Genomic DNA, 65,609 nt, shown 5'->3' with positions numbered 1-65,609 from the left:
GCCCGGATGTCTTTGAGAGTCCCTTACCTAGTTCAGTGGCAGGTCCAGGGGAGGGACCCGAGTCTACCTCAGGACCCCGCGCCGGGGCGCAGGATGCTCAGCCCGGCTCCGCCGCTGCGCCCGCGGCTCTGCCGCGCCCCGCCCGCGGCCCCGCCCCTCCACTCGCCCGGGCTCCTCCCCTGGCCGCGGTGCCCGGCCCCTTCGCCGCGGCTGCTGTCACACAAAGAGCCGGAAATGGCTGCGGCAACGGACTCCAAACGCACCCGGACCTGCAACCTCTTGCTCCCAGGGCCGCGCTGAATCCATACCTTTCAGCTTTACAGTATCCAGACTCCCGACTCTGGAGTTGGAGGAGGGACGACTTGCCTGCTGCCGCCTGCATCATCAGCGACACCTGCCACCCCAGAAGGAAGAAAGCTTTGGCTCCATTCACATCTCCCAGGTGTCAAATTATTTTCAAGTAGTCATTTATTCACCACATCTTTATCGACTACCTGTTTTGTTGCAAGCATCTTGCCCAGAGCTAGGCATGCACTAGTGTACAGTGGAGTCCCTGCTCGCTTGGAGCTTATTATTTGCCAACATTAACTGAACAGAAGTCCAGTGACAGCTGGTTTCCCAAAGAAGGGAGCAGATGAGTGAGGCGTTGGGCCCTCCCACCAATTGAGCTTGCTCTTCAGTGCTCCACCTATGGTCAAGAATAACTTCTTAGAGGGCATAGGTTCAGAGGGTGAAAGCGCTTGCAGCCAAGCCTGATAACCTGAGTTCGATCCCCAGGATCCACAAGGAGAGAGACAGTTCTTGTATATTGTCTTCTGACCTTCACCCACATGCATATATGCACATTACACACACACACAACCATATACACACAGGCACACAATAAATAAATGTAATAATTTTAAAACAGGGAAAGTTCTCTTTCTTTTCTCAGAGTAGAAAGCTACAAGTATAGCGTGTGTGTACAGCATCCATTTCAGTCCCATTGAGGTAGAATTGACTTTGACTTGTGGACAAAATCATGATATGCAGACTTTTAGGTAAACCTAGGAAGGAGCTGAGGAGACAGGAATCTTTCTTAGATGCTACTTAGAGATCTTCAAAGAATCCATTGCTCCTTGAGACATAGCCTGGAGGCCTTTAGATAGGGATGAGGCCGACTGTGTTAAGTTTTGACCTGTATACACCCCAGCATAGTGCTGCTCGACTTGGGAGACACAGCAATAAAAGGAATAATAGTTGCTCTGAGTACTTTTCAAAGGGATTTTGAAATTTTTTAATTTTAATTTTATTTTCTAATGCTTCTACAATGCTTGTTAGATTCCACAAATTTGGACTTACACCGTTGTTCCCTATAAATGGCTACTGATAGAGAAACTACTGTATTCAAATCTGATGAAAGGATTTGAGAAGACTTAGCTGCATCTCACATGCTTACCCAAGGGCTCAGAATTCATGATCTTTTGTGGTTTGATGTTACATCACTTGTCTAATTTAAATTGCTATTTCAGAAGCGCTGACTTACATATATAGCAACACACATACATTTTTCTTCTCTCCGATGCCATGTGAGAAAACTGCGGGGGTGTTTGTGGGGGATGGCTTTAAAAACAGAAGTCAGGTTTCTTCTTTTTAAAAATTCATATTTTTTTTCACCATGATTCTCAGAATTTCAGTTCACAGTGACTACAAATGCTTATGAACGAGAATCCCGATTCCTTGAGTTTTCATCCTAAAGGGCAGATTATTTGAGGTGTTTTTATTTTCTCAGAGACATATATTTCCATGTTGTTCCGTCTTTGTTTTTTCACTTTTTAGAGAGAATTTGTTTGGAAACAATAACATCAAACTAACTATTATTATACACATGGCTGTGTGTTATGAAATTTTATTTTCCCTGGCTGTTGGGTTCTGCCTACTCATCAAGAAGATGCAGCATGGGCTTTTACACTAACTTCCAGCGACTTGCCTTTGTGTTTGAGTTTTGCAACCAAATGAAGAGCAATCTTAAGCAAGAAGCTTTACCTCTGTCTTTCAGTTTCCCCATCTATAAATTTAACTAGCTTGGCTATAGTCCAACACTTTGTAGAGAATTACGTAAGTTGAAACAGAGGGTGTTTGCTTCTCAGATTAAGAATGCTTGCTTCATTAGCTTCACGTTGCCCTTGGGATGGAGCCCAGCCTCTAGGGTGGCCTCATAGGGACCTCATGATCTGTCAGAGTTCTTCCCATGTGAACAAATTTGCTATGATTCAGCTAAAAGGATCCCGCTAGTTCCTTAAAGCTGTTCTATCTCCAGTCTGACCCTTGAATGAGTCAAGTTTCTTCTGTGCTTTTTCCCAGGTTACCTGCTTGACTTTTATTCATCCTTTTGGTATTTGCCTTGCTGTCACTCTTCCCAAATTCCTTCTTTGGCTGGTCTAGGCATGGAGTTACCCGTTAGGCTTCTGTAATTCCCTGGCCATCCTTCTTAGATACCATTTACTGTTTTATTGCCAAAGCTGTATCCACATTTGCCTGCATCCTTTAGTTAGGCTTTATCTGAGAAAAAGGGGATATCTCTGTTTTAAGTCTTGAAGTATCCTCAGAGCCCAGCAGAGTCCGGCAAATAACAGTTCAGAAAAATAGGTTGAATGAACTTCTCAAGGCAAACCCTTATATATCACCATTAAAATTTACAGCTGTCTGTCTGCTGCCCTCAGATTTCCTTCAGGGATCAACTCAGGCTGGACCATCAGCAGTGAGAAGATGGGGGCTATTGAAAGAGAACTGCCCTGCTATTTGTGAAACTATGGGTCCTATATTAGGGTTCCATGGATGGCAACAGTCCTTACCTGTAGAAAAGGCTCCCCTGAAAGACCATCACCAGACACAGCTTCATGGCTACCAATGGTGGAGGGACTTGGATGGGAAAACAGAATATAATTACTATTACCCAGCACATCACCTTGATTAACTTCCACAACCATGTGCCTTACTCGATAACTGAAGCTGAGGCCAGTTAAGGACCTTGCCCAAGGTAATGAATCCAAACCTGAACTGTCCTCTGCCACTGCATGCCTTATTTCCTTTTCCCAGAGAAAAATCTCTTCATTCATATGCTACCTTATTCCAAAAACACTCTTAATGTTCATTGCTAGGATAGAGTACATTAAAGTTAAAACAAAGGAACTGATATAGGTAAATGTATTTGCTGCCAAGTGTGAGAATATGAGTTTGATCCCTGGGACCCACATGGTGGAGGAAGAGAACTGACTTCCACAAGTTGTTATCTGACCTTTACTCCTTGGTTGGGAGTAGGTCATCAACCAAGAGGGCAAGGAAGCAGAATCTGCCAAGCTCCTTCAACAAACACTTAGGTTGTTGTGCCTGTGGTATGCTGGCTCTGGCCTCAAGTATGCTGGTTGACTCAAGTATGGTTGGTGCTAAGGTTGGCTGATGTAAGGGAAGAAGGAAGATATCCTCTCACATATTGACTGTGATAGAAGTGACTCTTCAGACCTCTTCTCCCAGGGAACACCCATGCACCCTTCACTCTGTGGCTAAGACTCTCTGTGATGCCCTCCCTGCTTCCTCAGACATGTGTACTTATTTTTTCGCGTGTTTTCTGTTTTTGTGGCCATAGATCCATCTGATAAACTACAGTGGCCCTTTCTAATTATAGACAATTTTTGTTACCCAGAAGTTAAGTTCAGAAGTTATCATGAACACAGGATGAATTCTTGAATACTGAGCCATTGTTGCTTGAAAAAATAAAGGATAAAGTCCCTCCATCCCTGGTCATAATTTCTCAGTCATTCAAGGTGTGTGTGTATGTGTGTGTGTGTGTATGTGTGTGTGTGTGTGTGTGCGTGCGCGCACGCATTCTTATTTCATGCATTTTCCTATTCAAAACCAACATTTCATTTAGTGCACTTTTTGAGGTGGGGACTCAAGAGACTGGCCTTTACCATGCCTTGTAGTTGAGGATCACCTTGTGCTTCTGATTCTCCTCTCACCTCCATGCTCAGACTCCAGGCATGCACCCCCACACTCACTTTACATGGTGCTGAAGCTGGGACCCAGTACTCTGTGCATGCTAGGCAAGCACTCTACTCAGCTCCCAATATTCATTTTCTATTCATTGCATCACATTGTGGTTAACAGCCCTATAACTATTGCTTAAACAAAGCTAATCAGATACATTTTCCTGATTTTTTTTTCTGCATTTCTGGAAAAAAAAAAAAACCCAATCCCTTATTATTCCAGTATGTGGCCACATCAAACACTAAATCTACCAACATAAAGCACAATAATGTGACATTAAGTAGATCACAAAAAGACCACAGCAAGAGAACTAAGAGGGAGAAAAAAAGATGCAGAATGTTCTGTTTTCATCAACTGGAAACTGTGTAAAGAACATCACAGAATTCTCATAGCTATGAATAAGCTTTGGCTAATAACCAAATATAGAATCCACAAACTATGAGGCTCACCTGTGTATGCGTTCGTGTGTGTGTGTGTGTGTGTGTGTGTATATGTATGTATGTGCACGAGTGCTTGTGTGCCCAAGTGCAAGCGCTTCTATCTTGGATATGATACCAGCTTGTGAACTCCTTGTGGGAAAACCTGTTATCTGTACCTGTATCTGGCTCCCTCAAGACCCATTCCTGAATTCTTGCTTTGCTTGCTGGCCTGGAGACTCACCAGACATCATCATGGCGGGGAGCATGGCAGCACACATGGCAAAGCAGCAGCTGATCCGCAGGCAGCAGATAGAGAGAGAGAGACTGAGTCTGGCATGGTCTTTTGAAACCTCAAAGCACACCCCCAGTGGCACTCTTTCTCAACAAGGCCATACCTACTAAGGCCACACCTACTAATACTTATAATTCTTTCAAAGAGTTCCACTTCCTGGGGACTAATAATTCAAATATATGGGTCTCTGGGGGCTATTCTAAATTACCACAGTACATGAATACTCATACATTAAATAAGTTATCTCTACATTGCCACTAATAATATCTGCATAATTTCATTGCTCTATAAGCCCAAACTACATTATTTCTAAAACGCTCTTTTAAAAAAACGTATTTACTTTACATTCTGCTTACTGCCCATTTTCCCAGTCACCCCTCCCATAATTCTTTCCCCCTCATCCCTCTCCTCTCCTCTGGCAAAGCCAGCTGGAGGAACGAGTGGTGCTCTCAGGAAAATGCCAGTTGGCAACATGGCAGTGGCTGTCCTCAGAACATAACTGGGAACTCAGGGAGAACTCCCAGGAAAAAATAAGTGTGTTTTTAAGACTACATGCAACATGCATGAATATATATGTGTGTGTGTGTGTGTGTGTGTGTGTGTGTGTGTGTGTGTGTATATATATATATATATACCTAGGTGTATCCTCTCCCACTGAGGTCAGACAAGAAAGACCAGCTAGACCATATCCCACATATAGGCAACAGCTTTTGGGACAGCACCCATTCCAGTTGTTCAGGACCCATGTGAAGACCAAGCTGCACATCTGCTACATATGTTTGGGGAGGCCTAGGTCAAGGCCATGTATGTTCTTTGATTAGTGGTTTAGACTCTGAAAGCACCAAGGATCCAACTTAGTTGACTCTGGTGGTCTTCTGTGGAGTTCCTACCCCCTTTGGGGCTACAATCCTTCCTCCTATTCTTCCATAAGAGTCCCAAGCTCTATCCACTGTTTGGGTGAAGGTGTCTGCATCTGTCTGAGTTAGCTGTTAGATGGAGCCTCTCAGAGAATAACATGCTCCCATCTGCAAGCATAACAGAGTATCATTAATAGTGTTAGGGATTGGTGCTTGCCCATGTGATGAGTCTCAAGTAAGACCTATTATTGGCTAGCCATTCCCTCAGTCTCTGCTTCATCTCCATGCCTGCATTTCTCATAGACAGGATAAATTGTGAGTTGAAAGTTTTGTGGATAGGCTGGTGTTTCTACCATTCCACTGGGGTTCCTGATTGTCTACAAGAGGTGGCCTCCTATATCCATATCTCCAATGTGGTGAGTCACAGATAAGGTCACCCTCCCATAATAATAATGCTTTTATTAATTTTTTGGACAACTTCATATATATACTCTGTGTGTGTGTGTGTATGTGTGTGTGTGTGTGTGTGTGTGTAGGGGAGGAACTGGTAACTAAAATCTAGTTGCCTAAATGTTTCTTGATTGGGGCAATAAAGATGGCAGAAGACAATCGCTGGATGGAGGATAAAGTGGGATTTTGAGGCCAGACAGGAAGGGGAGGAGGCTCAAAGAGAATTGGGGGTTTAGAAAGACTAGGCTGTAGAGCAGACAGGCCTGGGGGCTATTAGAACTGGTGGCAGCCTCTGTCACCAGAAGAATTCTGATATAAAATAGCTGATGAGTTTAGGACAATAGATTCTGAGCCCAGTGGTTATGTTATCTGGCTGATTATAAAATATTAAGGCTGTTTGGTGTTTTCCATTTGAGAAATTCAGGTGGGCACAGTCATGGGGCGATCCATAGCTACAGGGCAGTCGGTTGTTGGTGGCTGGTGGAGTCAACTGGGTTGATTAGATGGTAGTGTGGGAACAGGAGTTCCCAGAGTTTTTAGGAAGGGCAGTTGTCAGCAGCTTAGCAAAGCCAGCCAGAAGAACGGGTGGTGCTCTCAGGAAAATGCCAGTTGGCAACATGGTGGTGGCTGTCCTCAGAACATAGCTGGGAACTCAGGGAGAACTCCCAGGAAAAAATAAGCATGTTTTTAAGACTACATGCAACGTGTATTAATACATATATGTGTGTATATGTATACATATATGTATATATGCATACACACGTATTCATATGTGTATATACATATATATATGTGTGTGTATATGTGTGTGTGTGTATATATATAATATGGTGCATTCTAATTACTGCCACCCCACACTCCTTCCTGCCCATCACCCCTGCCATTCCCTACAAGTCTCTTTCCCACATTCATGTCTTTGTCTTTTTGTTTTCTTCTGTGACCCACTGGATTTAACTAGGGCCATCTGGGTGACCACGGGTTTGAAACTGTCCATCTGAGACCTCATATACTTCCTAATGGGCATATAATTAAAGACAACATCTAACAGTAGCTCATAGGTTCAGCAGGGAGTTCCCAGCAGGCTCTTCTTTCAAATCTTCTTATCTTCCATCAGTTTTTTGAGAATCTCATACAATGTGTTATAATCACATCCACCCCTCCACCGCTCCTTCCAGATTCATCACTTTCCCTCCCACTCTTTTTGGTTTTCACCCATCAAGACCAATTTCTGCTACCTGTGCAGTCTTGGAACTATGTGACCTTCCCCTGAAGCATGGAACAACACTTTCAAAATGCTTAAAACTCTCCCTCCCCTGGCAGCTATTAATTGCAAATAGCTACTCTGCTTGGGGTGGGACTCTATGTTTGCTTCTCTGCTAGCAAACATGTCAGGCTTCGGTCTGGACTGGGCTTGCACGGAGCTTCTGCATGCTGTCATAAGTGCTATGAGTTCATGCACATAGCTACTATTATGTCCAGAGGGCACTGTTGTGTTTTAGTCACCTGCTGCCTCTGACTCTTAAAGTTCTCCCAACACCTCTTCCTGTGTCTTGGGAGGAGGTAATGCAATATAGATATCCCATTTGGGGCTGGGCATCCATGGTCTCTTATTCTTTGTACCTCGGCCAGTTGTGAATCTCTGTGTTAGTCATTATCTACTGCAAACAGCAACCTTTCTGAAGAGAGTTTAGAGACACATTAATATGTTTCTACACCAGGTGGGTAGGGTAAAGGGTTTCTGGTGGCAACGGGTCTGGGATCTAGCAAGTTCAAATAGTTCTGGGGTCCTGTCAGGTTGCTGCAGGGTGAGTTGGATGGGGGCTTGCGGGTGCAGGACTGGAGTTGGACCTTGATATCATTGTTTAAATACTGGAGACCCCCACCCACATCCATAGTGCTTACATCACTCTTGAGACAATGGTTCTAGGGAGTAGGCTTTGGCGCACTATACTTCCAGTAAATCCCTTAAGGCCATTACAAACTAATAAGAATTCTAACCTCAGAACAGATACTTACCATGCAGACATGGCTTCCTCCTCCAAACTCATGCCCCATCTTAGTTCCTGGGATATCTTCTGTCTCTTCCTTAGAACAGTAGAATTGTGTGCTGGAAGATTCAGGGAGAAGGGGGCCTGCAGGAAAAATTCTGAGGAACAAAACTTTTCAGCCTCCATTAGAACTTTCCCATGTAATTAGATCTTAGTTAGGGACCAAGCCCAGATCTGAGTCCTCCACACAGCTCAGTAGAAGGCCCATGCTTTCCTCCCCATGCCTAGTGGTCCATAGAGAAGGAACTGATCCATGCATCTGTGAGCTGAGACATGTCAGGTTTCCAATACACCCAAATCCTGATAACCAAGCTTGTAATCCACAGGAATTTGAAGAGGAGTCACACTTATTATTGTCAGCAATGACCGAGGACCTCTGACATGTTGGGTGCATGTGATATGTCATTGAGCAATAGGTAGTTTGTAAAATATGAAACTGTCAGTTTTCAACTCAGGATCTATTTAACTTATCAAAGTGGACCTGGCCTCCAGGTTCTCTCAGCATCCCTCAGTGATTACCTGTTACAGTGTTATGTCTTTCATACCCTGCCCTCTACTTTAAACTTTTCCAACTTATGTGTTGGGCTGCCCTTCCCTGTATAACCCAGACAATTTGGTCATCCAGCTTTTTTCTTCTACCCTTCCCTCTCCTGGTTCTTCCTTCTCTCCTCCCACCTCTCCTCACATGGCTCATCTCAGGGTCATGTTTACTCTGGACTCTCCCAAATGTCTCTGCCTCTGGCTCTCCCTCATGTCTACAATAAACTTTCTCTACCATACCTAGGAGCAGTCATGTTTTTCCTTTTATTTCTTCTCTTCTTTTTTTTTTATAGTCAGATATCACGTGACCATTTTTATTTAAGCAAACTGAGGTGTCAGCAACTTGGAACTCAAGTCACAGAGCCTATACTTGTAAAACTTGTAGCTTTATTATTTATTTATTTATTTATTTATTTATTTATTTATTTATGCCATAAGCAACTATTGACTTGTGGCCCCCACAGAGGGTAAGACATATCTGCAGTATTTTTATCTTGAACACAAGCAATAAATACTCTCCTGGTCCAGGCATAAATACATGGTCCCAAACATTACAAATTGTAAGACCTACAAAATACATTTCAAACCAAAACCTTTCTGTGAACACAGGGCACCATTTACAAAAATGTAAGACAGAAACCAGCAGAAGAGAATTCCATCTTCCCAAACAGAACACTGGATTAAGAGGAGCATACACGCCTGTCAAAGCCTCCATGCATCTGAGGTTAGGAGGGCCAGTACCACAGTATGGGGGCCAGTCTCCTAAACTACACCACAGACATTTCTCAGTTCCAGTGTTTACCGTCTAGATTGGATGTTCCAGAAACCGTCTCTTAATTAAGGGTTCCCAAAAGAGAATGTACAGTAGGCTGAGAAATAAACAGAGATGAGTGTGGGCCAGTTGAGGAAGGTCGTTTTCTGAATGACATAGTTTTATCTGGACCCAGTGATTACAGCTGGAAGTGATGCATTTGAGTCTCAAGCCTGCCAAAATGCCATGTAATTTAAGAAGAGGGATCTATGACTCTGATCATTTTTCTAGGAGCTTTGTCTGAACACTGCAGGGAAATCTAGTGTGCCTGGCATCAGGTAATCCTTCTCACAAGAGATCCAGCTCTATGTTGAAGGGGATAATTACAGCAAACAGTCTGCAGGACACTAGTTGAAAGCACCTTTGAAGCTCTTGCATAAACGGCCTCAGGTGATGTGACTCTGATAGGTTAGGAGAACAAAAGGGTTAATTTTGAGTGGCTCCAGGGTTGGGAACTCAGATCCAGGAGAGGATGAAGATAAAGAAAGAGAACATCCTATTTCAATTTGGAGGGTCCCACTGTGCCCATCCCCTTCTCCATGTAGGAGCAAAATGGTTGGGTGGTGGGTGTGATGCTTAAGGACTTTCCTGTGTTAATGTGCTCAGCAGTCCAGTCTCAGTAGGAGGCAGTGTTGAGAAGAGCTAAGAGGCTACACTGGAGTTATATTTAGGTGGCATCACAATCTCTGTCCTTCCCAGTTCTGTCACTAGGATAGCTGTTTGGCTTTTAAAAAACCAAGTCCACTTTCCATAAAACATGGATAATACTGTGTGGTTGGGTTGGTATAAACTGTGATTCTCTAGGAATAACCAATATGCAGAATATATGCATGTCACCTATACAAGTGCCAATCAACATCTTGCACATTTTGGAAGCACTGCCCAGTGCTTGATTCTCTTTCCTTCTGGATAGTTTGTGCAAGAGCAAACCCCTTCTTTTGTTAGGATCCTGAGAGCCTTGACGTGGCATCTTTAAGACTGCTAAAACCCTAAGGCCTGAGAGAACCCAAAGTCTCAAAGTCTCATGGATCATCACAGTGCTGTCCTATCTTCTTTCATGTGGGTAGTGCCGAGTGAATGCTGCTCCTGAGAGGCTGGAATGATGAACATTCTGTAGTCATTGCTACAGCATTTTACACAGAATAGGAGATCCAGTCATGCACATGGCTCATCATGAAACAGGGCCACTGGATCAGTAAGAACCCAAAGGCTTCTTTTGCACTTGTTTATTCTCACCATCAGAGGTCCTCTCATTCCTTACCAACCTCAGACACCCCCGTGGTCCAGCCATGGGGTCTGAATGTGTCACCCCATTCTCCCCACCCAATGGAACTCACTGTGCCCCATCAAAGAGAAGTGGTAGTGTGCTCTGAAACCTACGACATCCGGCCTCTAGCACAAGCAACCACTTCACCTCATGTGTGGCAGGAAGCTGTGGCTGATAGCCTCATGGTAGTAGAACACCCTGGTTTAATCACCTCTTGCATTTCTTAGAAAAAGAACAATGCTTTTCTACTCTTCCATCCATAAAATGGGCACATAGTCTCATTAGGTTAAATTAAAGATTACTTGAACTATTCTTAAAACAATAATGAAAAGAAGAGTGTGGCCTACATCTGCCTCTCCTAATGGCTAAGAAGGGTAAGGATGTTCCTGAGAACAGGCAATGGAGCTTTGAGTATAGCATATGACAAGAGGCTGGGATGGGGTGAACACAGAGACACTGCTCCAGTTGTGGCCCAGCTATTGGCTCAGTGGCTGGCCCTCCAGCTTCTTCTAGGATGCTGTAGTTATGGCTGCATAGGTGCTGGCACCATGGTCCAGACATCTGTGGGAGTACTGGGCTGGCGGCAGCTTTTAATGCTCTGGAAAAAGGACATTGTTCCTTCACTCAGGATTAATGGCTGTGGCTGGTCAGTGAGTCCCTGCTAAAGTCCAGATTCTGCAATTTCAGCCAGCTGACTTAACAGCTGGGAGAAGGGTGGCCGGTCTTCTGGTTTCTAGAGAGTAACAAAGAGATCTCTGTAAGTTCCTAATACCTGTGCATTCAAGCTAAGTTTAAAGCAGACCTGAATTTAACAGCAGCATCCCCATTAAGTTCAAAATATGATTTCTTGCAGGCTGTATTGGAGGCAAGATGCCCTTACTCTCCATAACAGAGAGTCTGAGACCAGATGATCTAATTTAAAATTCTTGTCTCCTTTTTTAAAGAGGGATCAAACCCAGAACCTTACACATGTGACACTGAGCTTAAATCTCAGTTCTACTACTTGTCCGTTGTGTGAAACTGGACAGATGGCCCAAACCTCTCTGAACATCAGTTTCCCATCAGTAAAAAGGAGGTGAAATCTAGCTCATAAGATGGTTTCAAGAAGTAAGTAAACCATGCATAAAATGTATCCCAACAGCACTAAAGAACAAAAAGGGGAACATTTATGTTTAAAGTTCACACTGTGTTATAGGATGTATATAAGGGAAATATAATGTTATGTTAAATGAGAGATGCTTGAAGTCAACACCAGTGCTGAGTTGTCAGTTCTTCACAACTTGATCTACAGAGGCAACACAAACATCAATAAACCTCCCAGCATGTGATTGTGGTATTGACTAGCTGCCCCAGAGATGCCTATGAAGAGACAGAAATCTCAGAGCACAAATACAATGAATACAAAGAAAACATAGTTGGGAGGCTGATACCACCCAACCTTGGGGCTTACTCTAAAGTTCATCCTAAGGTGACACTGATGAAAGGATAAACCATGGATCAGAGGGGCAGACCATGGGGCCCAGAGAGAGCCCGGAGGAGCATAGCAAGCAGACAGAGGAGTTAGAGACAACAAACAGTGCTATAACTGCCTACCCACACAGGAACCAGCAGTTCAAGTAACAAACCTAGGCTGCTCAGAAAAAGTAACCCCTAGTCTATCATGAATTTAAAGGTCAAAGGTGAAACCATAGAACAAGTGGTTTCAAGGGCAAAATGGGGAAGGCAGTGTTGACTGGGAATGGGAGAGGGAGGTCAGTAATAGGAAGAGTGACAGTAAACAACATTAAGGATGTCTAGAAAAAGCCATCAGGAATTATACTATTTATTTACCTAAAGTTATATGCAATACATATAAGTCTGCATATACATATGTGGTTTAAGTAAAGTTATATTACTTGGGCTGACAATACTCCCTGTCAAGAACCACAGACTAACAAAAACCTATATAATTAGGAGGAGAAACTCCTTTCAGAGTTGCTGGTTATAGGAATCCATGAACCTCCCCCCTCAAACAATAAACTTGCTGTTGATCTTGGCTGCCTCCCAGAGGTTAAAGGCAACTGCCTATTACCGAAGACACTATACACTTTGGACATAAGACCTTGAAGAGCCAAGCTGGTTCTGAATTGAAAGCCTCCTCCCTTAGGTCTAGCTTTCATTGTACTGAAAGGTGCTTTGAAATCTTCTAAGAGAGGGAAGCAATGGGCAACCCCACCCAACTATGATGCCTATAGACCGCATAGCTTTGAGCATGGCACAATAACCCTGAAGATGCAGTAGAGGCACTCACATCCTGGCAGTGTTCAGCAACTCTCCTATTAGATTTACACAAAGGGAGGACAATCATGTCTGGTACTGGAGATGGTGATGTCACAGATCTTAAAGAATATCTATGACACTTTATAAACCAACTTAATTCCTAACTGTACTCTAAATATATACCCGTAAACAGATAAATGTAGCTTTCATTCCTCATTAAAAGAAAAGAAAGAAATTTTAAAAATCCATATGCAACAGATGGAGATTGTTATAGAAATCCAAAGTGGTCAAATATAGGGAATGAGTATATAGCCCCAACTAACACATCTGTAACATGACCTCTGTCCCCAAAACTCAGGAACATTGTAGAAAGGTATGACTGTAAGAGCCAGAGGGCCAGGAAATCTGTTGTGAGACTGTGTCTTCTAGAAATGACAGGGAAGCTTCAACCATCATCCCCCAATAATATGGCTGCCTAAAGATCTGAAGAAGTATGACACCAATAGACATGCAAACATGGAATGGGAAGATCCTCACCAGGCCTCACCCCTGTACTGGGAACTACAGGCAAATGAGGAGATACTGGGAGTGGGGAAGTAGTCTTCCCCAGGGATGAACCCCTAAGTGGTTATCTAAGACCAAGTGGTCATTCCCCAAATCAGACAAATCACATTGTTGACTGAGTAGGTTTTGTTTGTATATTTGTGTGTGTGTGTGTGTGTGTGTGTGTGTGTGCACAACAATCACAATTAAATTAAAAAGTGGCCATGATTTTGAGAAGGGGCAAAGATTTAAAAGAAAATAAAAATAATAAAATTAAATTTCTATAAGATCATATCATAAAAGATCTGAGTTACTTCTGTTTGTGATGGGTTGTTAGCTACAACATCAAAAGTGAAATGTATAGGGGGAAATGATGCTGAACTTGTTAAAACTGGAAAACTCTCATTTTGTTCAGTAAAAGACCCTGTCCAGAGGGACAGTGAGATGGCTCAGAAGGTGAAAGAACTTGCTAAACCAGACAACTTGAGCTCCATCCTTGGAAACCACAGGCAGAAGGTGAGAACTGTATACTGCCCTCATGGCTGTATACACACACACACACACACACACACACACACACACACACACAAGAAAAAAATAAATAATGTAATGTAAGTGATACTAATAAGGGCTGGGGAGATGGATCAGCAGTTACGAGCACTTGCTGGGATCAGGGTTTGATTCCCAGCACCCATAGGGCTGCTCACAACCTTCTGAAACAACAGTCCCAGGGGTCCTGAAGCCGTCTTCTGTCCTCTGTGGAACTGAATACAAATGGTACACAGACACAGGTACAGGCAAAACATGTATATACGTAGTTTTTTAAGTAAAAAAACTAAAGATGTTACTAAGAGAATGAAAAGGTAAACTGTAGTCTTGGAGAAAACATTTGCAAAACATATCATAATAAGGAACCCTTTAAAAGCCAACGATAGAAAATATAAACTCAGCTGAAAGGTGGGCAAAGATCTGAGCAGGCATTTCACTAAGATTACAGATGGCAAACAAACATAAAGATATGTGCAACATGGTAAGCCACTAAAGAAATAGCAGTTGAGAAAACAAAAAATATAATTCTCCCCCTCCTCTGTCAGAATGGTGATGTCCAACACAACCAGTACTGGTATGTATGAAAAGCATCAGGACCAGGCATGTAGGTTCAGGGCCTGGTCCATATAGTGAATTCCAGGAAAGATAAGGCTGCAACAGTACCAAGCAAACAAACAAAACAATAAAAACAAAATAAAACAAAAGCACCAGAAGCCATCATTACTGCTAAGAATGTAAAAAAGACTTAGGAAGGCAACCTGACAGTGTTTAGTGTTTTAAATCAACTAAACATAGTGTTAACATATGATTCAGCAACCACTCCTAGGCATTTACTCAACTGAGTTGAAAATTTATGCCCATACATAGATTCACCTTAATAGATTCACATTAAGGAAATGCTTATAGCATATTTACTCATAATTTCTGGAAACTGAAAGCTCCTTTAGTAAGCACATGAATAAGCAAACTATGGTATGTCCATACAATGGAGTACTACTCAACAATAAAAAAGAAATAAACATTAAAACCCAAGAAACCACACATTGTTTCCACATGCAGTACAAATTGATAACCACACACTGAAATATCATACTGTACTCCATATGTACATATAATGAAAACTTAATTATACACAGAAACATGTACAAAGTCCTGCCTGTTTATTATAGTCATTCTTGCTCACCATACTTATAGGTCATGTCCTTTCTCTCATGATGGAGGCCATAAAATTGTGTTATAATCTAGGGGGAATCTTCCTGTGTACTGACCTCTTTCCAGCAATGATTCATGATCTGGTAGACATGAGAGGAGGCCAGGCGGGGCTTGTATAACCGAAATCCAGTGCTGATGTCTTCCACGACCTCTGAATTGCTTCGGTTTTCATATGGGATTTTGCCTTCACTGAAGACTTCCCACATCAGTACACCTAGAAGCAACAGTGAGTAGAACAACAGCTAATGGAAGGTGCACACATACCAAAGAGACTCACGCACACAAACAACAGGGCACCTGGAGTGAGTATTAAGTCTACTCCTCTAGACTTCTAAAAGTGCAGTATCAGGCTTACATGAGGTTTATCAAGCCTTCCCTTGATTTTTTTCATTGATTGATTGACTGTTCTATTTTAAAATATTTTATTTTTTATGTGTGTGTGTGTGAGTGAGTGAGTGAGAGAGAGAGAGAGAGAGAGAGAGAGAGAGAGAGAGAGAGAGAGAGAGAGAATGCCCTGTGTGTACATGTGCTCGAGGAGTCTAGAAAAGGCCACTAGACCTTCTGGAGGGGTTCTGAGGTATATATGAAGCAAATAAGTTTATGTCTAGACTTTGGTTTCATTTCCAAGCTCTCTTGCTCTCTCTCCTACCCGCTCCACAGATGTAAATATGTATAATACACATGTATGCAAATATTCCAAATCTAAGGTCTAAACCATTTTTGGTGACAGATCATAGGCTCTCAGAAAGGAAGGGAGATTGCTGGTGTCCTAACCAGAGATTTGCAAGGGGTAAAACTACAGGACTGGGGGATGGAGCTCCCCAAAGTCTGATCCCCAAATATCCAATAAGAGTCATTTCCTACTCCTGTTCAAATGGGAGACTTCTGAACCTCATCCTAATAACCTAATCCTGGGATCACTAACCTGAAGGTTCCTCTGAGGTGCCTGAGGACCTGGAAATTCCTCTGACTATGAGGAAGACTGTTCAGTATCCCAAGGTGCCAGGATTTCTAGTGAGGTATCTTTTGAAAGGGAGTTGTTGCTGCTGTGGGGCAGTGGCTGCTTTAATGTGAACTTCTAAGACATGGAGTTTATAGAAGCTACTGACTTGCTTAAGACAAAACCCACGTGGCTGAGGCAGGCAGGAGGCTCTTAGCTTGCAGGTTGCTGTTGTTTTTCACATCCTATTGTTGGTCTTTTTCTTTTCTTTCCATCTGTCTGTCTCTTTATGTCTGTCTATCTTTTTCTCCAAGACAGAGTTTCTCTGTGTAAAAGCCCCGGCTGTCCTGGAACTCTCTCTGTAGACCATGCTGGCCTGGAACTCAGAGATCTGCCTCTGTCTCCTGAGTGTTTGGTTTAAAGATGTGCACCATCATACCCAGTTGTGCCTACCTGTTTCTGTTCTTCACCAGTTTATCAACCTCATTCCTGGACTCTCTTCAAATCACATATCTCAGGAGAGGATACATTTTAGACTAATCTTCTGGAAAACACAGTAGACTATACTTGGGCTGGCATGCTAGGACTTCCCAAACTCTGCATCTGCAGGTGAAGGTGTGGGTATGGCTCATACTATAAACATCTTTGTGGGGCCCAGCATTGGCAGTGTCGTTGGCTCTATAACCCACAGAGAAGCCCTAGCCTTCCTCTATAGTTGTGGACAGTTGTGCAAGGATGACACCAGAATAATTTCCTCCAAGTTCATTCTGTAACTTCTACCTTGTTAACAGGGTAACAGCCAAGCCAGGAGGTGTGTGTGTGTGTGTGTGTGTGTGTGTGTGTGTGTGTGTGTGTGTGTGTGTGGTGTGAATTAAGGAACAGAGCAGAAAGATTCATAATTAACAAGTTCTGAAAATGGGCACTCTAAAGTGTAGATCATATCACTGGTTCTTAACCTGGGAGATTTGATTCACCACCATCTCCTATAAAGTTTGTGCCCTAACCAACCTTTCATATGGAATGGCAAGGTCAACCCAAAGCAGTTTCTCTCCAAAGTGCCATCTTTACAGCCGTCATATCAAAGAAGTTATTCAATACACTTTCATGCACATTGTTAGCATGCAGAAGTTAGTTAGACTGAGGTCAAGCTCTGAAAGTTATTTAGCCTTTCCCACATGTTAACATCATTCATTCATTCATTCATTTATTCACACCAACTGTAACTTCCTTTGTTCTTGCTCTAACTCAGTAACTCTTGCTTGTTCTCTGGTTGTAGTTGAGTTTTCACACTTGCTAGTCCCTGCCAAGGACACAGTTTCATGAATATTTGAATGGAGACAATTGTTTAAGAGTTACTTCTAGAAAGCTTTTCTATAGCATACTAGGTAAATCAGACCCTTCCCCTGCTCTAAATACTCTCTACCAATGCTGCTTTCTTTGAGTCACAGCACTCACTGACCCAAACTCCACTGCAGCGTTTATCTGTGATCTTGTATGACAGTCATCTGTCTCCTCTACCCAAAAGTTTAGCTTCAAGAAGACAGAAGTCTATTCTGCCCTGTGCCCCCTGCTCCTCAGCACCTGAAAGGCACTGGAGTACAACAGACAGTAAACCATTGTGGAGTAACAAGAGCTTACAGAAGATTAAGTACGGGAAAGTTGGACACAGCACGGTCCTGCTTTCAAAGGCTTCATATTCCAATCTCCGGAACCCTCCAGCTTTCCAGCTTTCCAGCTTTCCAGCTCACAGGAGCTACCACAGTCTCCTTTCCCACTATTATTTTAAATTTTTTAGCTGTTCTAAAGATATCTAGAAATAAATGCAACAAAAAGAGCCTATTTGAACATTACAGGCTGTTCTCACACAGGCCCTCAGTGGGTTCTTTTTCCACATAGGGGTCAGAACAAAGTAGACTTGTTTGCATTTGAGGAAGAAACAACTGGCCCACAGTTCCAGATCACACAGGGGTGGGCTCAGGGTGACACTTACCAAATGACCACACATCTGACTTGCTGCTATATCGGCTAAAAGAGAACACTTCTGGGGATGCCCACTTCACTGGGAATTTGGTACCCGTGGAACTAGTATATTGATCGTCAAGGACAAATCTGGGAAGAGGCAAAGAAGAGGTCAGAATGGTGCAGGGCTGAGTCTCCTGACAGGAGCTGATACCACACCCTTGCATTACCTTGTCATCCCAAAGTCTGACACCTTGATGACCTGGTTTTCTCCCACCAAACAGTTTCTGGCAGCCTAGAGTAGAGACAGGTAGGCAGAAGAGAAATAAAACTGTGGGTGGAGAGCCAGGAGAGGAAGTGACTTTGTTTCCCTGTGTTGCTGTACAAAGTCACTGTAGAGCCTTACAGATGTTGAGCTTCACCAACAACCTGCTGAGCAAGCTGGAAATTCAGTGAGCTAGCTGACTGTGCATGCCCTTTTATCAGGAAGAGGAGTTTATTTTCTAATTATTAGAGAGATCCAGCATTGTCCATCTAGTAATTCATTGGAATTCAACCTGACAGGGTAGGCAGTGTAGACACTGGGGCTGCCTGCAGTGCCTCCTAAGCAATGAATATGAAAGCCAATCCCCTTAAAGTTATCCTAAATAAGGAGAGTACCTGGCCCCTCTCAGTATCCCTTTAGGTAGTCTTGGAAGAGTCCTGGGAGACCAGAGAAGCATTGGTGGGTGGGTCACACACTGAAAGTACTTCCATGTTCACCTGGGGACTCATATGAATATTCATAATCCTGCCTGTAAGAGGTTCCCAGGCTGCCTTTCAGGTTATGGTGCAGTTTTGGTAGAAAAACAGTGCTTCAGCCCAAGTGCCCATCAATGAGAGAAGGAGTAAAGAAAAAGTGGTGTGTATAGACATAGATGGGGGTGGGGGTGGGGATGGGGGGAAGGGTATTTAGTCAGAAGGAGGAATGAAATGATGGCATTTGGGGGAAAGTGGGATAGAACTGCATAACATCTGGTTAAGTGAAATAGCTACCCTAAAGGACAAACAACATGGGTTATTTTTTTCCTCATACATGAGATCTAGGTTAAAAATCAGTCAATCCATCAATCAATCAATCAATCAGGCAAGCAAGCATGTAGGTAGAAGTGGAAGTGTTTAGGAAGAGGAAGGGAGCCAGTGAGATCAGGGACAAAAGACAGTGAGGGAGAGTTTGAATACAATCAAAGCATACAATGCACATGTAGGAGAAAGTCATAAGGAAACCATTGCTTCAGACACTTAACATTTGTAAACAATATGTTTTACAAAATGAAACTGTCCTTGCCCATCTTCTTCAGTTTTACAGGGGGAAACTGAGGCACATAGAAGGTAATTAGGAGTAGTTGTATGTTCCACGTTGGAAGACTGTGGATTGAAACTCTGAGGGCACAAGTTAGAGGAAGAGCTGGGTGTAGTTCAGATCTGAGCACTCTTGAAACACTTCCCTGTCAGGGATCTCCTGAAGTGGGTGGAACAGGAAGAGGCTGAGAAGAGGGAAGGTCATGTGGGACTCCTGCTTAATGATGCTCTCTCAAACTCTGTAGAGCTACATTACAGGGGAATGTGCATTCTTTTGTCCTGTTCTTGTAGGTGTTGGCCCCCTGCACTTGCTCATACCAGGTCTCTGTGGATGACACACGCTTTTTCTAGGTAGGCCATGCCCTCACACACGTCCAGGCACATGCCCAGCAGGGTCTCTGCTGCAAAGAGACCCCGCTGATTGCGAAGGTAATCTGACAGGCAGCCGTGCTCCATGAACTCAAACACCAGGCAGATGGGGGCTTGCTCCAGGCACACCCCATAGAGCTGCACCAGTTTGGGGTGAGAGAGTTTCCTGGAAGAAAAAGGCAAAAGATAAGATGACCCTAAATCAATTTTCCAAAAGTGTTGACAATATGATGGCACTGAGGTAGATGAGAGTCACTTCACCTGGCTCATGGTTCTGAGAAGAGAACCAAACCTCAGACCCAAACTAAAGAGGGTTATGGGAGCCAAGGTCCCATATCCCAATCCATCAATCAATCAATTAGCAGGGAGTCATCTGGTATGAATGAAAATGGACAGAGGCAAGTGTGGGCCAGAGCAGAGATGGGTAGAAGAGAAGACTAGAGCGCCAGACATATAGCAGTTGTATATCATGCTGAAGTCTGTCTGTCTGTCTGTCCCTCCCCTTCCATCCATCCTTCCCTCTCCTCCCTCTCTCTCCCTGACCCCTCTCTTTGTGTAGGCCTCCAGTCTACCATGGGTGTTATTCCTGAGGAATCATTAACCCTTCATTCTGTTTAATTTTGTTATCTTTTTTTTTTTGAGAATAAATTTTTTTCCCTCACACATTATATCCTGATTATGGTTTTCCCCCCACCTACTCCTCCCAATTTCTCTGCACCTCCCCTCCCATCTGGATCCACCCCCTTTCTATCTCTCATTAGAAAACAAACAGGCTTCAAGGGGTAGTGATAAAATATAATAAGATAAACGAAAACAAACACATTGGAGCTGGATAAGAGAAACAGGAAGGTAAATATGCCAAGAGAAGGCACAAGAGTCAGAGACCCCACTTGTCCGCATACCCAGAATTTCCGTACAAACACAAAGTGGAAGCCATAATACACACATGTGGAAGACCTGCTGCAGACCTACACAGGCCCTGTGCAGCCTGCCACCATTTCTGAGTTCATATGTGCTTTGCTCATGCTGATTTAGAGGGCTCTGTTTTCTTTGCATGGCTGCATGTATGTATGTATAATGTGTGTGTGTCTGTGCCAATCTCCTGGAACTGAACTTGTGAGCTACAAGTGCTCTTAACCACTTTTTCTCCAGCTCCCACTTCTCCTCTCCTCTCCTCTCTGCTCCTCTCTTCCCCTCTCCTCTCTCCTCCCCTCCCCCCTTCCCCTCATCTCTCCTCACCTCTGCTCCCCTCCGTTACTTTCTTCTCCTCTCTTCTCTCTTCTTTTTCTTTTCTTTTTCTTTTTCTTTTTCTTTTTTTTTTTTTTTTGAGACAGAAACTCACTGGCCTGGAACTATCCAAATATGCTAGTCTGAACCTGCCTATCTCTATCTCCCCAGCACTATTGTACTAAGTACATGACTTCATGTCCAGCTTCTTCTTCATCTTCTTTTTTTTAATAACATGATTTCTTCTAATTTGAACTTGGATCTTGGTGGTTGTGCAGCAAGCACTTCACCAACAGAGCCATCTCCATCTCCTCAACCCTAATAGGGTCTTTTTGATTTTTCCTTGTACAGTAGGAGTCTACTACTAGGGTATGACAATATATCAAAGTGGAATTTTACAAACACAGCCCAGACCCTTCTTGCCAGCACGCCTGCACACCCCTGCTCTAACTTACATCATGACTTCTGCCTCCTCGATAAAGTCTTCTTCTGACATCGCCCCTTCCTGAATGGTTTTGATGGCCACCTTGTCCTTGTTGAGCCAGTAGCCAAGATGCACCAGCCCAAACTGCCCGCTGCCAATCTCCTGCACGAAAGTTAGCTCTGAGGGTTGGATCACCCACTTCCCTAGGACAGAGGGAGAGAGAAAGCTTTTAGGGAGGACAATGAATAAGATATGAGTCTCAGGAACATATACAGTTTTATCTAGCCTATGGTCACTATAACTCAAAGATGGCTTAGGCTGTAGTAGGTAGTAACAATAGCATCAAAAATGCTTTTGAAGTTGTCATGATGCAGAAGGAGAGAGGAGGAGAGAAAAGGACGATGGTGTTAAGTATGATAAAGAAGGTAAACGAGAGGATCATTACAGGGTCCCAACATTTTTTTTAGCTGCATCTGATTGAAAAGTTTTATTATGATTTTTTTTTCTCCTGAGACTACTTACCATCTATCCCAGACTGGTCTCTAACTTGTAACTGCACTTCCTCAGTCTCTAGAGCACACAGAGATTTGCAAACATCATGCCTATAATTTTACTCCCATTAGCACAGAGAAATTTTGTTCTTCTCTTGTTCATTGATGAGTGTAGAGGTCCTCTATGCTCACAGCACTGCACAGGGTTTAATGAGAATGGAGCTTGAAGATGTGGGCTCACAGAGGACTTGCACAGAGGCACAAATAAACTGTTTCTGGCCGCTTTTTAAGAATTATTTTTATTTATGGGTATAGTATATGTCTGTGTGAATGTAACACACATGAATGCAGTTACTGGCAGAGGCCAGAAGAGTGCATTGGATCTCCTGGAATGGAGTTATAAGTGAATTTGGGTGCTGGGAAATGAACTTGGCTCCTCTAGATGAACAGAAAGCTCTGTTAACTTTCTAGCCATTTTTCTAGTCCTAGAGCAGGCTCTTGATAAGTGTTTAATAAACAAACAAAAGGAGCTAAGTCTCAGTTTTCCTACTGACAAAATAAGTGGGATGACCAGATAATCTCTATGATCCCATCCAGTAGGACACTTTAGGATTCAACAATTAGTAGAGCAGCCTTGCTTTCCTAAGGAGAATAATGATATATTATGTTGCCCTGGTGCATGGTACAAACACATGCCAATCAAGCTGAGGAATAGACTCAAGTGCAAACAGCATGTGAGTATCCACTGTGTGCCACACATGCTGGTGTCTGGATATAAAGAGTTCATGTATTTTTCTCCAAGTGTTTCCCTACCCACCTAGGTCAAAACTACTAGGGGGCTTGTTTATAATGTGGACTCCAAGGCCATGCTCTCGGGAAGTATTTTGGTAAGCAGCAGGGAGTGCCCTGGGACCAGCATTTCTGGATAACTGTTTGGAAAGAGTTGAGGCACACTGAAGTTTGAGAACCACCAATGGATACAATATGAACATTAGATTAGTCTCCTATTCAAACAGCACATTTTAGCTTTGAACCAAGGGATGTGAATGAAGATGCTTTTAGGTTTTAGTAGATAGTCAAGAAGAGAAGCTGTTTTGGAGGACAGACTTCATAGTAGGCCATAGGAACCTATAGGTACAGACCCTATTTTTTTTTCTGGTACTGGGGACTGAACATGGAACCTGACTGTGTTAGACTAACGGTCTACCACTGAGTTAAAGTCCTAGATCTCAAAAACTTCACTTTATTCTATGTAAACACTTCTCAATGTGGACAGCTTCTAGTCCTTATAGAAGACAGACTCAACAAGTTAGATTATAACAAAAGTTCCAAAGGGTATAATAGAATACAGAGCTAAGGGCTTGTTTTCTGACATTTTCCAATACCATTAGGCAGAGTGTTCTGTATAAAGTAATGCCAATGAATGCTTCATTGAAGCCAAAGGGCATTGATTTGGTCTTACTAAATGTGTTTGGACACACACATTTCTTATATAAATGCATATGATCACATCTCTTACCATCTCCAAGTCATCTGGCATTTGAAGAACAGTTAGGCTAATAGCAAATCCTCTTAGGAGTTTTCCTAGATATTTAGAAATGTGAGTTTTAGCAAAAAGGTCCACATCTTCTACCTACCATATCTTAGCCCTGCTGTGACAGGGGCTTTCTGCCTCCAGGAGCAAACTGGATACCGGAGTCGAGTGACCAAACCTAGGTTGATAGAAAAACCAAAGGCTATGGTTATGGCTTTGCCATGGCAACTATCTAGGTTAAATCACCAGTAAAAGAATGGTATGTGAAATAGTACTTCCAAATTCCAAAGTCCCACCACAGTTTTCACAGAGCCCTTGAGAGGATCCTTAAGCAAAGGAGGTCAGTGACATGGTAACCTCAGAGCCGGTGTTTCCTGTGGTGGGCATGGGGATCCTAGGCATTTGGAAGTTTTTTGTTTGTTAGTTTGTTTCTGGTTTTGATTTGCATCTTGAGTTACTATTTATGTTCAGTTTGTGCTACATGAAGAACCCAGTGGGGACTCTGTCATTTCTTCCCAAGTCTCTTTGTGGGGATCCCCTTCTGGCTTGGTCCCCTAGAACTTACCTCCTCCATTGTACTGGTGATACTGGATGAGGAGAGGGATGGAGTCAAACACATACTTCTCAGCCACATAGTACCGCTTGGGGCTGTCATTTGTTTCTTTGATGTGATAATGTTTGATACAGGGGTTGTTCTCACTTGAAACAAATAAACACACACAGTAATTACCAGAAGAGCACAGGGATTTTTGACCATGCATGGTTATGGCTGCACCATTTAAAATGCCATCTGTTATGGAGCCATTACAGATGCTCCTCAACAGAGAAATGGATAAAGAAACCATGCTTCATATATATACTATAGTTTTATTTAACTGTAAAGAAGAAGAAATTAGGATACTCACAAGTAAATGGATAGAACTGAAGACCAGTGTGTTAAACAAAATAAATTCAGACTCAGAAAGACAAGTATTGAATGCTTTTTTTCACATGTGGAATCTGGATATAAACACACACATACACAGACACACAAACACATACACACACATTTGCAAGCATGCACACATGCACACTCAGGAGTTTGGCACACAGGACTATGGTAGATAGGTTTTATTCTTAGCATATCAAAAATTGGCATTTGTCTATTTCCAATTTTAGATGAAAATACTTTCTTGTACTCCATTATCTGATATGCTCACCAAATACAGAAGCAAGTTTGTGATGTCTTCAGAGTTCTGCTATCAGGACTTGCCAAAGCCAAGAAGAGGGTCTGGTATTCACCCAGTTCTGCCTCTTTTAAATTCCTCTAGTTCTGCCCTTGAACTTGGGTCTTTAACTTTACAGGAGCATTGGCAGAAGCCACACCACTGCCAGTGAGGCTCTGCATGATGTATATAGGTGGAGCTTGCTGTGCCTATGCTGTCCCACAAAGCAGCTGTCCCAATTCCTCTGTGCCAATTGAGTGGCATACCTTATGATGGCCTTGGTGAAGACAGAAACTGTGTATGTCCCGGGAGTCCTGGAATCTCGGACCATGAATGCTCCTTCTCTACCCTGTATTAGGTAGAAAGAGTGGAAGGTTAGTGATCTAAAAACCAAATTCCGGAACCTAGCTCCACTTTCATGCTTTGGGAAGGAGGAAACACTGAGTGGCAAAAAATAGCCTTTCAGTAATGCCAGCAACCATTTCCAATTATACATGCAGCAGTACCTGTGAGGTCCTATACAGACAGACAGACATGGGCCTTCTCCCTTACAGTTCACCAGGCACTGGACTCTACAGACATTTCCCAACCCTCAGTGTTGGAGTCTGGACACCTTTATCCTCTTTGACAACAAGGTCAGTAGTGAGCACCAGAGGGATTAAGTGGGTTTCCTATGGGTCTCCAGATAGTAAGCAGTGGGACTGAAGTTTGAACTTTGGTGCCTGAGCAAATTCACTGTCTTGTTTCATGATGTGCCAGCCTCTTCTACACCTTCTCAGGGGACACAAGACTTATCCCCATAGTTCCCTCAGTTCCCTGGATGAAGCTTGATTTCTCAAGTCCTGCTCACAAAGCTGATTTCACTGATGGAGAAACAGTGGGATTCTACTAGTTGAGAGAAAGAGAGACACATACAGAAAGTCAGAGAGAGACACAGAGAGACAGAGACAGAGGGGGTGGGTAGAAGGAAATGCTGACAGTTTTGCCTTCTCTGATGGAGTCAGTATAAGCAAATAGGCATGCCATTTACACATTCCTGATAGAAACTGTAAAATCCGAACCGTCTTAAGAACTGAATCCCTAGGTCTTCTCTTATCAGTTGTGACCATCTGCAGAGCTTGTTAATTATGACTTACTTAAATTAGATATTGTGAGGTCATAAGTGAAGGTCACAATTAGACAGGAACCTTATATGGAAGTCATACAGTTTATAAACACAGGGAAAATATTTATAGTAAAGAGTAACAGAAGCCCCTCCATCCATCAGTACCAAAGGAGAGGTTTTGCATGAATGAATACACACACACACACACACACACACACACAGAGAGAGAGAGAGAGAGAGAGAGAGAGAGAGAGAGAGAGACAGAGAGACAGAGAGACAGAGAGAGACAGAGAGACAGAGAGACAGAGAGACAGAGACAGAGACAGAGAGAGGAGAGGGGATGAGCATGCTAATATGCATTCTAATAAGCATTCTGGAAATAGATTTGCCTATTTTAGACATTTTATGTAGATTCTTTTTGTAAATGGAATCGCATGTGTTTTTCTGTGAGTGGGTCCTTTCATTTATAATATTGTTTCCAAAGACAACCTAGGTGGTAACATGTGTAAAGACTTCATTGCTACTTGTGGCTGAGTGACATTCCACTTTAGGGTCAGACCACACTACACATGTTTTCCATTCATCAGCTGACAGCCACCTTCTGGCTGCTGGGAGTAGGGACCTTTTGTTTGATGGCTTTGCTCAACAGGCATTATCCAAAGTTTTTACTATTTGCCAAATTATGTAGCTTTGGCTCTTGGCTGGTTGGAATGTGATGGGTTAATCTCGAGACAGGAAGAAACAGACCTCAAGCAGAGGCAGATTTTATCTGGTTATGTCATTTAATCTAAAGGAAGAAACAGACCAAAAAGACCATAAACTCCCCAACTGTCTGAAGAGAGGAGCATAAACATCTCTTTTATCTAATTAATGATATCTGGCTGTTTGTGTTGGTGGTACTGTTTCAAAGAAGTCGTTGTTTTCCTGTAAACAAGTTGTGATTATAGTAGCCCTCAGGTGTAAGTACTCTATAAACACCAGGTGACTGAGCGGTAAGGTCATCATCAGGTCTGCAAAGCATGGGTAGCTCCACCTGCCCCAAACTGTCTTTCTTCACTGGAGTTACTGTGGGCAATATTTGGTGAAAGCCACATGGGCTCTCATTTGGGACTGAAGCAGCTAAGAGTTTGAGGAAAGCATGTGCCTTACCACATACTTCCTGCAAGGAGCTGAGAGGCAGCCACAGGCACATAGCCCCTAAAGAGTGTTGCGGGGGCAATGACTTGAACAATGTTGCCACATGGGGCTTCACTTCCTCTCAACATCTCAGAGTGATTTTTATTGCTTCATTTAGAAAAAAATAAAGAGGAAACAACAAAAAAACGATTGTTAGAAGGTGAAGTATGTGTATAACCCTGAAAAGATGGGAGAAAAGAGTAACTCATGTCCTTCCTTATGCGCTCTCCCCCTCCCCCTTTTTCAGACATATCCCTGCTGTGGTGAGGCCATGCCACTGATCCACTTTCTGAATGTCACCACAGCTTACCAGCCTTTAATACAAAGGAGATGGATTAGGTGGTCTTTCAAGGAAATTCTAGCTGCAACACCTTGTAGTATTATTAATTCCAGGTGTTTTCTGATTAAAAGTATATGTGTCAATTTCTTCATCTGTGAAATGACCTTTGTAAGGCTGTTGGTAGACTTGAATAATATGAACAGAACAATTCCTGGAATACAATCCCAGGACACTGACTATTAGGGTTATTAGTTCTCATTATTATCAGATCCTGTGTGGTAGCATTTGGTGGAAGCATGAATTATATTGTTTGTCTTCATCTGAGACATGTTTCAGTGTGTGCATATCCTTCTTTTTGTACAGAGATTTGAAGCTGACTTTGTAGAGGGGACTCTCAAAACAAAGGTATGTTATTCAAATATGGGCTGATGCTTTTGTGGTCTTGTCATGCTGAAAAGTATGCTCTAAGAATGTCTCCGACATATATCTCTCATGGGGGCCAGTCAGAGTGGGGCTTGTCTCTCAAAACAAGTCCATTTTAAAGTCAACATTACATCTTTGATGACATCTTGGAATCACACAACTATAATTAACCTAGGTTAGGCTTCTGTCTAAAGAGTAGGTCACTCAAAGTGTAAGATGCTGCTGCATGCATGAAGATAGTTACAGAATACCTGCCCACAGGGATTGACCCTCTGTCTTGAAGGGCTAAGGCTGAGGGGAAATTCTGAGATTGAAGGCAGAGTGCAGACAGAACCACTGGAGAAGTGACATTACATCTTAATGTTCAAAAGAAGAAAATTAACGTCTCATGGCTAGGCAGAGGGCTGAATTTTTAAAGGAGGTGTCAGTTGAAGAACAGAACATGTAGGAGATTCTTTCCCATGTCCCTAAACTAATTTAAGTCACATAATTACTTCAGTACCCCCTGGAGAGGCTCGATTGGATAGGCCTGGAGTCCAGGAGTTTGCTGAGGGGAAGGATTGTTGTTTTACATTTTTAATGTTTATGTGCATGCTGTTCCATGAGTTTACATACAGGAGTCTGCAGAGGCCAGAAGAGGGAACTAGATCCCCTGTGATCTGCCATATATGTGCTGGAAAATTGAACCTTGGTTCTCTATAAAATCAGCAAGCATTCTCAACCTTTGGATCATATCTCTGGGCTGGAGTTTGTGCTTTTAAAGTTTCCTCACAGATACTCATGACCATCCCAGCCATGATTACTTAAAAACACAGTAAGCAATTGGTGAACTCATTCATGGAACAAGTAGTTGTTGAATAAGTGTTTTGTGCTAGATACAGTTAAAACTAAGCTTACTTAATAGGGACAAAGTAAAATGTAGAAATATACATGTTTATAGTGTGTAACATAGAAGCTTTGGTTAATAGCAGGAGAAGTAAATATAACCTATCTCTTAAGAGGCATATACTTGTGAGACAAGAAGACTCTGAGTATACTAGAGAAGCAACACTGTTGAGTCAGACAGCAAGCATGAAAACAATAGAAAGAAGCCCTCATCCCATTCTTACTGTCCAGAACCCAGACTAAAGCTTAGTGGGCCCCTCTGAAGTTTGCCTTTAGTCTTACCTAAGAAGAAAGAGTGTATTTGGTAGTTGAGTTCAAAATATTAGCAAGAATGAATGTCTCAACGGCCCAAGAAAGCAAAATACATTTAAATGCATCAAAAGAACTTTTCAACAGCAAGAATTTATTTCGTCATTGATGTGAGCTGTTTGAAGCTCTACACTGACTTTATTAAGAATGCAACAGGTTGTAAAGAAAATGTCCTTATTAAAATATAGCATAATTCAGGGCCCTAGTTCTGTGTTCTTTGTAGTTAGTTCTTATGAAACTTTACTGTTTTCCAGCAACACAGAATGAGGATGAGAGGAGCTGGCTACATTTGTGTCCTAAATCCAGCTCATGAAAATATGAACAGGTGATGATGGATCAGGCCTTTAATCCCAGTATTTGAAGGCAGGGGCAAGTGGATCTCTGAGTTTGAGGTCAGCCTGGTCTAGAGAATGAATAGCAGGAGAGCCAAGGATACACAGAGAAACCCTGTCTTGGAAAACTAAATCAAACGAATGGGAGCAGGGAGAAAACAAAATTTAGGTTGCTTTTGGGAGTTCTGTTTCTACAGACCTGCCACAGAATCTTAGAATCTGTATTTTTGTTATATACATTTTTTGTGTGTGGGGGGGGGGTAGGATGTATGCACCATGGTAGGCATGCTGAAGTCAGAGGACAACTGTGGGAGTCAGGTCTCTTCCTCTACCATGCAGGTCTTGGGTACTGAACTCAGGTTGTCAGGCTTGATGGCACAACCTTAAACCCCCTAAGCCATGTCCCAGGCTCCTGAGAATCTGCATTTTAAACACCTGCAGCAACTCAGATATGAGGTCTATTGGAAATCACGGGAGATGATTAATTATAGAGAACCAAGGAGAAACAGGCATTCAAGGACTCAATTCAGTTCCTTCCACTATATGCCTTTGATCTTGGTATCCCTTCTACCCACCTTCCATTCAGTGAGTTTTGGTTCCCAGTGGGGTCCAGGAGCAATGGCAGTGACTAACTGCACAGGGCCAGGAGCACACAAGGGCAGCATCGATGGAGATAACAGATCACTGGCACCCTGATATAGTCTAATGTTCAATTTGTCCTCACTGACAGATGGGGGCCCAGAAGGCAGAAGAGAAATCCCCACAGTCACCCACTGAGCTGATAGCAGAACAGAAACCTGAACAGGGGAATACAACACATCAAATCATGCTTCCTTTCTGCTCATCCCTTTTTTTCCTAACTCTAAGATCCCGGGGTGAGAACAGCCTTTCTTCCAGACTGCAAAGGCTTCAGAGAAGAAACTGTAAGTGAGAAATCTGTAGGACTCCTGTAAACTACAGTCCCTTTAGGCAGAATCCATATCTGAGTAGCAGAGACAAGGATAAGTGGGGCATCCCTGAAGCCAAGGTCATGGCAGCAGCCAGTTAGCACCCAGGTCTAGCACTTTCCCAGGCCTCCTTTCCTGTGCTGTCTAGTCCCAGCAATCCTCAGAATACGAGTCCTCAGACTTGAAAGCTGTTGTTAAGCCAACACAAGAATCCACCACACCAGCATAACCATAACATCACTGGAAACCATACAATTTCTTTTTAGTGAGGATGCAGATACTCACTGTGTCCAAAAGAAGTTTTTCAGCTTTGTCTCGGCTGATGCTTTTATTGTACCACCTGAAAGCCAAAAACAAGCCATGGGTCAGTTTGAAAACTTCATCGCTTACTTATAAAAGATGATGCTCAAAAGTCATGTGTTTGCTTTCTGTTTCTACCAAGCCTTCAAACCAAAAGAAAAGCCATAACCATTTCCTGGTAGTAAGGTGTTTATCTGGAAAAGAAAAAGGATAAAGCAAGAGTTGGCATCAGACTGGTGATTGCTGAAGCTGACTTTCAGGACCTTCTTTGTACTGTGTTCTCTACTTTTGTGTAGAAATTTTCCATGATAGTGTTGTAGAAAACATTCACCTCCCCCATTTCATATGTCAGTGGGTGGCTGTAAGTGGGTGAAGGATGATAGACAACCATAAAAATGTTAATGCTAATTTGCAAGTTTAGCAAATATCCTTTAAAAACACTCCTTGTATTTTCTTCTTCTTAAGATTGGGTTTCCCCAGACGTTTTGCAGTTTTTGTAACTGACTGTAATTAATAAATGGCAAAAACAGTAATCATTTTTAAGAATGAAGTTTTTGAATGTTATAATTCAGAGACATATCTTGTTCATCCTAATCACTTAGGCAAAAGAAAGTGCGGTGGGGGAGAAAGGGCTCAACCAAGGCTGAGAAGAAGAAAGGCAGGAAAAGGCCATGAAGGCTATTTACTGTCCATGCATATGTATAAGCACAGGATGATCAGTAGCCCATGCAGTAGGATGTGCAGACATGCAAGTTGATCAGTAGTCTCGTGAGGAAGTGCAGGTTCAGCACATCTCTCTTTACCCATCCTTCTTCATTCCAGCCATTAATGCTAGTGTAAAGTATCCAATTGAACATGTGCTATCATATATAAAATACATAAAAACCAAAACATGAATAAAAGCCTCAGCCAAATAGCATTCAGAGTTCTCTAGCACTTGGATAATAATTCTCTAGGATCATGAAGTCTGACATATTATGTTACTTCCTGGTAAAGGAAGTCTACAGGGCCTTATTTCTGGGCCAGAAAGCCTACAACAAAAGGAGAATGATCGTCAGTCGACAATTTATTTTTGGAGCTTAATAAATGCAGGAGAGGCTCTAGATAAGGAAGAAATAGAGTCTTCAAAACTTGTTTGGCGACTTGAGATCATCTAAGAAGAGAACCAGGGGATTCCATCAAGCTTTTAAAACACAGTATGGCAGAGCGGACTGTACACCTCCATGGGCTTCCAGATGGCCAGCAACTGTGCTTCATCCCATTCAAGCTCCAGACAATGCATATGACTTGCTAGAGCTATACTCTAAAGTATGAAACATGTCTGGGTTCAACAGACAATAGTGTCACTCTCATAGACCAAGGTCTGCTAGAATTCAATGCCCAATGTCTGCAGTGCAGTGTTTTGCTTTCCTCTGTCTTCTCTGATCTTTTCTTTACCATAGGAGAGATCAAAACTCACAGAAGGTGAGGTACAGTAGCCTCTCCTCTACAGGTTTGCTATTTCAGTTGCCCATGGTCAAACCATGGTCCCAGAAAATACAAAATGGACAGTTCTAGAAATTATCAATTCTAAGTTTTGAGTAGCATGATTAAATCTCATGATGATAATGTAGGGTATAAGTCACCCTTGAAACAGCCAATTTTATGGTAGTATATTGTTATAACATCTATTTCACCGCTAGCCATTAGTGTTAATATCTCAATGTATCTAATTTAAAGTAAAATCTTCCATAGGCTGTATATAGAGGGAAAAGTATAGTTCACACTGAGTTCAGAACTACCTGCAGTTTCAGGATACACTGTAGGTCATGGAACCCACACCTGGGAATTAGTAGGCTTTGGGAACCTGTTCAAGACCCTGCTTCTAGGCTAAGGCAGAAAACCTGAATCCAGTTATCAACCCATATCTTAGCAGGTGGTATATTTTGAGTTCTCATGCAAAACTTACCTTAAAATAGCCAAACTTAAGTTAAAGAATTAAAAGTATGGATACCTTCCCTATATTTAGGTATATATTAAATATCAGAACGTAATGTTATATCATTTCCTAGCTGGGATTCCATAACCTGGAAAATGCAAACTGGTAGTGCATGGTACAAACTAGTTCATAAACCATATGGTTTTTATTATGAAAAGAACTTAAAATTCTTTTAGGTAGGGGATATACATTTTTAACTGCCCTCAGGGGTCCATCAATTCCCTACTGTTTTATTTTGTTGAGGCCTTAAATTTGCTTCTTGAATCTTAAACAAAGGGATTTTGATTAGAGACCAAAACAAACACAGCTATTCAGCCAAGCAGTCGTTTGAAATAAACAACCATTTTTTTCCTTCAAAGGTGGTGACTATAAAACAATTATTTCAGCTAAGGATCTCTCATCTGTTTCATCTCAGCAAAAACATTCTTGGAAAGGATGAATCATCTCTCAGCCCTGGGAAGGGCTAGATTCACACATATTTGATCAAACTGTTGAAAGACACTATTTAAAAACTGTTAGCACTTGGTTCCTGGAATCTGTTCACATTGCAGAAACCATTGCACTGGCCATTGAATCCTAATGGGTTAACGGAGGTTCTGGTTATCTTATATCTTTCTTCTCTGATGCTTTATATTTAATGAGTATTAATTTTTTTATTTTTGTGGGAGGGTTTATTTCACCTCATGTAACTGAGGTTACAGTCCACATCAAGGTAGGCAAAAGCAGGACCTCAAGGGAGGAGCTTGAAGCAGAAACCATGGAGGAATACTGCTCATTAGCTTGTTCCCAGGCTCACAGCTAGCCATCATTTTTCCTCCCTCCCTTCCTCCCTCCTTCTCTCCCTCCCTTCTTCCCTCCCTTGAGGCCTTGTGGGCATCTCTCCATCCGGTTTGTCATGTTCACTGGTGTCATCCTTGTTCAGCTCATGCTTGAGCTGTCATGTTGGTGAGACTTCATGGGTGTAGCTTCTGACAATAATAGAAGATTCGGTCTCACAGTAAACTCCCAAATATTCTGGCTCCTACAATCTTTCTGTCTCATCTCCTACAATGTTTTCTGAGCCTTAGGTAGGGGAGTGTTTTGTGGATGTACCCACTGAGACAAGGCTCCACAACACTGCATTTCAAGGCAGGCAAGATGGCTCAGCTAGTAAAAGCGATTGCTGAGACTATATATATATATATATGAACTCCTATTGACCCTTACCTAGATGAACCAGTGGCTGAATGCTTACATATTTGCTACTCTTTGTAGATACTTTAGACATATGGTTAGGCATATTTAATTATCTTACTTATATATCATTGTGTGTCTATGGTGTGTGTACTTGTGTGTGTGTGTATGTGTGTGTGTGTTGCACACTCACCGTGGTGTATGAATGTGGAGATCAGAGGACAACTTTGTGGAGTTAGTTCTCTCCTTTCATCTTTACATACATTTGGGAATCAAACTCAGGACATCATGAGTGAACAACAAGTACTTTACCCATTGAGTCATCTAATCAGCCCTGGTACATTTTTCCTGCATTACTTGAGAGCAGACTTTTACTAAGTACTCAATGGTCTGTTTCCATGAATTTAAAAATCGATATCTCTATATAGTGTCTACTTGCAGACCTTATCAAAATTGTATTACTTTCTCCTATACTGTGTTGGTAACAAAACATTTTTATGGTTATAAATCCAGCCATGATTATTTGTGTATTTACTCACTATATTTATTTATTCATTTCCTTTAATAAGGTTAAATTTCTCAGCCCTTTTGTGGCTTTCATCCTAGAAATATTTCTTAATTTGGACTTGTTGCTGTATCTTTGTGATTAAATTCATATTGTGCATGTTTTGGAACAAGGAGAATGGGCAATATTTTGTAGCCATATTGAGGTGAATGTTGATTATAAGATGAGGTCTACCAGTTAGATAGCTCCATTTTGTAGTTACAGTTGATTTAGGAAGTGATACCTTTGAGCCTTTAAATATACCATCATTATGCCTTTATCTGAAGACTTAGGAGGCAGAAACAAGACAATTATGGCTGCTCGGTCTCCATAATAAATTTCAGACTATCCAAGGCTACCCAATAAGACCCTGTCTCAGTAAACCAAGCAATCAATCAACCAATCAATCAAGCATGCAAGCAAACAAATAATATACAAATAAGTGAGTAAAAAAATACAGTATCTTACTCATAGGTTTCAAGGTTATTTGGAGATTTTTCCACCAGGTAACTGCTCGGTGCATATCCTTCATGCCTGTAGAAAGGAAAACAAGGGTTCAGATTAGCAGAGAATTGGTTTTCATGTCTTTGTTTAGTAAATTTAATCTAAAGATGTCGTTTAAGAATGGGAAGCCTCACAGTATTTGGTATCTGTGATAAGGCATAAAAAATGAAATAAAATAGCTGATAAAAGTAACAAAAGTATGTGCTTGGTTGAAAGCAACATGCTCCTCCAAAAATATAAAATATAATAAATAAAAAATGGCTATTTTACTTACAAGGCTCTGCTTGCTGCTACTTTCAACTTGAAATTTCCTCTACCAGAAAAAAAAAATACCTTTCTAATTGTCTTTTCTACAATTAATTTTTGTAATAATCAGTAATTTTCCACTTTATGCTACTATTTCCCAGTAAGAAAATCAAAATAATTAAGATATAAAAACCTAACTTTTCAACCACAAGTCTTTAAAACTGTTCCCAGTTGATGCTATACATGTTTAACTTTAAAATCTTTTTAACTGAGCATCTTTGGATAAAGAACCAGGATAGAATGGATAAGGTCAAGCTGAACAGAAGGCATATGCCTGTGACCTTAATACTGACAAGGCTGAAGCAGAAAGGGAGTTTGAGGCCAGCCTGGGTTACACAGTGAGTTCCAGGCCAGCCTGAGATACAGCATGAGACTGTGTATAATATTAAAAACAAAGGTCAAGGTCAAGCTGGATGCCAAGGTGAAGTGCCAAATTTGAGTTGAAATTAATAGTTGAGAAATGAAAAAACATGGCAAGAATTAATCCACATTCTGAACACTTTTTATGTTGTGATACCTTTATAGATCTTAAAGATGCTATGTATTTACCACTCAGCACCAGAAAGCTGGTGAAGAGTCCCTTTAAATCTCTTAGCTTCCAGTTTTAACTGGTGAAATGAGTGATTTAAACTTGGTTACATGTAAATGTCTCCAGATTCTTCCAATGTACTAACAGATATCCTTCCACCCTCTCGAAGCTTAATAATAGCCAGTGTTGGCTTTTCTACAATCCTGTTGGGGGGTATACAAATTTGGTAATATTAAAATATCATATACTATGACTCAACCTTTCAATAGTTAGAATTGGAGTGTATGTGCTCATATATGTATGCACCTAAAAGACTGTCATGCTACATAAACAATGCCTGGTCTTCACTCAAGCTTTGTTCAAAGTAACAAGAAGGGGCTTCAGCAATTGCTCAGTGGTTAAAAGCACTTGTTGCTCTTGCAGAGGACTTGGGTTTGACTTCCATAAGCACCAACATGGTAGTTCACAACCACCTGTAACTCCACTTTGAGGGGACCCAATGCACACACATGGTGCATATGGTACTTCATAATAGTAACACTTGATATTAATATATTAGAATATTGGACAAGGACTCTTAAGATTTTTTTTCATCCAAACCCCATAGTAGGCCATTAGTATTTGCAGAACCTTGTTGTGTCCACACATTATTTTATGATTGTTCTCATAATGGAGTCTTGGGTGCTGTCTGATACTTTCTAACATGATCACTGCTCTTTGCCACGTTTACATGCCTTTTCTTTTCACTTACATCACAATGTGGTGAATTTAAAATGTATTTAAAAACAAGTTGAGGACAGTGGCTAAAGATGGAGTGCAGGGAGTAGGTATGGCAGTGGAAACATCCCTGATCAGCCTCAGGCAATGTAAGGAGATGAGACATTCTTTCCCATAGTTGTTTGTTCCCACAGTAGCCATGTGCTTTTCTTACCCATTCTTGTCTTGAACCCGCCACCAGTGGATCTCGGAGCTATCCAGCAGGTAGTACTCCTCCTCACGCCGCAGCGCAAGCTCCTGGGGATCACTGGTTTGGTAGTCGTACAAGGCAATGACCAGGGTTTCTTCAGGTTCCTGAAATGACCGCTGGGGAAGAGACAACAAAATCAAGCAAAGACAAGAGCGGGGAGTGAGTCCCTGGGATTCTGGATTTAGGTTAGGTCAACCTGTCAGCTCTCTCTATCTATTGGGCTCATTTGCACATTCGTCAAGTAGTGTTGAGAAGTCACAAACTCTCTGAGTACACTGAAGTCTGGGTATTTATGGAGCTTGAAATAAGGTGGTGGGCTGGGTGCTCCAGAGAGCTAAGAGCCTGTGGACCTGAGTCCATGCATAGAACTAATGAATAAACTGTGTTCAAGGCACCTGAGGAAGGTACCAAAGTGATATGCTGTTCATGTTACTGTGGATCCTACTCCCCAATTAACCCTTAAAAGAAAAAGGCAAAAGGCTAGGGCAGAGTTTCAAACAATGGTGGTACATTTCCCATGGGTCATGTAGAACACATAGTGGGGTAGTCAGATGTTGCCAAGTGTACTACAGGTATTTAAAAATGCAAGGGTCAAGAATGCAAAATGTTCTGCAGTGTCTTACAGACTTTCCAACTTCTGAATGTTTTAACAGACATCTACATGGGGAAAACCCTGTATAGAATTATGATATACAGGAAGCCTCTGTTCATCATGGATAGCTCATTGGACTTTCACAATATTCAAAAAAGCCCAAAGGCTAGATCCCACTTCTACCCAATACAAAGGGTCAGTTTTTCCAGGAGTGTCACTAACTATGCACTGAAGTTTAATGTAGAGCACTTTGGGGAATTGTTTGCCATTCTGGAAAATCTTATCACTCATGGAAACACTAGAACTGAGCCATTAATAAAACATCCCTGTATCTATTGCACTTAAGTTGCCAAATACAGTGGCTTCTGTCAATGAGTTTGGCAATAGCTTATTTCATCATGACTTCCCATACACTTATAGCTCCATATTTACATTTACAAATACAATTTATTCTTTTTTTCTGTTTTCAATATTACAATATATTTCTTGATCTTCTCTAAAGGTATTTATTTACATAAGTTGTACTATTTAAGATTTTGAAAAAATACATATTTTTCATTTTCTTTATGTGTGTGTGTATTCGTGTGCATGCAACATTAGTATTGGTGCTCTCAGAGGCCAGAAGAAAGCATTAGATCAGTTGGAGCTGAAGTTTCAAGCAATTGGCTGTGAGTAACCCAGTATGGGTGTGGGAACAGAACTTGGATCCTCTCAAAGAACAGTCATTGCTTTTTACTGCTGAGTCATCTCTCTAGGCCCTACTTAATCAATTTACCCTCAGAGTAACAGAAGGATCTTTACAAACATTTCTCCTAAAATGGGGTATTAGGTATGATGTAGTTGAGAATCACTAGATTAAATCAAAAGTTGGCGTTTGTAGAAAAAGAGGGCCAGAGGCTCAAGTAGGACAAATTGAGGTTCTGGGTGTGTAAGAGAGGCTTGCAGTAGGTGAAGGTCTCATTTCCTAGTCACTCTACTGCAAGGCTAAGAACAGTTCTGGCCTCTAGGAGTTCTCCTGGTTGTGGGTAAGCTGAGCTCCACTATGTTGAGAGACATATGTCAGGCAGAAGTGGCAAAAAAATTCCTTGCTTGGGTGCTAGGGAGAAGGGCACAAGCAGACACATTTATATGTCCCCTTAGGAAGCTCTTCTGGGTTAACTAGGAGAGACCTGATACAAAGTACTGAGTTCTATGGATGAGAGAACTGGAAATAACTTGAGTTTAGACATCTGGATCAGGCCTCATTTGTACCCAAAGAATAGAAAGCCTGTGATTATGGGTTCCTATGACTATTGATATCCTCCATCTTAACTAACAAATACACTGTTCCTCTGAAGGGCAACTTCACAGTCTTCCTCAAGTAGAACAATCTTGCTAGCTTTAGCCATCAACCCAATAACAACTAAGAATTATCTTAGAAGAGAATTGAGGAACTTCCTAGATCAGATTGGCTTCTGAGCATATCTATAAGGGATTTCCTTGTTGTTGATGTAGAAGGGGCCCAGCTCACTGTGGGCAGCACCATTCCCTAGGTAGGTAGCCCTAAAAAATATACGAAAACTAGCTAGGTAACAATCATCTGTGGTTTCTCCTATATATCCTTGGTTGATTGGACTAGCAATCAAGCCTCCCTGCAAGTTCTTGCCTTGAGTGGCATGAGGAGCTGTTTTAAAGGGTGAGAACATTAGGAAGGTTGAGAACTACTGTACTAAATAACACCCCAAAACCCAATGTGTTAAATATACCCCAATATCTGTCTACTACAAGCACACAGATCTAACAGACATGAGACCACAGTTGGGTTTACAGCACACAAGCCCACCTCACTTACCCTGTTGTCTTCAGGAGTAGGAGGAAGAGGCTTTTTTGAAGCTGAAACAAAAAAAAAAAAGAAAGAAAATGAACAGGCTTTCACAGAAAAGGAGCCCAAGGAGAGAAACGGAGAAAGGAGTGAAGGAGATGATGAAATAGAGATACCAGAATCAACTTTAGTAGAACCTGTCTTTCATCTCTTGCACTTGCTAGTTTTCAATCCCCTTTTCTAGAAGATACTATAAACTTCCAGAAGTTAGTATTTTTGGATTTCCTTCTGTATCCCAAGACTGGGGAGGGACCAAGATTTGGGCTCTTGGCTTCAGGTAGAGACTTTCATGAATACAAGTTACCTTCTGAGCTCAGGAGTGGGAACATGTGACTCAGAGACAGTGACTCACTACCTTCCTGATGCCACTGTGGGTTTGATGAGGTGGGAGTGCTCTGTGCTTTCTGAGTGGGCTGAGATTGCTTTTAGTTTTTTTGAAGCATTTAATATATAGTCTCAATGCCTCCCTCAAACTGCACACCTTCAAACCAATCTCTCTCTTTCTCTTATTTGAGTCTTCATATCTCCTTTCACTAAACTCTAATCATTTTTGCTTCTTTTCTCCTTTTCTGTCCCAATATGCTTCCTTTATTTTATCCCTTGTGTGTGTGTGAGAGAGAGAGACAGAGACAGAGAGACAGAGACAGAGACAGACAGACAGACAGATGGACAGACACAGAGAGAGAGGAGTGTGAAAATCATGGGGGTATGTGCACAGCTTGTAGTTCAGTGCGAAGATCTCTTTAAACACTGGTGAGAAGAGAATGGGCTATGTAGCTGTGCTGGAATGTTTTCATCCCTACACATGGTAGATGTGAAGATAGCCCATATCATGGATGTGGTAGATAAGACTCCTATGTAGACACTGGAGCTCAATCCCATTGGCTTGTGTGTACAGAGAACAGACATAGAAATCATATACAACCAGAACCGAGGCTTCTGTGTTGGGTTATTAAAAATTCAATGGTAGATCATTTGTATCCAAGAACCACAGGTTTAATCACCAGCAACACACACACACACACACACACACACACGGTGGTGCGTGGGTCACATGTGATTTCTATTTAGTATGGGACCTGGAACAGGAAACTGGATTAACCCTAGCATGGCCAGAATGAGCCCCTTCTCTACCTGGTTATCTGTCATTGGTCACTTTTTCTTTCTATGGTGAGCTTGCTCTTTCTGCTGCCATTCTCCCTCTGTGTAGTTAGGACTGGCTATGGTGGCAGAAATGTGTGTGGTCAGGTCATTTCCTCTCAACCATTCTGCTGTTTCTCAGATGCTGCTAGATCTCAGACTCAGATGCCTTCATCACAAATAAGAAAAGCTCCATTCACTTAGAGCTTGTTAGGGGCTGGCAATGAACTAAGAGTTTTCCAACAACCACTCAAATTAGTGGCCCATTGTTCTATTGATGATAAAATTATTTGAGAGGCTCTGAGAAGTTAAGGGAAACAAAGTTACAGAAGAAAAGGATATAGCTAAGATTTCTTCTTCTTCTTCTTCTTCTTCTTCTTCTTCTTCTTCTTCTTCTTCTTCTTCTTCTTCTTCTTCTTCTTCTTCTTCTTCTTCTTCTTCTTCTCCCTCCTCTTCCCCCTCCTCTTCCTTCTTGCTCTTCCTCTTTCTCTTCTTTTAAATACCAAAGCCCTGTGCTCATAGACTATTGATGTATTACAACACAGGGAATCTTATGAGCCCTTACCCCAGGAATATGATATGCTGTGTACACAGTGAAGTGTACTTCTCAAATCTGCTTGCCATCCTGCTAAAACTATGGGGAGTGGTGCTACAGGGTTGGCAGGATGCCTGGCTCCTGAGGGGAAGCCCTCCTAGAGTCAGAGCTGGACTCTGATTCCTTCCAAGGTTACTTCTTTGGACCCTCCTGTAAGGAAATCCACGCAATCAAACTTTTTGTTCTTTCTGCTCAGATACAGCAGGCAGAATCAACAGCATCAAGGAGTAGGCATTGACTTCCACAATACTAAATATTCATGCAGGTCATCGGACTGATGACCTCAATTGTTTTCCAAACTCAAGGTGAAAAGCCGTGGTTTTTAAAGTGGCACAGAGAGTCTGTGACTCAGGAAGCAATGAAAAACCCAACTATGTGTTATATCTGGATGCCTTGTATCAGAACAGTAAAAACCACAGGGTGAGAAATAGTATCTTATCAGTGGTAGAAGAGACAGAGAGATGAGAAAAACTCAAGTACAGCAATTAATCAATTCTGTCCCTTTCTAACTGTGATCTTGAACTACTCAGGGTTGTCCATTTCACGAGAGACAGCTGTGAAGAAGCAAAGTATGATGCTGTGAAGTGCATTTGAGTAGAGCTACAATTAGAGGGAGGTGGAGGTTTCCAAGACACCATGGAATTAGATAAAATTTAAGACATAGTCTAAACCCCAGGACTGAGCTTTTGATGGAAAAACCAAGAACAAACATTTTTGCTGTTTCTACTTTGCATTTAGCCTATGGATTCCTTTTCTCGAAGACTAAGTAGGCCAAAGGCAAGTCTGAAAATTAGGAAGGAAGATGCCAGAGTTAAAATTAAGAGAGTTTTTTTTCTCTCCCTTAAGCCTTTAGAGTTGAATTATTCAATTAGACATAAGTATGGTAGGATGTCACTAAAAGAAATATTGTGTACTTAAGGCTATCTCTATACTTTAAGATCTAAAAAGACAGCCTGGGACAGTGGTGGCATATACCTTTGAACCTAGCACTTGGAAGGCAGAGGTAGGCAGTTCTCTGTGAGTCTGAGGCCAGCTTGGTCTACGGAGTGAATTCCAGGACATCAAAGGCTACAAATAAAAAATTCTAAGACTGTCTAAATGTCCCAACAGCTACTGGTGTAGTGTATCAATTTTGACATGGAAAAGCATGAAAGGATGGTGGTAGATAGAGGTGTTCCAATGAGAATTCTGGAAACAGAGGATTTAGCTGTCCATCTTTAATGCCCTGTTGATGGGAAGCTGAAATAGTTTCCCTTTATTTCTTTCCCAAAGTCTTACCATTCTTTGTTGGGTCATAGGGAGCACAGCCTACTGCAAGCTTCTCCAGCTGGGAACAGCACCTCCACCGCCCATCCATCCAGAAATTAGGGTGATACTTGGATACCAGGCTGTTGTTAGTCCTTGTTTCTAAAAGAGTTGGAAACAACGCAGGACTCATTTCTAGGCCAGTTGATCAAGCACCGCCCATCTTCCTCTCCATGAGCCTAGACCTCAAGGAGTGTTTCAGAGTCCTAACTCAAACAAGTCAGGCAACCCCATATGTTGTTAGCTCAGGGACCATGGGCTAAATCAGGTAGGTGGTAGCAGTGAATCTAGCTTCTTTTCTGTATTTGCTTCCAGTTGGCTATGTGTCTGTAGGATAGAGAACCCTTATCTGAGCCCCAGTTTCCCCAGATTTCTCTGTTATGCCATCAACTGGATGAGTGGGCTCTATAGTGAAGCCTTGAGGAGTTAAGGAGAATGTTGGAAGGGGGGAATCCCATCTCTCTCACTTTGAATGAAAGAAACTGTGCTTTATTTTTTTTAATTAAGAAAAGGTTTCATGTCCTTAAAACTGAGGATGCACTCGAATTTCAGATTGTCTGCCTCTATCTCCCATGTCCCAGAATACCAGGTAGGTATTGCCATGCCATCATGTCTGTATAGTGCTGGTGTTACAACCCAGGGCACCATGCATGGTGGGTAAGTACTCTACCAACTGAGCTGCCCTGAGACCCTCTAAATTTGCTTCTGTTCTCTCTAGGTTTATGACTTTGAAGTAAAATTTGTTAGAAACAATTGGGACTCTGTTAGAGAAAAACAAGAAACCCTCAACATTAGTTAATCTCAAATTCTCCTTCAAGTTTTGAAATTCATATCAAAACCCCAAATATAAGATACAGGAAAATGAGTGTAGTTGGGGTTCTTTATTGGTTTTGACCTGGTGTCTGTTTGTGAGCCATGGCTACTGGGCTTGAGAGTATTTTGTAGTTGGTGTTGTTCTTGCTGGGCCCTATCCCATTTGAGAGTAATTTGACCCTGGAAGCCTGTAAGGTAACACTTTAGCCTCATTTTCCAAATAAAGGTACTGTGGTTCCAGACATAGTAAGGAGCTTACTTCCTTACTCCTCATGGCTGCTTGAAGACAGGTCTCCTGACACACAGGGGGCTTCAGGCTAAAGGGTAAGCACAGTAACATTGAGCAGGTACTACTTTCAAGTGAGTACTTTTAAAGTCATGATACATGTCCTAACTCATTTAATTTTCATAACAGCCCTAGGACTGTGCTTAGATAAACTTTTATAGCCAAGGAAACTGAGGCACACAAAGGTCCAGATAAAACACTAACAGCAGCACTTTCCAGGTTTTCACTACAGCAGCCTGTCTCCGCATCCCATGGATTTAAACACCGTGTGGGCTCTAACTATGCTGTCAGGAATATGAGACTGAAGAAGCTGCTAATTGGGCATGATTGTGCACACCTATAATTCTAACATCAGGGAAATGGAGGCAGGAAGATCAGGAGTTCAAGGTCAGCTGTGGCTACTTAGAAAATTGGAGACCAGACTGGGTTCCATGAACCCCTGTCTTGAAAACAAACAAACAATGCTTCCTAGGCACTGGCTATGGTTGCTTGTTCTAGAAGATTCTGTTAATACCCTTCCCTCACTTGTTTAACAGCTAGGGAGACTGCAGTTAAGAACTTGCCTAAGAACAGAAGGAAGAGGCAGGATATCAGCCCTTGTGATCTAACCAAAGGGGCTCCTACTCTAACTTTCCTTGGTCTACTAGAATAAGAAAACAGTTTTAAAATGCCAGATAGTAAATATTTTAGTTTTGACTGGCCAAGAGGCAAAACAAGAATATCATGTGGGTGCTTATATAGATAGTCTTTTGAAAAGATTTTAAAAATACAGGAACTGTTTTTAATCTTGAAGCCTTACATGAACAGGCAGTGAACTAGATTTGGCCAATCCCTTGTTGCTGCTCCTGTGCCCATGATAGACACTGACCAACAATAAATGGATAAATTTTGAACACCAGCTGCTCACAGAGTCCCCTGTGTTCTTTCATGGAGCCCAATCCCAGCACAGGATCAAGGCCCCAGTGACTCAGCACAGGAGTTTAATTACCTTCTTTAAGGGTCAGCACCCAGCGCTGCCTGCTCTCACAGTCCGGAGCAAACACATACAGGAGGTAGTTGTCATGCACAACCTGGAAGTACACAAGAGTCCAAGATGAACAGGGCACCCAGATATGGGAAACCCACCTCAGATCTGTCTCAGTATTTATCATCATTTAATCTGGGTGACTTGGGAACCAGTGTGCTTGTCATCAAAATGCCTGGGTACTGTGTCGTCAGGGTGACCTTCCACGCTGTAGGTGGATTCTCTTGGGTGTCATTCCACAAGTGGATATCTGCCCAATTTAAAAAACAGGAGAAAGAAAAGTTGGATTCTAGACTAGATACCATGTTCATATCTGATCTTGATTTTTCAGTCATTAGAGAAGCCTTCCCAGTGTATGGAAGAATAAATTATTAGATGATAAATACTGACTGAAGATTCTTTTAAAATTCTTGCTAAAGTGTAAGATCCACCAGGAGTTCGCCAGCACAAAGCCTGTGTTAGCTCACCTTTCCTTACTGGTGGCATCCTGCGGAATCCAATCATGATTCTAAATCAGGACACTATTAACCAAGCCTTTTGAAATGTCATTAGTATCCACCCCCCTACACACACACACACACACACACACACACACACACACTCCCAAGTCATTTGTGATTGACACCTTTAATTATTGGGAATTTCTGTCATTTTTTTTACTTTCATCTTTACAACTTCTACCTCAGGCTGAGTGTGGTAGGGCATCCATAATCCCAGCAGAGGGTTTTAAATTCCAAGCCAGCCTGGTAATATAATAAAAAAGAAGAAATAGAGGAAGAAAGGGAAGAAAGAGACAAGAGAGAGAAAGAGAGAAAGAGAGATAGACAGACAGACAAAGAGAGAGGAGGGGGGAGAAGGGGGAGGGAGAGAGGGAAGGCGGAAGGGGACATAAACTCATGGGAGCTACTTTACTAGTGTTTTTTTTTTTTTTTTTTTAAGCTCTTTTATGTGACTCATTAAAATGGACTGTCTGGGCTGGAGATGGAGTTCAGAGTTTGAACACTTGCCTAGTGTATGCTCAGGATCATAGGTTCAATTCCCAGCACTGGAAAAAAATAGGCTAGGAATATCTTCCTTCTGGTGGGCAAACAAGAGAGGTGTCTGGGATGTGGGAGGAGATATTCACTCCATTGGAACAGTAAACACAAAGGGTAGTGAGCAAGATAAAGACTAAAAGGTACACTTACCAGCTAATGAAGCTTTCTTGATGGAGAATAATCTGTGACATGTACTGTCAATGCAGTACTCTCTAGTAGCAGATGGCTACTCAACATCTACAATATGGCCAAAGTAGTAACTGGCAAGCTGAATTTTAAGATTATTCAATTTTTCATTCTTCCCTGTCACTGTGTGTGTTTTCAAGTATGTGCAGATGCATGCACATACACATGCTCACACACACAGGCCACACACACAGGCACCATGAGAGTGCATCATGGCTTGAATGTGGAGGTCAGAGGACAATTCTCAGAGTTCTTTCCACCTTCTTTCTGAGATCAGGGGATAAAATTCAGGTCATGAAGCCTGCACAAAAGTGCTTCTGCCTGCTAAGCCATTTTGCTGACTCTTTGAAAATTATTACTTATTTAATACTACTTAATTCTCATCGTCATTTATATGTAAACATTCACTTTTTGCATGTGGCTGCTATTTTGGACAGCACAACCATCTCCAGTTGTTTTTTAGATTGTGAAATTTCAGAAACTCCAGTTTAAGTGGCAGAGGACTTGCATAGTCTGTGTAAAACCCCAGGTTTAATTCCCAGCACCACAGGAAACCAAGAACCTTTTCAAGAGTCTGTGCCTTTCTGAAATGAATGAATGAATGAATGAATGTTGCTGGTTGGAAGAATAACACAAAAGCCTTCCTGTGGGCTTGGTCTAAGCTCTCAGCATGGGGGAGAGCCACTCTTTCCCCCATCATCTCTCACAAGAGCTGAGGGTTCTGGTCCAGGGACAGAAAGCTATCAATTGCAGTTCTGATGGGCTTACCTGAAAAGGGTATTTATAGTGGCACGGGATGCTAATGTCACTCTTGACAATCTCTACACACTTGATTCTGGAGAGTTCGATGGAGCCCTTCAATGTGCGCTTCTTCTGTGAAGAAATATTACATCCATTTAAGTAAGAGAGGAGACACTGTTTTCATGCCAATCATTTCCAGAAATTTACTATCAGGGGCATTCTGTCCCTTTAAGTGAGAGAGAGGACAATGTTTTAATGCCAATTGTTTCCAGAAATTTCCCTTCTCTCTGTAAGCCAGCCACAGTGTTCCCAAATATCCCCAAGTTGCTTCCTGACTCAGTCTGAGAGGGATTCTGAGCAAGCTCTTGGGAGAAAGGGCTTTAAAGGGTCATGGTGGAGACTGATATTTTATTCAGTTAGCCTTAGTGTCATACAGTGTAGCCCTGTTGACATAGCAATGTTTGTAAAACTCCACTTGATCTTAGCCAAAAGGCCGAGAAGCGATGTTTGTAAAACTCAAGGCTGAGCTGAGTTATGTCTTTCTCCAGCACCATTGCAGGGTACATATAAACAAAAAACTGAGCGTCTGCTTTACATATTAGCCTCACGTAGCCTTGGTAATCTAGTTGTGTTAGGAGGCCTGCCTGCCCTTTAAACTCCAGCTTTCACAGCTTCAAAAAGGCCCCAATGTGGCCCATCACTGAAGTGTACACTTCAGAAGTTCACAGAGGCCTGTCTGTCCTGTAACCATTGCAGTCCCTGGCCACTGGTGAGCTCATGCTGCTTGGTGTCTGACATTGTCTGACTACTTCTTAGAGAGCCCAGTAGAAGGTTCAAGGCAGTTTCCAAACAGCTATGGCTAATGACTCTTATCTCTTTGAAAACTACTGAGTTCTGTGGCACATGCTCAGTGTCCAATGCAGTGGCTGATCCTTTATGGTGCTCAGTTAGGACATCATTCCGAACTCAGTTTGAACAATCTCAACCAGATTTAAAACTAATATGTTTAGCAATCCTGGAAATGTTTGTTGAAGGCTAGAAATGAACAAGGTGCCATTCCAAGTCCAGTAAACAAAGCAACGAACATTGTCCACTCTCTCAAGGGGATCATATACAGGCCCTCACTAATGATGAGCTCACTTACAGCTTTTGACTCCACTATGGTGTAAAAACCATACTTCACAGCCAGACACAGTAGTGCATGCTTGTAATCACAGCACTGTGTAGGCTGAAGCAGAAGCACTGAGAATTCCAGGCTAGTTTGGGCTACATGGCAACAGCATGTCTAAACAAATAAATACATAGCTTAACACTGTAGTAATTCTAGTACTTAAGGAACAGAGGCAGGAGGATTACCCCAAATCCAATGCCAGCCTCTGCTACATAGTGAATTCTAGGTCAGCTAGGTCTACATGGCAAGGTCATACTTTTAAAAAAAATTATAACAATTATCAATCAAGAAAAGAAAATAAATGTATACTTCAAAATTTGAACTTTATTCTTCTAGGCTAATGATACCTTATATGATAGTCTCATAATAATTTTTGGCAGAAGGCCACAGCCACTGATAAGCCACATGATCATTAGTGGCCACCAGGCTCTCTGCAGTGAGCTGCACTGTTAAACTGTGGTGTTTGGTAGGCCAGCTCACAGTAGGTTTATAAGGATCTTCATATAAGTCCTTCATATGTTTGTGAAGGTCAGAAAGGCAACACAAGAGCTGAAAAGGCAATAGGATAGGTAGATGTCATCAGGACAGGCCCCAGGAGAGAGGGTGATCCCAACAGAGCAGGAAGTCTAGCAGGGGTGGTCTGTGACCAGATAGGAGTGAGCACTCTCAGTGAGGTGAGTCACTAGAGCAGAGTTCCTGGAAGAAAAGTGCTAATTAAGTATCTCCTTGCAGTTAGGCCATAAAGTGAAGGGAAATGTATCTGGGGTAAAAAATAGGTGAAAATTCTATGTGAAATCTGAAGCAGCAGTGTCTAATAAAAATTAAAGTAGAACGTAAACTGTACACTCAATTTCAAGTTTTTTGGTTGGAAATTGTAGCCTATATCTATAATTACAGCACTTAAAAGGCTGGGGCAGGGAATTTCCACAAGTTTAGAGCAATCCTGGGCTACATAATTAAGGCTACCCTTCTAAGAATAATTTCCTTCCTGTAAATATGTTCAGAAAAGCAATAGCAAATAAAACTAATTTTGATAACTATGTTATTTAATCCCAAGCCTCTCAATTATTATCATTTCAAAGGTGAGCATAAAATAGATCACCTGCATTCCTCTTTAGTACTAACTTTTGAAATTCTGATTTTTTTTCACACAATTCAGCTTGAATTTGCTATATTTAATCATTCAGAAGTCACAAGATTTCCAAGGAAGAGCCTGTTCAGAAGGTTCCTAGTTCATTCCACATATGGGCTTGAAGAGACATTTTTGCCTTAACTGTCATTCAAATGAATCTTTTCATTCACTGTCCATCATTAACCTCATTCTCAGTTCCTGGTAACTGCTTGGGTCTTCCTTCCAACCCATTTGCCCCATCAGTCTCTCTGGAGACCTTGACAGTAGCTCTCCCTGAATTTCACAAGATTGGATCTGGGAAACAGCAGCCATGGATGTTCCCTCCCCATCTTGTCAATGGGAGCAGCTGGTCAGGAGCTAAACACAATCTAGCCTCTGGGAAATGATGGTTGCCTGTAATCTTCTCAAACAACTATGCTATTTCTGAAAAACATCAGGTAGGCCTGCCAAGAAAACCACACGAAAGCCACCAGAGAGACCATGTCAGCCTGTCCCCACTTTTCCTTGTTTTCTGACTGTCTGCACCACACAAGGTCACAAGACTTTGGTAGCATCATATCTTCTCTTGTCAGGTTCAAAGCTACACCGACAAAAGAAATAATGCCAACAGTCAACAGTTGGAACTTTGTGAAGTTAAACTTTGGCACAGTCAATGAATACATTTAAACGAGTAAAGAAACGGTATGAGAGAAAATCTTTGCCAGCCACACACCTGACGGAAGACTAATATATAAAATTATAAAGAATTAAAAAACCTTCAACCACAAGAATATAAACAAATCAGCCAATACATGTGGCCATTAAATGAACAGAATATTCCAAGAGAATCTCAAATGCCTTTAAACACATGGGAAAAAAAAGTCCAGCTTTACTGCTACAGAATTGCAAATTAAAACTTTGTTGGGATTCTATCTTACTTACCCTGGTCTGAATTTCCATCATTAGGAAGACAAATAAAATAAATGCAGGGGAGGATGTGGTAGAAGGGAACCTTTACAGACTGCTGGTAGGGATGGAAACTAGTTCAGCCACTATGGAAGTCAGCATGGTGGTTTTTCTAGAAACCAACAATAGATTTAGCACAGGAGCCAGTGATTTCCTAGCATTTACCTGAACGACCTCAAGTCACAGAGAAACTACACAGCATTATTGACAACAATGAATTTATGGACTCACCAGGGTGCCCATTAACAGTGGGAAGGGTAAAGACAAGGCTCTAGTGAGAAACAACAGAACATTCTTTTTTCAGCTACAAAGAAAAACAAAGTTATGCAATTTGTAGAAAAATGGATGCAGTTAGAGACAATCATAGCAAGCCAGGCTCAGAAAAGATAAGGTTGTATGTTTTCCTCTCATATGTAGTTCCTGGATTTTATGTAGTTACATAAAATCATGTGTGCATATAGGAAATGAAAGTAGAAATGAAACTGCAGAGAACAAAGGTGGAGGAGGAGGGGCAGAAAGAAAGGAGGGTTATGTGCATGTGCACCACACAATATATACTTGTGTGAAAATGTTCTCACAACGTAATACCATGCACAACAAATAACCAGAAAAAAATTTAAATTATAATAAAAACATAAGAACATAAAATTTTAAGAAGTGCTACATTGTCTCCATGTGTTTATAGAGATAGCTTATGTGTCAGGCACAATCCAAACTTGTTTATGCACAAAACTACACAAAGACTGTGCAAGTGGATTTTAAGCCCTCTTTTTTAAACAATAGTTTTATATAAAATAGAACTGGGTTGTGAGTTTTGGAGCAAGACAGGGGAAAGCAACAAAAGACAATAATATTTTTAACTTCTTTCTATGCTCCATTACATTTAACATAACCCAATAAAGTACTGTTTCTCCAGTACATAGATGAGAAATTTGAGTTTCAGGGAGGCCATCTTCCTTCAATCATGGTGAAGAGAAACCTTTGACTGTCTTTGCTTGCTCTGATGCTCACAGCAAACTTTCATTACCCAAACACAGTGCAGTATTATTTCTGCTGCACTGACTTGTTCAGAACTCAATTTGGATGTGTTGCCTGGTTTCTCAGCATGACAGCTCCTTTGTGCCATCACTGCTAGCCGAGCCCAGTGGATACATCAATATAAATTTACATGTCACACACTTTCAAGGGGACATTTATGAGAGTCCGATAGACACTAGAACATCAACTTTGGTAGGGTAGAATGGAGGAGAAGGGATGTCTTCAGGTCAGGCAAATTAGGGTTCAAACCCTGGCTCATTCTTCACTTGATACACACCCTTAGGCAAGGTTTTCAACCCCTTACTAACTTTGTATTAAAAATATTTTAAAGATTTATTTTACATGCAGGGTGTTTTTTCAAGCAAGAACAAAAAGTGCTCTTAACTGCTGAGCCATCTTTCCAGTCTTTTTGATACCTTGTTTTGACAAAAATGGCAAATAATGATTTCCCCTTCATTGAGTTAACTCAAAGGATAGGAAAAAAACTACATAAATACACCAATGAACTGAAATCATTCAGGTGGTGAACTGTCACTCAAATGCTTCTCATCTCCTCTATTCCTTCCTTTCCTTTCTCTATCCACAAATAAACCCTGCATCCTCTTGTCTTTCTGTGTCCATACTTTTCTTTGAATGAATGTTTTTTTAGACGCATAGGTAATCAGGAAACATCATGAGGGAAGACAACAGCCACACATAGCTGGTGAGAATGAAAATTGTGACAGCTGACACAAGTTTTTTCCAAGTAATTTGTACAATTAGGTCAAAAATCACAGGAGGGGTGGCTTCCTGGCCTCCTAAATGTCTCTCTCTGTTAGGCCACTCTGGTGAGAAGGTTAGGGGCGCCACCAACAGCACTCTCAATCTTTAGACACAATCAAAATTTAACAAGGCATTTCAAGTGTCCTGCTCAAGAGGCCTCATCTGGGGCTAGTTTAGCTCATGCACTATCTGAAAAATCTGCAGAGGTCCATGACATACAGCCTGGCATCATATGAAATAGAGCTTAAATGGCTGACTTAGAGGGGCACTGCTTTCCCCACTCAAAGCAGTTCTAAGTTTGGCTTGAGAGGTTTCCTCCACTATTGTTTCATCTTCTGTGTAGCACTTGCTCGAGGAAATCCACACATTCATCTCCATTCAAGTGGTAGGAGGGAAGAAACAGGGATTGAGACCTGGAGGATCAGGATTATCATGGTCCCTACAGTGACAGTATCACTGGGCAGGCTGGTGCAGGGCCTGCAACTCACTTCTTTCCCTCAATAGGGTCTGGTGCTGAGAAGATGCTAACAGCTGCCCCTGAGTATCACTATCACCTGTACTGTAGGAAGGCCCTCAGGAAAAACAAGACACTTATTGTCTGAGAGGAAAGAGGGTAGTCATATCAAGTATCAGTGCCCTTTGTAACTAGTTGTGGCTGCTCCTCTCCTTTCTCTAGCCACTCTTCCTCTGAACCCAGCTGAATAAAGTTGGAAGCCAGAAATTACTTAAAGATGTCAAAGCTGCAGCAACTGCACACTGGCGAACTCTGCTTCCTCCCACAGCTGCCTTCTTCTCTTTCCTTGTTTCCAGGAGACCTCTCCCTCAGACCTTAGCTGTAGTCATCTGGCTTTTTCTTCAGCAGTATTTTCTTTGTGTCATTACCTCAGGTTGGATCTGAGGTAAAACATCTCACTTCTCTTAATGCCAGCCATCTTTTTAATATTATTGCTCTGACTAGGCAAAAGGTGAGAATTTTACAAAGAGAAAAAAGACAGAAGTATACTTTTAAAAGACAACTGAGGTTTCCCTAATCAGGTTATAATATTTTCTCAAAAAATATTAAAAAAGGGACCAGTGGGGTGGAGCTGAGGTTCGGAAATAAGGGACAGAAAAAGAGTAGTATATAAGAAAAATAAGAATATATAAATATATGTATATCTGTATGTATATATGCATATATTCTTATGATGTTTGAACATTTTACCAAAAAACATACACCTACTTTATTATATTAAGTTAATGAACACAAATATATTTTTCATGTGGGACCTATCCCATGGAAGCAAATGCTCAAATGTATAAAGACTTGAAAGAAATGATGCTCACCACAGTGTTACTTACTACACTAGAAAATCAAGAGAGACTTAAACATTCAAGAGGCAAATGCTTGATTTAATTATGCTCTTCAGTCACCCTGCAAAATCTCCGTGGTCATTAACAAGGAAGAGACGTATTCTATATAAAGGAACAAAAACATACATTAAATTTAAAAGAATATTTAAAGCAATGGCTGAATCCTTACATTTTTTTTTGAAAAAGATAAAATGGATGTTAGTATAGACAGTGTCTAAAAAAGTCATACAGGAAGGAAAAAAAGATTGCAAGCTGCTAATATGTAATATGTTTCTATGATGCTTGAAGTTTTTAAAATAGTAAGCATGAAAAAATAATGAAAGGAACAAAACTCAAAAGGATATTTTAAAGCATCCAGAAGAATTAAAAACACCCCACTGTAATACACCAGGAACGGGGGAATATGGAGAAAGATAAATGGACTCCAAATGAAAAAATGGGTATGTAAAATGACCTCTGCCCTGGTCATCTCATAACCCCATTTGCAAGAAGCTGTAGCCAGGCAGCAGCTGCCACCTGCCTTCTGTATCCTACGATGTTCAAGGTCATGGCAGTTCCTTTGATGTTCTCCATGGGCAGCCATTTTCTTTATTCATTTTGTTCAAGAAAAATCATGGAGTTTTGTATGGCTTGGCACAGGGCACAGTCTAGGCCCCAACAGTCAGTCTGTTATAGAATCTGACTGGATCAATTTGAAACAGATGACAAAGCGCCAAGGAAAGTCCTGGTCTAATGCCCCTGAGCTCTGAAGTGGATTCTTTGGTTTTTAGGGTTTTTATTTTCTCAGGGACTAAAATACCAACCAATGAGTTTGTATAGAGAGACTCATGGCCCCAGGTGCATATGCAGCAGAGAACAGCATTTTCTGGCATCAATGGGAGAAAAGGCCTTTGGTCCAGCAAAGGCTCAGGCTCGGTTTCCCAGTGTAGGGGAACGCCAAGGTGTTGAGGAGGGAAAGGGTGGTTGGGAGAGGGAGCACCTTCATGGAGGTAATGGGAGAGGGGGATGGGCTTGGGGGAAAGAGAACAACATCTGAAATGTAAATACAGAGAATATCCAATTAAAAAAAGAGTTGAAGGTGGGTGAGGAACACCCTTTCCCCATCTTCCCTGACTCTGTCCTTACATGTCAAACTGTTCTGGATTCTGGAACTTTTCCCTCTGAATTATTTAAACAGATCAGTGTATTGTGATTCCTAGTCCTTGTCCCTGAATTCTGTCTTCCAGGTTTTACTTTCTATTGCTCTTTCATTCCCTCAAACTGGAACTGAATAGCATTTTATAAACTGACACACATACTCCAGTCTTAACACACATAAGCAGACTTACTCCAAAGGAAACTTGAAATAAATTCTCACAATTTAAAGAACTATTCCTCATAGAAACTGTAAGGAATTAAAGGTATGGGAGAGAATTTGAAAAGCTTGGGACCCCACTCATCTAGTTCAAATCCTTGATATTATGAGAAACAAAGGTAAACCCTGACACAGTGAGGGAGTGGCAAGAGCCACCAGGCGCTGGTCTCTTTCTTGTTAGGTGGCTCTGTTGTTGCTCCTTACCTATGCCACGTGCCTAGAATTACATCCTGTTAGCCATGGTCAGAGTTTGAAACTCGGCTGAATAATACAAGACACCTCTAGAAAACAGTAAGGCTTACATGACAACTTCCTGCTTTTTATTCGTTCCTTGAACAAATGCTGACTGATCTAGCTCAAGAGCTCATCCATGTAAATCGGCCAGAGGCCCAAGATGATCAGTTAGTCATCTTATCGTTAGTGATCGTTAGTGAGACTTCTATAGTGCCAATGAACAGGCTTTGAGGGTATCCCTTCACTCTTATTGTACAGGTACAAACACATGGTCAACTTTAAATCGAAATATTTCATCCATGAAAGGCCTTTGGTCCAGTGAGAGTGTGTTTTCTCAATGTAGGGAAATGCCAAGGCACTGAGGTGGAGAGGGTGATTGGGAAAGGGTGCACCTTTGTGGAGATAAGTGGAGGGGGAGGGGAGATGGGAGGAGAAAATAACATTTGAAATGTAAATACAGAGAGTATCCAGTAAAAAATAAAAATAAAATAAAAAAGAATATAACACAGAATTATGCCTAAAAAACCCAAAGTATTTGAAAATCACAGCAAGGGAATTTTGAAAACAGTGATTCCTTCTTAGACAAATAAATGATTCTTAGAAAATAGGAATGTGTCTGCAACAAACACGGGACCACTTTTGGTGGTTCACACATTGTTTTATCTTTGGAAAATGATGGGGCAATAAATGCTTGAGTCCCGAAAATGTTCTTATTTTAGGCTGGTGTGATGCCTCAGTAGGTAAAAATACTGGCCCCCAAACTGACAACCTGGCCTTGAGCCTGTCACCTACACAATAGGAGAGAACTAACTTCCAAAAGTTGTTCTCTAACTTTACTTGTGGACTGTGGCCTACAGGCACCTACTTCTCTACTAAATATGTTACTAAATGAATAAATGTAAATTTTTTCCTATCCTATGATATTTTACACACAGAAATCCATCTTAAAACCTTTTTTATAAAAAGGAACAGTCTTCTATTATATATGTGTTTCTGTGTACCTGAAAACAACTTGAATGTTCACCCATATATCTGGGTACATAAAACAATTAAGCCTATTTTTTTGCAACAAATAGATTGAACCATGAAAAATTCAGATCTATGAGAAAGTGATTGGTTTTGAGCCCCCTGTAGACATACAGAAGTGTATTTATATAAAAAGAATGAGTGGGGAAGTAGAATATAAAATTGTCATGGATTATAATTATAAATATTTAAAATTATATCCACACAGTAATTTGATAGTTTTAGACATAAAGTTATACAAAAAAATTTGAATCTAGTTGTTTTATTAACTACTTTTGGCAGCATAATAATCTAAAGACTATATATTCTGCTTTGTGGTATTAACTAACATTGATTTACTCAAACTCTAAATTGTTGTTTGTCTTCATTGCTAGAGGATAGCTGGTCTATCAGGAAGATAGAGTTAAAATATGAAATAATTACAAAACAACTTATAGAATGAGACATCACATGTTGGATCACCAGCCTTGACCCAGCCTCCTTGCTTCCTGGCCTTGCCTGTGTATAATCTGCCATTCTCACTGCAGTCAGAACAGCCACTTGCAAATATAAACCAATGGTTTTGCAGAGCTGCTTCCACCATTTGGCAGCTTCTTGCTGTTGGGAGAAAGTTCAGACTCTGCCGTGCCCCACAAAGGCTCTTTAGCTTGACTTCTGCATCTTCAAATTGCAGCCTTCTCTTGAACTATGCTCAGATTCTCTCTGTCTTTATCTACCTCAGGGTCTTTGAGTTTGCCCTTTCCACTGCCCAGGAGGACATTCTGGGATTTGTGTTTTCACTTGACTGGCACATCCATTGTTCCTCAAATTCTGACTCTGGCCTAGATACAGATTCTCTCACTAACCACACTCCCATCTAACTCTCCCCAGTTGCTGCTGAGATCGGCCATAGAGCCTGTCAATCCATATCTACCTTGTGCTGTTATGTACTTCACTATGGGCTGTCTCCTCCACCTGCTTATGAGGGCTAACACCTCATCCATATTATTCACCACTGTAGTCCTTACACCCCCTCATTGGTTTTGACACAGTAGGTATTAAGAAATGATTAACAAATAATAAAAATTAGAAAGTGTTTTTAGAAGGTGCTATGCAAGCTGCCAAGAGAGAGGAGGATTCAGTTGTCTTACCCAGCTGTTAAAGCCTACAAACCACAACAGTAACTAGTGTAGTATCCCCTTGTGCAATAGTGACACTTTTATCTTAGAAGTAATCAACACCTGTTTAGTTGAACTTAGGGCCCACTTGTTGAGACAAAATTCATGCTTAGTACTATAAACGTAGCCAACTAGCCAGCTGGAGAAGCATAGACCCTAGAGGAGAACCCAGTACTGCCATTTTCTTAATGTAATTTCTAGCTATCTTCTAAATACTTAACTTTATCCCCCATGGATAAGTGTAGCCCTCATCTTTCAGCAACAAAAGCTTCTCTCTCTCTCTCTCTCTCTCTCTCTCTCTCTCTCTCTCTCTCTCTCTCTCTCTCTCTCTTTTGCAAAAGATAGATACCATTAGAGAAGTCCACAACTCATCAGAATGCAGACAGTAAGTGAGAGTGGGTTACCCAAACTCAACTGGTACATCTCTTCAGCTGAGGCTCAGGGAACATGACCAAAGAGTGAGCAGAATTATTTTAAAAGCCAGAGAATCAATATGCCTGCTGCTAGGTAGTATTGTCTAGACACGACAGGGAAGATGCACTTGTGAACTCTCAACAATAGGATTGTCTGGACAAGACAAGCATAATGATAAAAAAAAACAAAACAAAATACCAACAATTGATGTGCCCACATAGATGGGGGAATTCCACCAGTTTCCACCTCTAGAGAAAGAGCTACTGTGGTAAATGGCTGCTGAAAGACAGAGAAACATTTTCTTCAAGGGTTGAATTCCTCTGTAGGTTGTCTAATCCCAAGTAGTCATTCCTGAATACATACATGTACACAGAAACAATGCTAGGTGAACTTAATAAGTTGTATGCAACAATAATAATTTAAGAAGAGGCCATGGGCTGGGGGAGGGCACAGAAGGAATTGGAAGGAACAAGAAGGGTAAGTGATGTAGACATAGTTTGCAGGTATGAAGTTCTCAAAATAATAATTTAATAGAAATGGACATGAAGGTTGGATGTAATCATATTTTATTGTGTTTCTGACATATATTTCTCTGTTGACTAAGATGAGCACTTTTCCCAAAAACTTGTTGATTCTTTGAACTTATTCTTTCCAGAAGAATCTATTCTTATCCTTTAAGCATTTTCAAATTAAACTGTTTTGCTGTTAAATTTTTTAAGTTCTTTAATTAGTCTGTATACAAATCTCCTTTTGGATGACTTGTACAAGCTTGTAAATATCAACAACTTATAAATAACTGTAGACATTACGTGAAGACATGGCATCTCATGTCAAGATCTCATTCTACTAAATCTATAAAACTTGTATTGACTTTCAAGGGCAGATAGGTAGTCTACACAGAGAGCTTTATGTGCATTCAGAAGCAGTTCCCTCCTTTGGGTTGCTTTTGTGAGGCTTCTGAGCATCAAGAAATCAACCCTCCAACTCACCTTCGGGCAAAAATCACATCCTGGGAGACCTACTTTTTCTGATGTCTGAATAAATCATTGACAGATGGAAAAATATATTATTAATAGTTAATAAAATTTGGTAAAGATGGAGCAGGTGGCCCATGAAAATTTGAGAAGAGATTTAAGCCAACTTCCTTAGGACTCAAGTGTGTTGGACCTCTTGTTTTGACCTCAATGTGTGAGTCTTGTCTGGAACCCATAGAAACTATGCTCTTGAGCTTTCTGGTTAATTCTTTCTTCCAAACTAAGTGCTCTTCTTGACAGTATTTCTCTGAGTCTGATTTTTTTCCTGCAGGAAATAATGAAAAGGTGTGCAAGTCACAGAGATTCTTCTGCCTCTGCCTCCTGGGTACTGGAATTAAAGATGTTCACCATCATGCCCACCATATTTGTAAGCTTTTTAAAAATGAAAAGGGAAGATATGAGCTAGAGGAGAGGCAGAAAGAAAGGAGCAACCAGCTTTGCTGCATCCTTGGTTGTTCAAAAGGCCACTGTAGACTTTGTGGTTGGCAGAGAAACAGCATCCCCATAGTACACGTTTTAATGCTTCACTCTAGTCCTCAGTGTCAGGGCCCCAAAGAGAAAGTGAGCCTGAAGCACTGAAAGTTCAGGAAAGAAGATGTGAGGGAGGCACACAGAGCAAGTGTAGTGTCAAGAGAAATCAGAAAGATGGGCAGAGAAGGCTCTTGGGGGGGGGGAGTCATAGCTAAAAATAAGTACTCTTAACAGTCACACAGAGCTTCGAGGTAGAGAGTGGCATATGAGTGATAATTTTAAAACTTTACTTGATGTTGTGGGGATGATAGGTTGATACGGAACCTCAACTGTCCATGGGACCCCAGATAGCATCAATGAAATCACATTGGGACGATGTGGAGAGGGATCATGATAAAATTCTCCAGCAGAAAGGCTCTAGTAGTTTTAAGAATACTGCCTTGGCCGGGTACAGGTGGTATGTGCTTTTAATCCCAGCAGCACTTAGTAGGCAGAGGAAAGTGGATCTCTGTGAATTTGAGGCCAACCTGGTCTACAGCAAGAGTTACAGGACACCCAGGGCTATGTGGAGAAACCCTTTCTCAAAAATCCAAAACCAAACCAAATCAAACCAAACCAAACCACACTAAACCAAAGCAACCAAACCAAAAAAAAAAAAAAAAAAAAAAAAAAATACTAGACTGCAGAAGATCTAGCTATAAACCCAAATGGAGGAAAGATAAGCCCAAAGACTCATGGAAGAGGGGAAAAGAGAACAGAGTTAATGGTTCTCCAGAAATAGCTGGGGAGCTTCGCATGGGTGTCTCTCTGACCTAACTAAGAATACTAACCACCCAACTTCCTTTTCTGAAAGACACGGCCATGTCTTATATCTTAAATCCTCACTTCTGATCTTCCATGTCACAAGATTACTCTTTGTCATACAAAGCCCTTTTCTGATGGGGCTCATTTCTAACTCTGCTCCACACTGAATCTACATTTTCTTCCTTTATTCTCTTCCCTTCTACATTTTTGGAGCAAGAAACAAAAATAAAACTAAACAAACAAAAAGCTAATGACTGTTAAGAGGCAGGAAGCATTGTGGAAACTGATATCATCAGATATTTGTCCTTATAAAGCTTCTGTCTAATGGAGGCTCACATTAGAAAATGGGCAATTATGACTTTGGCATGGACTCTCAAGAAAAGGCACACATTGCTATAGTGGAACATAATAGGAGACTGACCCAATGTAAAGAAATTCAGGAAGATTTCTCTAAGGAAGGGACATTTAGAGCTGAACAAATATGGTATTAGTGGAGCCCAGAACAAAGACAAAGAGGGACATGTGTTTTAGATTCTGGTGCCAAGGGTCAATGGGAATAACCTTGTCATAATTATGTCTGCTTATGATGAGAACCATGTCAACCAATCAGTCATAATGTGAGCACTCAGCCAGGCTGCTATGTGGTGGGGAGAGGTGACCATAACAGGAGCAGCAGCGCTAGATGGGACATGCAGACTTCTTCTAGAAAGGTGACTGAGAAAATGCTGGTGAGCTGTAGCCACTTCAGTAGCAAATGTGATGAGTCTATACACGCTATTTTAGACACGAACAGAGGTTCAGACAGTGGAGTGGTGAGAGATTTGTCCTAGAGTGTGTGCACAGAAGAAACAGAGCTCATAATGTACTTCACTGTGGCAGATATGGAGAACATGAGGTGTCGACTGTCAAACCCTTTACAGGTTATTACATGGCATTTTGTAATAACCAGGCAGTAACATGAGTTGTAAGAAGCACTATTTACCATGGAAGTGTGTGAGCTGTGGAGATACAAGGGACCTCAGGGAAGTTATTTAAACCCTCTGAACATCCTTCCCTAGTTTATAAATGAGGGAATAACAGTTTCTACTTAGAGGATGATTATGGTGTTTATTCAAGACAGTCCACATGAGCATACTGACACACAGGACATGCTCAATGTTAGTCACTGCTTAGTATTAGAAGAATGATGGCCTTCACCTCATTAAAAAGAAAACAAAAGGGAACATCCAATCTTTCAAAAAATGTTTCAAGATCTCATAGCATTATGTGGTTTATAGCAAGTCACTAGAGCTGATCTTTGACCCAGATCTGTCTGATACCAGAAAGTATTTTTGATAATACTACATAATAGTTACAAAAAGCAGGAAGGGGCCATCTCCCCAACTGTCCTCTTTCATTCAGGGATGCTGCATGGGTTAGACTACAGCTCAGGGAGGGGAATAGCTCCGGGAAATAGCTGGGGTAGTGATCTTGACTGTTTTTTCTGTCCCCCATTAGGTGGTGATGTATTCCATGCCATAGGAAGCATAGTAAGCTTGACTCTTAAAGTGCTAATATCATTAGAATAAAGAATCCTTTTCCCTAGGGCCTCTGGGAGTATGACCTATAACAGCCATCTTGCTGTGTCCCAAAGAGAATGAAGCTTGCAACATGCTTTTCTTAGGGTGTACTCAGCATCTTCTGAGACCGGGGGAACTATTAGGGCCCTGACTTTGCAAATGGGAAAACACCTCGCCAGATGAAATGTCTTGCCTGAGATACCACAGAAAGAGAGAGATATAGAATTTGAACCCAGCTCTTACAAGTTACACTGGTTTTTCAAACCTGCACTCTTTGTCTCCATCTGTGCTGTCCTTTCAATCTTATGCTCATGACTTATGGTTGTCATCAACCTTCCCAGAGACTGTACTTAAGTCTGCCAGTGGTGTGCTCAGTTGGGCTTATACTGGCTTATGAGAGCAAACTGCTATATTTTCAGGAATTTATGATCCACACTGATTAACTGAAATGGCCAAAGGGATTCTTCTCTTTTAAAATGGGCTCTCGTGTATTGAAGACTGCCTTCAGACTCTATGTAGCTGAGAATGAACCTGGCCTTCTGGTTCTCTTCTTCTGCCTTCTGAGTGTGGGGTTGTAATTATGCACCCTCATGCTTACTTTTTGCAGGGCTAGGGATTGAACTCAATTTCATGCATGCTCAGCAAATACTCTTCTAACTGCCCTACATCTCAGTTCCACAAAGGAGTTTGAGAAATCAACAAACTCTACAAATCAGGGCTCAACAGCTCTCCTCTACTAACACAGTGACTGTCACATTGTACCAGCATGCTACCAGGCTAAAGAACTGCAGATGCCAGAGACCCAGGACTTTACAAGATGCCTGGCGGGCCCAGGGAGCTTCTGATGCTGTGTTTATGTGAAGGGTACCACCAGCAAGCACCCCAGGTCATTTTGAAAGACTGCTTCAGTGGGATGAAGCCCAGAATCACTTTCACAGCATAGTTCAGGGAGATAGGCATGTGACCTCTAAACTATATTCATATATAAACAGGCATTTGCTCCATTCAGCATGTAAGACAGTGAGCACGATTATTTACAGCTAGACTAAACACTTGATTTGTAAAGTGCTAGCATTTGTTCTTGAGTTCTTTTCACTTGGTGTTGCAGTTTGACAGAACTTTAAGAAACACAATTTTACATATGCAAAACAGAGAAAAAGAAGATAGGGGCTTAAGAGGGGTAGATTGTGTAGCTCTCGATGGGTGTTTATCTCCTGTCAGGGGCCCTCCTCTTATCTGACTCTGATCCTTCCAATTTTTCCCACCGTTAGAAGATTAGTAACTTATGCTAGCCTGCCAGTTCCCTCAGAGATGTAAGCATGACACAGATAATGGTGAATGTGTACTAGGTGCTGATAGGGTAACAGTAACGATGTCTTACCATGAACTGTGTGAACTTGCCAATGTCTGGTGTTTTTATTTGCTAAATGTTAATTTAAACAGGTCAGCTCGTACACATTATCTGTGACTGGGCCATGCTTTCATGAAATGGGTGCTATTATCATACTCACTTCACAGATGAGGAGGAGTAAAATTTTTATTGAAAAAACAAAGAAGTTCTTCACACAAGTACACTGTTACCCATTCATAAGTGATGCACTGTTTTGTGCTCATTAATGGCCTGGGAAATATATTATAGGCAGGGTGTATACAATAATAACTCGGTGACCTTGAGTAACCAACTAATAAACTCTGTAGTGTTTAAAGAAAAGTTTCAAAATGTTAAATATATTATAAACAATTGGTATTTGAAGGCAAGAAATGACATATACATTTGTCCATCGTGGAAACATTAGGTACTATAGCCAAGGATTACAGAATGAATTGCCATGGAATTGTTTTTCTCTTTCTAATTCTTTGCTTGTTTTCATGAGATCAAGTCTTGCTAGGTAGCCAAGGATGGTCTGGAATCCATCATGGAGTCCAGGCTGTCCCTGAACTTGTATTGATCCTCTTAAGGCAGTCTCCTTATTGCTTGGATTACAAGCAAGTGCCAACAAATCTAGCTTGTGTTTTTTTATGATTTTTATGATTCAGAATTTTTTTTATGATTCTTGAGAGGTGTGGTGGCACCTACTTATAATCTGCTCATAATCAAAACACTATGGAGGCTGAGGCTAGAAGACTTCAAGTTCCAGTTTGGGTTATATAGTGACATTATCACAGATACTATCACCACCACCACCAACAACAACAATAATATCAGCAACAATTAAAAATAATGGGACAATGCATTTGAACAAGAGCAAGAAGGTTACATGGAAAAGTTAGGAGGGAGAAAGGAAAGGGGAGGAAATAATATAATTATATTACAATCTCAAAATTTTTAAACTATTTTTAAAAACTGGTTAATGCATAAAATCCATTTAGAGAAAAGTTATTTAACAGTGCATGGCTATACTTTCATTAGGGAACATACATTTCATGCTTCATTCACAGAAACACAAAGTTGATGTCATGCAATTGCGATTTATGTAGTGAATCCTCCAGGCCCACAGCTAGGTACCTGGCCACTGACCAATGGGGCCTAAACATATGTGTCATTCTGTCTGCCTCTAATCTATTGGTAAGTTATCAGTGAGACCCTGATGAAGACAAGTGATTCTCTTCACTGCAAAAGTATAGAGAGGCAGCATTATTTTACCTGAAACTTGAAAGGCTAGGCATTTCCCCCCTCCAAGGGATTTGCTCCAAGTTCATGGAAAGCTTCAAAGATTGGATCTCACTCCCTTCATGTGGACCTTCTGGTGAGACAAGCAAGGAACAGAAGCATCCTTGTCTCAGTGAGCACCAAGCTAAAACCCAAGTACTCATCTCTGCCCTCTCTAAAGATGTAAAAATGCTACGGTGATATGGCAAGAAATCAATCAGACTGAAAATTGCTAGAGGATGATTAACCAAGAGCCACCACATATAAACAAAAAGTTCTGAAAGAAAGACTCGAACTTGGGACTGATGTCTATCTAGTCTGTGTACTTACAAAGGAAGAGTCTGATGGAGAAGGATATTTACCCAGACTCACTCAGTGGAAAGCACAGCACTACTTGACCCCCACCCTGTCAGTATCCATCTAGGTTAGGCAAAGGCTAGCAGATGAGCTTCTTGGAGGTAGGCCACTTTTTTTGTTTGTTTGTTTGTTTGGTTGGTTGTTTTTTTTTTTTTCTTTGTTTTTGTTTTTTTTTGGCATGGTGTGCAATGGGTAAGCTTGATGGCAAGGTCCCAAAGAGATTTCATCTCAGGATTGCTTCTTGCAGCTAATATGCCTTTTCTGTCATTATTCAATTAATAGTCTCTAGGAATTAGCCCACCCTATTGATCAGATTTCCTTCAGATCAACATAAAGATGATTTCTCCAGAATTAATGCTTTTTAGAGGAATTAATGATTCTACAGAATTCCTGATTTGATTAAAATAATTTTAGGAAGAAAGTTTTAAGAGGTGGTCTTAGTTGCTTTGCTAGAAACTTGTAATAAAGTTAGAATAAAAAAAAGAATGTACAGTGTATGAGACAGGTGATTGGGCCTAACAAAAATGTGAATGTGTTAATGTGTAAATAGGAATGTGAATGAAAATGTAAATATATGTGTGAATGTATATGTGTCCATGCATCTTTGCCTGTATAAAGCATCTTGACTCTTTTCCTTTCCTTCCTCTCTGGTTCACGAAGAATTAACCAGCTTAGTCAGGCTTCTGGCTGCCTGTACAGGGAAAAGTGTTATAGCAATAATCCTTTCCCTAATCACCCTTGCTGTTAGCAACAAGTGTCAATAGATCCAGAGGCCTGCAGATTCTGGCCTCAGAGTAATGTAAAGCCAAGATAGGCATAGGTTATTTTAGAAAGCAACCCTACTCTCTTGCAAGACCAAGTCTTGCCAAGCTGATGCTCTTGGCTCTCAGCTACTTCAGAAAGGACTCAGCCTGGGGCTAAACTCCTGGCACCATCTAGTGCTTCTATCACACTGTATTATTAACACACACTCACTTGCTTTTGTTGTTGTTGCTGCACATGAAGATGTCATTAGACACATCTAGCTGAGCCGCCATACTCTAGCAGGGATCCCTGGTCTGCTGGCAGAAACTACACCCCTAGTCTCCTGAGATGTTTTGCCATGTGCCTTACAACTTTAGAATATTACACAAATGGAAGTATGGCCTCAGGGATGGATGACCATTGAGAAAAGAAGAGTCCAAGTCATAAAAATCTAACATAGGACCTCCTATTCACCATTCTAAGAACCACTTCTTTTGTAAAACAGGGAGGTTGGACTAGGTTACCCCTTTATGTCTTAATGAGCAATAATTAATATTTTACTGCCCTACTGTAAGTGCCATATACTTCACTTTCACATAAACTTCAAGTTCTGTCCACAACATTCACCATGTAAGATATTTCTATGCTTAAAATTAAATAACCTTGTGAAGAAGAGAAATGGATGAATGTTAAATCTACAGATTTTAGAACTAAAATAGTCAAATCTAACTGACCGGAGTCTCAGAACTTTCAGAATTTGGTCTGATCTCTTTTGTGGCTACTAAACAAACACACTGTGCCTGTATTCCAGGTATTCAAGTTTATCCCACAAATCAGCTCAGTCCAAACACAGAATGGTAAATAAACAAAGCACAAAGTTCTCATACCCCATGGCGGTCCTCAAAGTATGCCAGGCTGGCTTTTGTTAGAACGAAGAAACGAACTTTAAAATTCGAGGGCGAAGTTCTTCTCTTCTGTTGGGACTTTTTGATCAACTGTTCTTCCAGGAGGATGAAGTTGTTCATGGTCCAGTCCTGAAAAGTGATGCGTCTCAGGCATCACCTCTCAGTGTGACTAAAGGAGAGGAACAGCCGGGAACCCGACAGGATGCAGTTGATCTTTAGAAAATTGTTCAAAGGCAACTTGCCTCTAACCTTATCTTTTCTATCAGCATCAGCCAGCCTCACCACTGAGCTCCCTCCTCTGATGTCAAAGGCCATGACCACATCCTTTCAAAATTCACCAAGCTAAGAGGCACATGTGTACCCTTAGCTATATGGCTTGGAAATGAGGTTTGAACAAA

At 41.4% G+C, this 65,609-nt stretch overlaps 1 protein-coding gene across 4 annotated transcripts; it reads right to left on the bottom strand.

Annotated features, from left to right (window-relative positions):
• Nucleotides 1–11,354: 11,354 nt before the first annotated feature.
• ITK (IL2 inducible T cell kinase) lies at nucleotides 11,355–65,331 on the bottom strand (the record flags this gene model as incomplete). 4 transcript variants are annotated; one of them, XM_080908082.1, is made up of 17 exons in its annotated part: nucleotides 11,355–11,443; nucleotides 15,330–15,487; nucleotides 18,204–18,322; nucleotides 18,403–18,467; nucleotides 19,832–20,048; nucleotides 21,565–21,736; nucleotides 23,662–23,736; nucleotides 24,124–24,257; nucleotides 25,030–25,112; nucleotides 30,506–30,560; nucleotides 34,684–34,749; nucleotides 36,486–36,637; nucleotides 38,945–38,985; nucleotides 41,988–42,116; nucleotides 44,102–44,201; nucleotides 46,129–46,233; nucleotides 65,194–65,331. In XM_080908082.1, the coding sequence occupies 17 exons, from the start codon at nucleotides 65,329–65,331 to the stop codon at nucleotides 11,372–11,374; spliced, it is 1,881 nt and encodes a 626-aa protein (XP_080764208.1). In that variant the 3' UTR covers nucleotides 11,355–11,371. The 4 variants fall into 4 exon arrangements, with proteins under 4 accessions (XP_080764208.1, XP_080764209.1, XP_080764210.1 ...); XM_080908083.1 differs by having other exon boundaries at nucleotides 38,936–38,985; nucleotides 44,102–44,183; XM_080908084.1 differs by having other exon boundaries at nucleotides 44,102–44,183.
• Between the last annotated feature and the right edge of the window lie 278 nt (nucleotides 65,332–65,609).

The sequence above is a fragment of the Micromys minutus genome, assembly GCF_963924665.1.
Source record: "Micromys minutus genome assembly, chromosome: 31".
Lineage (NCBI taxonomy): Eukaryota > Metazoa > Chordata > Mammalia > Rodentia > Muridae > Micromys > Micromys minutus.
Note: the sequence above shows the minus strand (reverse complement) of the source record. Positions and strands in the feature narration are given on the sequence as shown.